At 43.1% G+C, this 72,089-nt stretch overlaps 2 protein-coding genes across 2 annotated transcripts; one reads left to right on the top strand and one right to left on the bottom strand.

Annotated features, from left to right (window-relative positions):
* Positions 1-22,290: 22,290 nt before the first annotated feature.
* Positions 22,291-24,748, top strand: AKAIN1 (A-kinase anchor inhibitor 1). Its single transcript, XM_065934988.1, has 2 exons — positions 22,291-22,369; positions 22,737-24,748. The coding sequence occupies exons 1-2, from the start codon at positions 22,291-22,293 to the stop codon at positions 22,934-22,936; spliced, it is 279 nt and encodes a 92-aa protein (XP_065791060.1). The 3' UTR covers positions 22,937-24,748.
* Positions 24,749-50,775: 26,027 nt separating this feature from the next.
* On the bottom strand, positions 50,776-51,360 carry LOC136167650 (small ribosomal subunit protein eS7-like). Its single transcript, XM_065935151.1, has one exon. The coding sequence runs from the start codon at positions 51,358-51,360 to the stop codon at positions 50,776-50,778; it is 585 nt and encodes a 194-aa protein (XP_065791223.1).
* Positions 51,361-72,089: the final 20,729 nt, after the last annotated feature.

Here is a 72,089-nt window from a genome sequence, read left to right as displayed (position 1 = left end):
TGACTACTGTAAATAATGAGAATTACCTGTATATTATTGCCCATCCCCTTACTTTAATACCTTTATCATTGCATCTACTGTGGGTGTCTCATAGACAGCATATTATTGGGTCTTGCTTTTTAATCATGTGGAATGCTTAAAGGTGGTAAGTTAGCTACTGACTGCCGGAATGTCTTTCTTGTATAATTACTTTATTTTCTAATTCCCTATCATCATTTAAAATTAAACAGTATTTCATCAATTGAAAAATTTTACTGTTAATAGTTCTAGAAATTTTAATAAGCATAGATAATCAAAAAGAAAATAAACATCACAATATTATCCAGCAGCAACTGTTAATATTTTATATATAACTTCTCAGACATTGCCTCTGTAACTACATCTCCCACTTTTTTCAGCAAAAAAGTTATCCTGACATGCCTGTAATTTTTGGACACGACTACATGATGTACCGTTATCTTTCCACGCTGTTCAGTTGTCTTCTACATGTAACTTTTAAAAGAGGCATAGAGCAAAGTTGTCATTGTTCCCATTTTTACAAATGGTAAAAGTAAGGTGCAGAATGCCTGACCAATTTTAGGTTTCAGAACCAAGATTTGATGTCAACTACACCTGTTTCTGTACACAACATTGTTTTTAAATACATTGCAAGCAACAATTTGCACACTAGAATTAGAGACAAAACAGATAAAACTGGTCTCCTTTGAGGAGAATCTCTGTGTACTGAGCATCTCTTCTGCCAAGTTAGAGGACATGAGGTACTCTTTCAACCACCCTGAAACGGGCTCCATCCTCTCACACTTGCTGGATTCTTCATCTTCTCCTGGCAGCTGTCAGTGATGGAGAGTGAAGCAGTAGATAGCCAGAACTGGCAAAAGATGACTTGGAGAGCAAAAGGGTCTAACAGATTTACACAGGGCCTTATCATTTCTAAAGTATTTATATTAACTAATTGCTATATGCAAGACATTCCTTGGGTTGAGAATAAATGGCACTGGGTTAAGTATAGTCTCCCCTCCCTTATACCACTCATGGGAATATTTCAGTTATTTGATAGCAATTCAAATGTGAGGCAAAGTTAGTTGCTGCAGAAGCTTGGGTTTGGGGACCAATAGGCCTGGATGCAAATAGCTCACCTCGGCCATGTCCATACCTAGTAGCACTGGGTAAGTCATCTTGCTGATTTGTCCACTTGTTAACTGAAAGTCAGAATATCTGTTTTCCAGAGTGGTGATGAAGGTGAACTTGAAGTGCCTGGCCGACAGGGGGTTGAAACAGTAACTGTTACTGACATTATTGTTTTAAAAGGCAGAAACTAAGAATGTGTATTTTTCAACAAATATATTATTTATTTATTTATATGGCTGTACTAGATCTTAATTACAGCATGTGGGATCTAGTTCCCTGTCCAGGAGTCAAACCTGGGCTCCCCTTGCATTGGGCGCATGGAGTCTTAGCCACTGGATCACCAGGGACATCCCAAGAATGTGTTTATACACTTTTGCATGTATATGATTTCACGATTGGATCATCAGTCTTGGGGAGCTATACAGTTGGTTCTCTCTGTGCAAGAAGACTGCCTTACTGGTTCACTGTGTCACCTGGGTAGAGGTTATGAAACTTTGAAGTGAAATGCTGTGACAAGCTGAACTGATGATAAAGCAGATGTCAGAGAGCATCCTGGGATGAATAAGTTATGAATCACGGAAAGTTGCTGTTCAGAGGCGCACAGCTGCGTGCTTGAAAGCAGATGGCTGTCTTGCTGATTTGAATGATTGCAATCATCTCTAAAATTAAATCTGAATGATGATTTTCTGGTAAAGGTATACTTTAATATTTGGTGTATTTTTCATATTTCACTGCTACTTAGGGTAAATTGATAGTTTGGGATTTGAGATATTGATTCACTTTCTCTAGCCTTTTTTTTTCTTGGAGCCTTAAGTTCCCATTTTGTGATTATATGTCATTGGTCACACACGCATTCTTAGATACTCTTCTCTGAACATTATCTTTGGTCCTTTATAAATCTTGTTAGGAATGAGACAGGAAGGGGGCAGGGCGCAATCTTTTCAAGAATAACATAGCCCGAGGACAGGACATAAAGGGATTAGGCCCAACCATGCCCAAGATGGTGGACTTCCAGTAGACCTTAAGCCTCAGTATGCGAAATATATTCAGATTGTGAGTGTATCTGAACACATCTCATAAACTGTGCTTGAATGATCTCTTTGGTGTTTAGAGAAGAGGCCTTCACAGAGTCCACATCTGTGTTGTGTTGTCTGCTAGAAGTTGTTTATTTTTCTTTCCATGGAATTTATTTCTAATGTTCTTGTGTAATTTTTCTTTTTTGCCTTCCCACTTAAATTTTACATTGTTTCAAGAATAAAAAGTGAAATTCAGTCTTTCTTGCAGTATAGTAGATGAGATTTTGATCACCCCTAGCCAGGGAATTTGGAATGAAGTGCCCTATAGACTTAATTGCAATCTGACTCATGCTTCAGAATAGATTATTTCACCACCAGTCAGGCCTGTACAAATCCATACGTAATAGTTGTTTTGCTCTAAAATTAACTTAGTCCAGAAGGACAACATTTAAAGCTTCATTATGTGTTATTTCTCGTGCCTTTGGGGCAATGATAGTAGGGTGGAGCTCATGACCCTGAGAATGAATTTCGGGGAAAAAGAACTGGCCTAGCAGCTCCCTCCCAGTACCTTAGAGCAGAGTTCTTAGTGGGAGTCATTGCCGCCTGGCCTGGGGAGAGAGGCCTTCTGTAGCCTTGTGGGAGTGGAGCCGGGCTGTTGAGAATGCCAAGGTTGGTGTGTGTGGGAGGGGTGGGGGGTGGGAGATAAATACTTTAGGTAATTGCATATATTTATTCAATCCGTTAGGTCTTCCCTGGTGGCTCAGATGGTAAAGAATCTGCCTGCAGTGCAGGAGGCCTGGGTTTCATCCTTGTGTCGGGAAGATCCCCTGGAGAAGGGCATGGCAACCCACTCCAGTGTTCTTGCCTGGAGAATTCCATGGACAGAGGAGCCTGGCGGGCTACAGTCCATGGGGTCTCAAAAGAGTCAGACGTGGTGGAATGATAAAACAACAACAGCAGCAACATACATATATACTTGTGACCAGAACAGTGGAAGTGAAGTCACTCAGTCGTGTTAGGCTCTTTGCGACCCCGTGGACTGTAGCCTTACCAGGTTCCACCCTCCATGGGATTCTCCAGGCAAGAATACTGGAGTGGGTTGCCATTTCCTTCTCCAGGGGATCTTCCTCACCCAGGGATCGAGCCCGGGTCTCAACACTGCACAAAACTTACTGAACTGTCTTTATTTCACTTCATGATATGCTCCTGTTCTACCAACATTGACCTTATGCTCCTGATGACTCAGGAGGGCCTGATAAAAAGGAACTAAGGATCATCCTGTCTTTCCTTCTCCTTCTGTGTTGTTTTCAGCTTAGGTTGTTGGCTCATACAGGGGAGTGGTAGGAAAGAATGTGACCGGGTCCCTTGGTCATGAACATTTCTTAGACATCACTGCCTTCTTCACGGGTTCTAAGCAGCTGTGGTTCTAACAGCAAATGTGGCTGCCCCCCCCAACCCCTCCCTCTATTGTAGACAAAACACAATAGCGCTTGCTTGGGGGCCTTACATCTCACTGATTTCATACGTATCACATGTACGGTCTCAGCTATGTCTGACTCTGTGTGACGCTACAGACTGTAGCCTGCCAGACTCTTCTCTCCATGGGATTTCCCAGGAAGAATACTGGAGTGGGTTGCCATTTCCTCCTCCAGGGGATCTTCACAGCCCAGGGATCGAACCCACATCTCTTACATCTCCTGCATTAGCAGGCAGGTTCTTTACCACTTACGCCACCTAGGAATACATATGATAATTTGTCACATTTCTATGCTCACGGGGCATCACTGAAGCTACACAGACATGCATATGGGGTGGCTGAGAATGCTGTTTTGCGTGGATCTCCTCTGGGCAGGTCTCTGTTCCATCATCCCATCCAACTTCACTTATAGGACTCAAGTTCATTGATACGATTGTTAAAACTTTCAAGGCGGCAACAGCAGAGCATTAAATCCAGCACAGGAGCCTTCTGAAGGTGGGGCTCTATGTGACTGCACCAGTCACATGCCTGTGAAGCTGGCCCTGGCTGCTGGCATATCTCCTGGCTTGAGGCTAGGGATGCCCTGAACATGGTGCGGTACCCAGGCCTGCCCCCCATCAAAGGCACTGCTGGAAAGTTCGGTCTTCTGCGTCTGAAGAGCATCTGAGGTCTGCACACAGCCAGTTCTCTCTTTGTGGAGCTGTTCCTCTGGTGGGCTCTGCTCTGATATCCTCCGTGTCATGGTCACTCCATGGGAGACCACCCCTCTCTGCTTTGTCTGAGCGGGCAGTTCTGCTTATTGCTCTTTGCTGTCATCTTGCTGATGAGGACAGGTTCTCCAAGGTGGACCTCGATGGCTTCTGGATGTGGCGCGTGGCCCTCAGAGTCCCAGTAGGCAGCGCCCCCCTTGAAAGGGAACCGTGGGCACTGCGTCTCCCTCAGGGCAGGACAGTGGGAGGCGGTGGCCCTCCTGAGCCTGGCCCGCCTCGGGCAGTGGTTCCCGGGCTGTCCTAGCCAGGCCACATCATCTTCAGCACGAGGGTCCACAGCACTGTTGTGACTTTTGTGCACGTCGGAAAGTTGGGAAAAAATGTCCATGGGTGAAGAGCTGGCTTAGGCAGCCAGAGAATGTAGTGCAAGGAGCAGAGAGCAGGTGTGGAATGAACTGGGGTGGGGGGTGCAGGGGGGAGGGCAGTGGGGAGGGGGGCTCCAGGGCAGGGGCTCCAGGGCAGGTGCTCCAAGCATCTTCCTTGGCTTATTGTCTTCCTGCACCAGGTCGTGTGCGGCGGGAGGGGGGCGGGTGTGAGCAAAGGTCCGAGACAGCCCAGAATCAATCCCCACCCTGTTCCTGGTGGTTGTCCCGTTTCTAGGTCTCTAACCGTGCACAGCAGATGGCAGGGGTGGGGATGATGGCAAAGAAGGGCCAGTCTGGACAGGCGCTCACCTGGCAGCTGCTGCTGCCGCTGACTGCCCTCCGTGTGGTCCAGGGCTTAATGATTGCTCTGTGCTCCCCGCATTCAAGACCATTCTCTGAAGCTTCTTTCTGAATTTCCAGAGCTTGAAAAAAAAGTCATAGTGAGAGTGTTAGTTGTTCAGTCATGTCTGACTCTTTGCGACCTCATGGACTGTAGCCCGCCAGCCTCCTCTGTCCATGGAATTCTTCAGGCATTCCCTGAATTCCTGAATTCTTCAGAAATTCCCTGAAGAAAGGAAGGAAGGAATTCCCTTCCCAGTTGTCATTCCCTTCTCCTGGGTATCCTCCTGACCCAGGAATCGAACCCAGGTCTCCCACGTTGCAGGCAGATTCTTCACTACCTGAGCCACCAGGCGAGTCCCAGAGCTTGGTTCTTGTTAATTGTTTATGAGGCAAACACTCTGTGCCAGACCTGGGCTCCTGTGAAACAGACACGACCCCTGCCCTCAGGGGGCTTACCATGCTTAGTCACAGAGACTAGAAAAACAGCTACCCAGTGTCTTGACTCTGTTTTTTCCATCAAAGGAAAGGGCATGATTTTATTCCAATTAGAATATAACCAAAGTCAGCCCCTCATTTCTGTTTTGGCTCACAGTCGAGTCGCCAGCTGCTTTTGTTGGGCTTTTATGTCACTGATGGCTGATCAACTTTTTGGACGTGGGGAAAATGTCAGTATCTTGAATCAATGATTTGGAAAACAAAAAATATGCAGAATTTGAGACAGCTACGCAGTAAAATACAACACACACCAGAAAACATCTACTATGCTCCATAATGTGATATTTAAAAAACTTTTGTTTAATCCTACAAAAAGCTTTCAGCGATTGTGTTCATTACATCTGAAGGAAATTCACATGTATTATGCAGCAGTGTCTGGTCAGTCAAAGCAAGTTCTGGGGAGAGGATCTGATCATTTCCATGGTTAGCAGTAATTAATATGGTTCTCTTAGGCTCTTTATTTTGCATGTTACCTTGTCCACTTGCAAGATTTTAATGATTAAATGATCTTTAACCAGTTGTGAAATGAAATAATCCTCATGCATTAGAACTCAAAATATTTAAATAAGACTTTTCACCAAATCTTTTGTCCTTCTTCAGAGTATCTGATTATGCTGTAAACTTTCAAACAAGAAGTGGGTTATCTACATCCCATCTATATTTTCTTTCATCTTGACTTTTTTCTTCATTGGTAGGACCCTGATCTTCACAATCTTAATATGAAGGAGGGAGTTTTATAGATTTGGTATAAATGAATTGAGTCAGGCACCTTAGAAATTGCTTCTCCAGGTAGTAAAATTTCAATTTCTTACATTCTTGGAAAGTACCAACAGAAAGAGTCCAAGAAAAACTCTTTTGTGATGGAAGTTTTTCCCCCCAAAACATTTTTATTTTATTTTATTCAAATGTTTTTATGAATTGTCTTAGCCTTTGGTAACATGATTTCTTGGAGGAAAATATCGATGCATATAATTATATAAAAATTATGTAAAATATATTACATAATTTAGTCTGTGAAGTATCACAAGGAATCAATAGGGCTATGAATCAAGGACTAATCATTCTATCAATAATTACTTATTAAGTAAGTATACCACATAGTAAGAGCCTAGTTAGTCTCTGAAGTCAGGCTGCCCCAGTTTGAATTCTGCTTACAAGCTGTATGATATTGGGCAATTTACATAGTCTTTTTTTTTTTTGCTTGTTTCCTCATGTGTAAAGAAGGATAAAACATGGTCAACCTTATTCTAGTTATTACTACTCCATCACAAACCACCACAATACGTAGTGGCTTTAGCAACAGAACACTAGTCATTTGGGTCATGAATCTTCAGCTTGGGGACGGGCACTTGGCAGAGATAGCTTGTCTCTGTTCCACTGCATCAGCTCGGTGGGATGATGAATATCTGAAGCCACGTGCACTTCCATCAACTGATGGTTGATGCTGACTGTCAGCTGAGATTCTACCTGGGTGCTGTTGGTTGGAACACTTCTATGTGGCCTTCCCATGTTACCTGGCCTCCTTACACTGCGGTGGCTGGATCCACGGTGAACATCCCAAAGGAGGAAAAATCCATGTGGATGTGGTATTGCCTATCCTTTGAAGTCAAGCCATCCCTTCTCCCATATTCTGTTAATTGAGACCTTCACAAATGCTTACACAAGGTCAAGGGGAAGGGAATAGAATCCATCTCTTGATGATGGATGGCAAGGTTCTGAAGAACATAGGAGACCAGAGATATGGTTGTGGTCATTTTGGGAAAACACAACCTTTGACTTGCTTGATGTGGTTTTTGTGAGTCAGTTCATAGATAAAATGTTTAGCACATATGAAGCAGTAAGCACACATGCTGTTGTTATTGCAGAGCATGTAAAATGTGCTAAGTGGATTGTATAAATTCTTTGGTTAGAAAGACAGAGAATTCTGCAGTTATCGGTTGTCCCTAATTTCAGCATAAGGAAACCAAAGGCTAGAGGCTAACTTGCCCAGCCATCCAGTGAAAGAACCGAGGTCATGAGACCAAAGTTGTGAGTGCTTGTTATTTCAGGTCAGACTCTGGAAACTTACAGAGCTGGCAATCATGGAAATAGACCTCTAAATAATTAATTAAGACAAGAAATGAATGCTCTGCCTCTAGAGAGCCTTGGAATCAAAGATAGACCTGATGATAGAAGAAATAGCCCTTTTCTCTATCTTGTAGTGTACTTGTGTTCAGTTGCAAAATTGGTTTTTCTGCTTTTATTTTGTGGTTGATAGGATCAGATGAAATTCTGCCCAAACTGCTAATATCACTTATTTTGCCACATAATGCATAGAAGGCAGTAGTTTTGTTAAAAATCATAATATCTTTTTAAATATCCCGAATGTGTGAAGGCCTGCCAGTCTCATATACAAATATTTGTAACCATACCAGGAGATTGTACCTGAAGAAGTGGGCAGATGAGAAGTCCATGGCGCAGTCCAGGTCTTTAGGTGGCAGGAGGGAGCTGGGATGTGGTGCGGGGTGGCCCTTGTTCATTTCAGACACCTTTACCTCTCACCCCAGGGCCCAGCGAGCCCCAGCCCAAGCCCACTGCCACAGGCTGAGATGCTGACGTGAGACTGCAGGAGGGCGCCTCGCTACCTGGGACCAGTTCTTTGCAAATAAACTTTCTCTTCTTAATGACGCCTCTGTATCATCATTACGTTGGCACAGCTTGGCCAGTGCTCTCCCTAGAAAAAGCCCATTTCCATTTATCCTGGCTAAGCTGATGCTTATTGAAAACTTGGAAAACTTATTGGAAAACTTGGGGCAAAACAGGGTCTGTCTGCTGGCTCCCGAAGGCGGGTTTGGCCTTTTCTCGATGTAAAATTTCAGCGGTTACCATCTAAAAGCTTTTAATTTACAAATGGTTGTCCGAGCTCCTATGAGTGCCACAGCCTCCTCCAACTATTACTTGGGGCCCCTGGATCAGAGGCCCTCAATATGAGGGTTAGGAGAATATGTTGCCTCAACAATTTAGGGACCACGCCCCTAAACAGCAGGAAGTAGTTATGGAATGAAAACAACGCCCCTTTCCCTTGGCAACATAATTCTCCTAAAAGAAAAGGGGGAATGAGAGAGTCATTTCCTAGGCAGGTTGATAGGAAGTCTAGGCATCCCCAAGGAGAGAGAGGTCTGGAATACTCAAGGAGGAAGAAAGGACAAGCTTTTAACTTTTTTTCCTCTACATTCCTTAGGATTATATAACAATAATGTGTCCTGCCTGAGGACAGTCTTTGGATTAAACCCTCTGGCTAATTCTGTTATCTCAAAACATAAATTATGGGAGTAGGTCTGGTCTTTACAAGGATGTATCCTGCCTGAGGACAGTCTTTGGATTAAACCTTCTGGCCAACTGTTATCTTAAAGTGTAAATTATGGGAGTAGGTCTGGTGAGGTCTCTACAACCTCCAGACATTCTTTGGATTCATTGGAGAGTATATAACTCCATGGCTAACACTAGCAAGTGGATACTCTTTCTACCCCCTTCTGATGTCTATGTCAGAAGCTTTCTCTGTCTCCTTTATACTTTAATAAAACTTTACTGCACACACACACACACACACACACACACACACACACAAATTCAGCGGTTACAGTTACTAAAACTTGAGGCCAGTAGGAGACTGAGGGGCTGCAGATGAAGAGTAACTTACTTGCTGGGCATAGGCTGTAATGGCAGGTAGTTAATATGAATATGTTTTAATGAGGGAGGACTCATTGGGTTGGGGGCAGGGAAAGAAATGGTGGTCTCCTCTACAGTCTGCAGTGCCTGAGGTCCTATCTTTCTTCCTGGTTGTAGGAGACACAGCGCTACTTCCTGTAGGTAGAGGAACAAAGGAGGAAATTCATGAAACGTGCTCACAGTGCCAGGAACGTAGCCGATGTCCAGGACAGGTTACGCAGAGGCAGCCGCAGTGGCAGCAGTATCAGACGGGCATACAGCACTTCAGGTAGGGGAAATATGAAAGGAGGCAACATGGGAAAAGTAAATGTGACGTGTAATCCAACGCCGGCTAGACTGTAAGGGAAAAGTTTTCAGTGGGCATTGGTGAAAAGTAAAATATTTAAGGTAGAACCAGGACAACGTCATAAAACTCAAGATACTGTCCTATGGTTATTACTGAGAAACTCCTGTTATACGACTTGGCAGTGGTTTATGAGACTGCCCTGTAAAACATCACCTCTGTTGTAAAGTCAACTGTTAGAGACTCTTGATTGGATGATGTTGCCTGGTATTTCTGCAAAATTAATAATATTGATATGGGAGACACCGATGCTCGCCTAGACAATAGAAAGTCCTTCTTCATCTGGGTAAGAGTCCTATTTTTGTCCTGGTTTCAGCCTTTCATCCATGTGGTTCAGGTAGCCTGTACCCATCTAGGCTATAATGATGGTTCTGTTCTTGTTGTTAATGATTGGTTCAGGGTGGAAAATGAAGAAGGCATCTGGTGGAAAGTTCCAAGCTCTTGGAAATAGCTACATTCTGCCTCTGGAGATTGCTTAATGAAGTTGTGATGCCTGGATCTACTGCAGCCATCTTGTGGACAGGAGGGAGAGATTAGCCATCATTTTATTATTATTTTCATTGGCTTAGTTTTCCCTGGGGAGAGATGCATTCCATCATCTCTCCATTTTTTATACCGGATGAACGTATCTTGCTGTTGTTTTTGCACACTCTGCCTGTGTTAAACCCTACTTCTTATTTCTGCTCCATGATAGTGTCGATTCTGATCCCAGAGTCTCTTTGCTTTCTTGGGCTGACTGAGTCCCACTTTCCTGGCAGTCCTCCTATAGTATATTTCAGAATGTGACTTTTTCCCCATTTCCTATGTCTGTTCAATCTCATATGCTTTTCTTCCAGAAATTTGTAAAGGTCTGTCTTCATTGGTGTCCTCTGTTCCATTTTCTCTGCTTTTTGTGGTTGTGGGTTTATTCTTTTTTGCATTTTTATGCAGTGGAAGGTGCACAGGCTAATGCTTAGGCTTAGTGGATCAGTTTGGTTATTTCTTTTGTAAATTTCTCATTATAGTTCCATTATTTATGTTTTAAAATTACTCCTTTCAAGGATTAAACAGTGAGAAGTCAGCTGAAACAGTAGTTCAGCTAAAGTGGAGATGCCGAGGATCAAACCTGGGACCTCATACCTGCAAAGCATGTATTCTACCACTGAGCTACACCCCCACTGCTCGTTATAGTTCATTCCTATTTATTTTTGGAGTTGTCATCAATTTGCAAGACCTATTTATATATTAAGATATCAATCCTCTTTTCCATGTATGAAAAATACTCTTTTCCAGTATTTTTCCTACTTTATTGCTTTTGGAAATTGTGTGTTTCTTGACATACAGAAGACTTTATTGTAGTGTAGTAAAATGTATCCATCTTCTTTGTGGTTTCTTTCTTTGTTTTTATTCTTAGAAGTACTTTTTCTCCCCAATATCAGATGTATATTCCCTATTACATTTTTGATCCTCCCTTCGTTTCTTTTTGAACTCAAATGGGTTAAATTTAACTGATAACATTTTCAGTTCATGGCACACCATCATCACTGGTCCATGCAGAGCCCTTGATTTTTACTTTCTCTTTTCCCTTTTGTCTTCTACCTTCAATGGCATTTCTCTCTCCAACCATATACATCTACTGTAGCGCATTTTAGAAAATGCATTTCATTTTAGAAAAACATTCACCAGTTTTTATCCATCTGGAGTTAGAGATTTAAAAAAATTTTTTTAAAAGAGAAAGAAACCACTCAGTTTTCTTACTACCTTCCTCTAATTATTCAAACTGCCTTCTTTACCAAATGTCAGGTTCCAGGTTTTCTAACCTGTTCCGTTTCTCTGTCTGTTTTGATGCTAGGATCACACTGCCTTAATGATTATCTAATTTTAAAACATTTGAATATGTAGAAATGAAAATCGCATGTAATGCTCTTCTTTTTTCATTTAATTCTTCACTTTTTATTAATACGATAGACAAGGGGGCCATTCTTTAATAACTAACAGCACATTTATATATGTTAATATAGTAAATTGCTGTCACTGTCATCTAAACCAGTCACATGTTACAATTTTCAGACTGTGAAAACTGTCATGGTAGATGTGACTCTAGGAGCAGGAACATATTTAAAAGTAGTGCCTATTTTTCACCATTGAGGGTAATGCTTCCTATGGGTTTGTCATATATAGCTTTTATTATGTTGAGGTATGTTCCTTCTATTCCTGCTTTCTGGAGAGTTTTAATCATAAATGGATGTTGAATTTTGTCAAAGGCTTTTTCTGCATCTATTGAGATAATCATATGGTGACCCAGCAATCCCACTTCTGGGCATATACACCAAGGAAACCAGATCTGAAAGAGACACGTCCACCCCAATGTTCATCGCAGCACTGTTTATAATAGCCAGGACATGGAAGCAACCTAGATGCCCATCAGCAGACGAATGGATAAGGAAGCTGTGGTACATATACACTTGGAATATTACTCAGCCATTAAAAAGAATTCATTTGAATCAGTTCTAATGAGATGGATGAAACTGGAGCCCATTATACAGAGTGAAGTAAGCCAGAAAGATAAAGACCAATACAGTATACTAACGCATATATATGGAATTTAGACAGGTGGTAACGATAACCCTATATGCAAAACAGAAAAAGAGACACAGATGTACAGAACAGACTTTTGGGCTCTGTGGGAGAAGGTGAGGGTGGGCTGTTTCGAGAGAACAGCATCGAAACATGTGTATTATATAGGGTGAAACAGATCACCAGCCCAGGTTGGATGCATGAGACAAGTGCTTGGGGCTGGTGAGCTGGGAAGACCCAGAGGGATCGGGTGGAGAGGGAGGTGGGAGGGGGGATCGGGATGGGGAATACATGTAAATCCATGACTGATTCATGTCAATGTATGATACAAACCACTACAATATTGTAAAGTAATTAGCCTCCAACTAATAAAAATAAATGAAAAAAAAAAAAAGAAATAAAAGTAGTGCCTATGACTAATTCAAAAGGAAACAGAGGTTCACATGCTTTAGTGAACTCTGGCTTAGAGTTACTGAAGATGTTGACTGTGATTAACATTCTCATAACCTTAAATCACACTCTGTCAACTTCTAAGCAAATAATTTCAAATGTCATTTTGTGATTGATAAAGTAGAAGCTAAGAATGAAATCCGGGTCTGACCTTCTTTTTATCCGTGCCGAGCAAACTTTTCTATCTGGAATTGATGTTTATCAGCAGCTTTCATCTTTCCTGCGTGTTTATCGTGGGGTTGTGGTTTATATATGGTTCTTATTCCATGGAGCATATGGAAATTGGTGATGAGAATCAAATTTCCTGCTTTTGGACATAAAATAGTGTCTTGTTCCATGAAGCAGTCCTCAACAGTGGTTCTAGGTGCTTGATGTGGGGGAGGAGAGGGAGGGAGGAGGAGGGTAGCAAAGACTTTTTATGCTTCCCAGGGCAAAACAAAAAGGGAAAAGTGGCAACTGATGAGTGCCTGAAGAATTAAATGTAGTAATTCAGAAAAATGAAAACTAGCATTTTGTTGCAGCAAAACAGGAAAAAAACCAAAACCCCCACAACTGCCTTCCTTTAAGATATGAGAAGTTTAATTTCTACCAATAATTGGTAATATAATAATTGAGGGGGCTTAGTTTGGAGGAGGACTTGGGACACTTTAGGTAATTTAGGTAATTATTTAGTTCAGGGAATCTTCTCACTAATAGATGCTTATAATCTTTCTGGATACTGTGTACATTCTAATTGATTTACTAAAAGTCACATAGTTTAAAAGCCATGAAAATACTAGCTAATCACAGTAATTGCATAGCACATTTTACAATACTGAATATGAGAGGATTTTTAGAAAAGGAAGGTTGAACCCAGATAGGTCAAGTGAATTGTGTTAAGTTACTCAGTAGCTTAGGAGTAGAGCTGGCTTTGCATATCAGACCTTTATCAACGCCCAGTGTGGGTTCTGCCTTGTAGGAAATGCAGACTTCTTTCTCTGAGAATCAGCTGGCTATCTGGAGCACTGGGTGGAGACTGAGGATTAGCCAAGGTCACTTTCAACCTGTGAGTGCTCAGTGCAAAACAGTTGAGTTCATTGCATTAGAGATAATGAAGGGGAAGTTAGATACACATTTTTCACTTGCTTTTCCTGAGTTAATTTTCTTTTGAGTGAGTGAAAAATTCATTTAGTAAAATAAGTACAAAATTTTCATATATCTGAAACCACCAGTGGCTCTAAATTGTGTTGTTTTTTGTTTGTTCAGTTGCTAAGTTGTATCTGACTCTTTGCAATCCCATGAACTGCAGCACTCCAGGCTTCCCTGTCCTTCCCTATCTCCTGGAGTTTGCTCAAACTCATGTCCACTGAGTCAGTGATGCCATCCAACCATCTCATCATCTGTTGCCCCCTTCTCCTCCTGCTCTCAATCTTTTCTGACATCAGGGTCTTTTCCAGTGAGTCAGCTCTTCGCATCAGGTAGCCAAAGTATTGGAGCCTCAGCTTCAGCATCACTTACAAGCAGTGAATTACTTACTCCTCATCTTCACAGAAGGGCTTCCCTCTTCCCTGGTGGCTCAGATGGTAAAGAATCTGCCTGCATGCAGGAGACCCGGGTTCAATCACTGGCTGGGGAAGATCCCCTGGAGAAGGGAATGGCTGCCCACTCCAGTATTCTTGCCTGGAGAATTCCTTGGACAGAGGAGCCTGGTGGGCTACAGTCCATGGGGTCACAGCCAGGCACGACTGAGCAACTGTCACTTTTTCACTTGCAACTTCACTGAATTCTATTACGTAAAGGTAAATGAAATTTGTGATAAAAGTAGGCACTAGCAGGCACTAATAGGTAATATATTTCTATCATCTTGCTGGGATTAATTTATTCCTCCTCCCTGGGTTAACATGATTTTACATAAAATCATTTCCATGTACATTTATTTTCTGTTTTTTTCCATGCGAATTTAAAATTAAAATATGAGTTGTTTTTTTCCCCCCAACCATCCTTTTTTTCATCTTGCTGTAAATTTTCTACACAGTTAGAGAATATAGTCCAAATATATTCACAAATAGAGAATATATTCCAGGTGTAATATCTGCTTATGCTATATATTCAAATGTGTATCATCTTTTCTGTTCACTTGATAGAATGACGACCTCTACCCCTTTCCCAGTTTTCTAAAAAGGCCTGATTGTTGCACTACTGGGTTTTGAAAATAAACTGCCCAGTACATTATGTGACTCCCATAAGTCTACCAGATGGATCCCAAAGATACTGAGTCATATTGTTCAGCCTTCTGAACACACATATTGTTAACATTATCTGCCAGCATTTTAAAAACTCACTTGCAAATATTCTACCTGTTAATGATTCAGAGATTTGGGAGTGTATCTTCTAGTTTTCTTACTTCTTAGAATCCGTTTTAATCCATGTCTGTTAACGCTGATCAACTATTGAAAAAAGAGCTTGAAGGCTGCCAAGAAGACAACATGACTTTAACATACAAAGAGTTTCAAGCCTGTATACGAGAAGGAATTTTTCCATAGATTGTATTTTTAAAACATAATATAAAGTCTTCATCCTGATTGTATTTTTAAAACATAATATAAAGTCTTCATCCTGTACCTTTCACAGTGCCTTTTGAAATGATTTCTGAATAATCAAAAAAATTTTTTATTGAAGCATAATATATCAGATTTAATATAAAAATCAGATTTAATTGAAGAATGAGATACCCTGAGAGTGCCTATGGCTTGACTGAGATATACTTGGTAGAAACTTTTCCAGCCACTTTCACTGCCTGCAGTTTCAATCGGAATTTAGCAATTTAGTTTTATTTTGGGGTAGCTCATTTGCATCCTCAGCAGTACTGTTTCCCTCTCCCGTCATCTCTCCCCCCCTTCCCTTCTTTTCTCTGAGTCTGATTCTTGCACCAAGCGTGCGGTGCGTGTGCTATGCCCTGACTTGGTTTTGGGGCTGACCGCCAAGGCTCGCTGAGACCCAGGGTGAGACACGTGTTCCGTGGGTCTGACAGCCGCTCCTCACGTCGGGGTTTATTTTCCTTCGGTCTCTCTTCCTTCTGAAATATCACTGGGAAGAAAAAAAAAGACATAAAGCATCTGATCTTGCCTTTCACTTCCTTTTCTATTTCCAGCCACCTGTTCTTGTTTTCTAATCAACCCCAACACGGTGACAAGAGCCAAGATTCTCATGGTTCTGTAAGACGCAGAATAAAAGAAAGCCACATCTACTAGATTGCTGCCCTAAGGGAGACTCGACATCGTCTCTGAGGAAGGCCACTCTCATTTCTTTGTCCAGTTTGTGGAGGAAGTGATGGTGACTTGCCTTCTCACTCCTCTGCTTCAAAAACAAATCAGAGCTTTCCGTGTATATTGTGTGACTGAGGGGAGGCGTGTTCCTATGAGCTCAGAAAGGCCCAAAGGTGGACTTAACCCCGTGCTTCTAGGCCAGGGCCTCTGCACAGGCTGGTGGCCTCCCAGCGCCTGCGTGTGAACTGATCCGTTAGAGCCTGGTGTGTGCAGGTTTCAGGGGGTTGACAAACGCCTGGAGAGTCTTCGTGGCAGACGCTTGGCCAATAGGAGTAGAATCATCGGCAACATCCGATGGGCCTTTCCACACTGCCTTGTCTGAAAAGCATTTGGAACCAAGCAGAGTGTGCTGAGAACTGACACAGAGGGGCCCAACAGGATGGGAAAGGAGGAGAGAAAGGAGAAAAACTGGCAGGTTGGAAACGAGAGAGAGGAACTTGCTGTAAAATTTCCAGAGCGGCGATTGACTGGGTTAGATGTGGCCAGGAAATCGGAGCAGCCTTTCTGATATTCTCATGCCAGAGTGTTTTCTGCACGGAGGCTGGTGCCAGAAGGGCATCTCCCGGGCGCTTTCCTCCGGAGCTGGACTTTTATCGCAGGGAAGCAGCACAAGGGAGCAGAGGTGGCCGAGAGCAGGGAATGAATGGAGCCGAGAGAAGGGAGGAGACAGAACAGGCTGGAGAACGGAACCTGGGCGCCCGGGGTGGCAGGTGCCCAGTCCCTCACTGGGCAGATCCTGAGTGTTCGCTGTGGACCAGGGCTGGGCTCTGGGGTCAGGGGTGAGCAGGACAAATGGGGTCGTGTCCTGGGGGCTGATGGTCTAGTGAAGAGGGACAAACCAGCAGCGTAGGTCAGGCCACTGTTGACAGACAGGTGGTCGGTTCATTCCTGATGGCTATTCCTTCACTCATTCCCTCTTGATGGGAGACTTTCTAAGAGCTACTCCGGAAGGAAGGCTTTTCTTCTCCGGGCTGAGGTCAGAAAACTGAGTGGGACATTGCTGCATGGGGTCAGGTGCCCCTTTGGAGTGGGTAGAGCCGGATGATGGGTGGAGGAAGGTTCGTTCCACACTGTGCCCCAGCTCCTTCGTGTGTTCCTCCATTAGGAATTTGTAGATAACATCTGTCTGCTTTTCGCTGCTTCCGGCATCTCTCGGCTTACGTGGGAGCCAGAAGGACCCGGGAGACCTTGGCGCTGTTTCAGGGGATGGGGACCCCATGCCTGTAGCTTCCACTTCCTGTGGTTGGAAGACACAGTCTCAAGAACTCCTTTTCTGTTGAGATGAATAACATTCACATTCATCAAAAAGCATTTCTCAGTTCATAGCCTCTTTTTGTCATTGGGCTGTGCATGAGGAGATCTGTGAAATATTTTAACCTGACAGTGGAATCGCCTTCAAAAGGGTGGGAGCTGTTCCTTCAAGGAGAGTAAGAAAGATCTTATGTTAGAGCACAGTGCCCCTCTGCTTACCCTTCTCAGGCTCCTGCTGTATACGCCCGTCCCCCGGGATGAAGAATTACCACTGAGAGATTATTTAGGTAAAATATTAAAATCTAATCTTGCACTGATGACTTGTCACAGCTGGGAATCTGATTCCTTCTTTAGCAGAAAATGGTGATTGTGAGGATTATGGTGTTCATCTTTAAGGAAGACAGTACGAGAGGAATTTTGTCTGTTTTTTAAGGATTCCTCTGAAGGCACGCAGAGAGCGAGGATCAGCTCCTTCCTGCCCGCTCTCCTCTCTCCTTCCTTCCTCCTCTGCCTCCCTCTCCCCTTTCCATCTTGAGTAGAAAGGGAGAGTGTGCGCCTAGTTTTGCCCAGGAACTCAGAACCTTTCATTAAATATTTACGAGAGCTGGTAATTTGGTCAAGCAATTCTCATATGAATGAGGACAGGAAACCTCTGGACTGTGTTTCTAGCTGCTCCAGAGCTCACGGAAGGACAAACTATAAATGGCCTCATGCTTCCCTGGCTGCTCAGACGTAAAGAATTCGCCTGTAATGCGGGAGACGTGGGTTCGATCCCTGAGTTGGGAAGATCCCCTGGAGGAGGGCATGGCAACCCACTCCAATATCCTTGCCTGGAGAATCCCCATGGGCAGAGGAGCCTGGCGGGCTACAGTCCCTGGGGTCGGACACGAGTGAATGAGTAAGCATAGCACAGAGGGTTTCTGTGACCGGAAAGCACCGTGGATGCGTTGGTGATTCTGTGCGTGTGATAAAATGAAACAGTCTTGTCTCAAAGGCTTCCCCTGACAACACTCACACACAGTTACACACTGACACATCTACACATTCATACACACATTCATACAGACAGACATTCGTGTACACACCCACACCCCATCTGGGTAGCAGGGCAGACAGCTCTGTCTACGGACATTCCATCCCGGTCTGCAGCAACCCCAGGAGTGGCCACCAGGGGGCAGCAGAGGCCGAAGAACCCGTCCGGCCCCGCTGGAGGGGCAGTGGGCGGAGCTGAGCCTCTGGGGGCGGAGGGAACCCCTGGGGTACGGACCTGGCTCCCAGAGAGAGGAGAGTTCGAGTTCCCCAGCATCCCCAAGTTTGTTCTGCTTTGGGCCTAGGATGTCACCTTTTTAAACACACGAGTTCACACGGTCCTTACCTTTCCTGTCCGCTTCGTACCTGGCTCCCATGTTCCTGGAGTGGTCATCCGTAACCCTACCTGCTCTCCTTTCCTGGCACATCCCTGTGGTGGGGGGCTGCAGGAGCCCACAGTCTGGGCCAGCTGGGGTCGTTTGGGGGCCCCAGAGGGGAGGAGGGGCCGTGGGTGACATGGCCTCTCCTGAGAAATGAGCTGATGAGAAGAGGGGTGGTGGCTGTCACAGGCTGTCCCTCCCACTCCATGCTGTTGGAGGGATGGACATGTGGAGGATGGACATCCTTCCATTCTTGTGAAAAGTGTCATATACCCTAGTTTGGAGTCAGACTCTCGGTTTCCCTGTTCCTCTGAATACCCTTCTGAATCTCTCCTGCACAGAAATTCTAGAGCTGCTGCTCACTGCAAGAAAGTGGGGGCTGGAGGACTTGGTTTCCTGCATCTTTGGGGTGAAAGGAGGGAAACTTGTAGCTGAATTTTGCAGAAATCCATGTGGAGATCACAACAACCTTTTGGGTCTCTCTGAACTCACAACCCAGTCTTGATGGAGTTATTTGTTATCCAAGTGTTCAGAGTATTAAATACCTAACACATTTCCAAGGTGACATTTTCACAAACATTTTTCCTGCCTCAGTTTCCTCGAGTGAAAAGCTCCGCCCCCCCCCCCCCCCGCCGCGCGCGCGCGCGCGCGCGCGTGTGTGTGTGTGTGTGTGTGTGTCTATGACAAAAAGCAAAAGCAGAGCTGCCCTGATGGGGATGTCTGCAATTTCCATATTTAGTGACCCAGTGGGGAAAGGCGACAGCTAGAGATGCTGCTTCTTATACAACCTGTACCACCGGCTCTGTGCGATCCAGGGAAAATCACTAATCGGATTTGGCCTCAAAAATGGGAACACTGACCTTTTCCAAGGTCCACCAAACTGGAATATATAATAGGGTTAATGTCATAGAGGCAAATGACACTTAGGTTCTTAGGGGAAAAAACAGTGTACATTTTTATCAGAAGGATATTCCTAAAGTCCTTGGAAGCATGGTTTTGATGGATATAAATAGGGAATTAAGACCAGTTATTAACCAACCAACCACCTTGCACTTGAGGTCCTCTGGTGACTTCCGGTGGGCGGGGGAGGTGCCCGGTGGAACAGCAGGATCTGAGGGGAGGGGGCGAACAAGAGGGCTCAGGGCAGCCTTCCAGAGGCCAGCCCCACGCGGTGGGTGGGGTCTCTCCCGAAACTGACCACAGGGATGGATGCCTGACTGCGTGTCGGCGGATGGGGCAGTGGGTTACCGTTCAGGGTGGAAAGACGCTGAAGACATATTTAGCCACATCTCTATTTCTTGATTTCAGCGTGTTTATATTGGGCGTTTCGAGTTTAAAGCTAATTAAATCGATTCATCATCTTTTGTGAAATACCAAAACGATTTGGTAAATACTAAGTAGGCTAGCGGACGTTTACATCATTTAACACGAGGCGTAGCCCACCTGCAACGTGTAGGTGATTCATTAATTTCAAGTAAGTTTCACGCATGTAAGTAAATGGCAAAACTGAGGGTTTCCGTGCGGCTCTGCCTTCTGCTGTGTTTGTCATGTAGGTGTCTAGCCATAAATTTGCTGCCAAGACCGGTGTCAAGAAGCTTTTTCCCCCTATGTTTTCTTTTAGAATTGTATGGTCTCAGGTCTTATATCTAAATCTTTAATCCATTTTGAGTTAATTTTTGTGAGTGGTATGAGATAGGGCCTAGTTTCATTCTTTTATGTGTGAATATCTGATTTTTCCAGCACCATTAAAAAAATTTTTTTTATTTTCTCAACTTTTTATTATTTTGTGTTGGGGTGTAGCTGGTTAACATTGTTGTGACAATTTCAGGTGAACAGTGAAGGGACTCAGCGATACGTATACGCGTACCCATTCTCCCCCAAGCTCCGCTCCCATCCAGGCTGCCGCCTGACGTTGAGCAGAGTTCCATGTGCTGTACAGTAGGCCCTCGTTGGGGATCCGTTTTGAATATAGCAGTGTGTACATGACCTTCCCAGAGCCCTTAACTGTCCCTTCCCCTGGCAGCCATAAGTCCATTTTCTAAGTCTGTGAGTTTCTTTCTGTTTTGTAAGTAACTTCATTTGTATCATTTCTTTTTAGATTCCACACATAAGGGATGTCCTATGATATTTCTCCTCTCTCTGACTTACTTCACTCAGCATGACACTCCCTGAGTCCATCCATGTTCCCGGCACCATTTACTGAAGAGACTGTCTTTTATCTATAGAGTATTCTTTGCTCCACTGTGAAATATTAGTTAGCCATATATGCATGGGTTTATCTCTGGGCTCTCTCTTCTGTTCCACTGGTCTACATGTCTGTTTTTGTGCCAGCACCATGTGGTTTTGATTACTGTAGTGTTTATAAAATAGCTTGAAATCAGGAAATGTGCCCCCCCCCCCCCCCCCCCCGCTTTATTCTTCTTTCTCAGAACTTCTTTGGCTATTTGGAGTCTTTCGTGGTTCCGTATATAACTTCTTGTTTTGCATTTCCTCTCTTAGTGCTCTGAGTGACTTTTACCCTCATCTTCATCCTTCTCTTTCTCTGTTTGGGCTCATTGCACCTCTTTTTGTCCCACATGCTGTGCCACAGGTAGAAATTCCTGACCCAGAGCAAAGTGGTGATGAGGGTGGTTAAGGTTAAACCCACCTTGCAAGTCCCCAAAGGGACCCCCCAGTCACAGACTGCCTCTGACTTCTTAATCAATTTCTCTTCATAATGGATAAGTGAGGGGAAGATGATTTAGCTTGGATGTTAGGTCACAGCTAAATTCAGAGTAGATTTTCTTTTCTCTATCTCTTGTTAAGAACTCATCCTCCTCTTACCCTTAGAGCCTTCTGTCCTCCACCCAAAGAGCGAAAAGTCACTTCACACAAGGATCATTTGAGAATTCACGCAGATCTGGTTTGGCTGAGATAATCCTTCTAGGAGCACCCCTGAACCTTTGTACCTCGTTGTCTGCCCACGCAGTTATGCTGTTTGGTGGCCATAGGCCAGTCTCCCTGAGGGTCGGATGGGACTTGCTGCCAGTGTACATCTTGCTTTTCACCTTAGCCTTGCTGTTGCAGGGAAGTCATCACTTCTTTGTTTTAGCAATAGAGCCTCCCTGAGTCATAAGCTGGGCACATGGCTCTCTGGTTGGTGACTGTGTTTGTGGTCTTCTGTGTGGTAAGTATGGCCACGTGCCTCCATTTCCCCCAGTAAAATGTGAGCAGAGTGATGTTTGCAGGGTCTGCAATAATTCCTCCAAAGGAAACGCCCTGCCCTTCCTTTTTGGCTTCCTTCCAGCCCCAGAGGGGATCTGTATTAATAAACTCCACTCATGCAATACTTTGGCCACTTGATGTGAAGAGCCGACTCATTGGAAAAGACTCTGATGCTGGGGAATATTGAGGGAAGGAGGAGAAGGAGGTGGCCGAAGATGAGACGGTTGATGAGATGGCATCACTGACTCAATGGACATGAGTTTGAGCAAACTCCGGGAGACACTGAAGGAGAGGGGAGCCTGGCCTGCTGCAGGCCGTGGGGTCGCAGAGAGTGGGACACGACTGAGCGACTGAATAATAACAACATGCAGCTGAGGGCGATGCAGTCAGAAGCGACAGAGCAGGGAGATGGAAGGAGGCAGGCTCCCGTGGGAACCTGGAGGAGCAGAACCTCCAGAGGATGCTGGGAGGATGGGAGTAGAATTTGGGCGCATCACTGGGGCAGACCTGTGGCAATTCTGCTGGAAAGGGAGACGGGGAGACAAGAGTGGTACGTGTTAGGTCCTCAGTTGTGCCAGACTCTTTGCGACCCCATGGATTCTAACCCACTGGGCTCCTCTGTCCGTGGAATTCTCCAGGCAAGAATACCGGAGTGGGTTGCCATTTCCTTCTCCAGGGAATCTTCCCAGCCCAGGTTTTAAACCCGGGTCTCCTGCATTGCAGGCGGATTCTTTACTGTCTGAGCCACCAGGGAAGCCCCTGCTGTGCAGGGCTCCTTGCAACTAACGCGGTGGGCCCCTCTAGAGATCTTATTTAGTAGCCTCTCTTTCCCTACTAGCCCTGGCCTGTTTAACCACCCCCTCCACCCCACCACAAATGAACCTTGTGCTTTCCCCTCCCTTTCTGTCCTTGGCCAGGTGAGAAGCCTGGAAGTGAGCCTGACGAGGCGAAGCTGCAGACCGCCAGCAGACGGATCGTGCAGAATGCCATCCTGCGGGCCGTGCAGCAGGTCTCCCGGGAGAGCCAGAGCCGGAGGAGGGACGCCAGGGCCGGCGACTCCGCCCGCGGCAGCCTCCGCCCGGGCGCGGGGGAAGCATCCAAGAAGCACGAGAAGTAACACGTGGACGGGGCTCTTAGCACACGCTCGGTCTCCAGCCCTTTTTGAAGTGTAGGATGCGTCACCAGACACGTTGCCGGTAAAGCAAACCGAAGAGTCATTCACGCCTAGCAGTAGGATGAATTCGAGCTAGCCCTTGGCCGAAGGGCCTGTCCTGGAAAGTGCATTAGACAGCTCTGTTTGTATTAATGCAGTGCCTCTGAAATAGGCAGGCAGACACTGCCATTACAGACGCAGTTTTGCAGCACAATTCATTTCTAAAGTTCTTTTTAAAAAAAATGGTTCTGTCTTGTTTGTTTATTTGGCCTTGTATGCATTCTTCCTGTAACTTAACTTCCCAGTTCTTTCTGCTGAAGCACCGAGTGCCCTACTGTGATCTTTACCATATTTAAACAAGGCTTGCTGGAGAGGTGAGGGAAGGACATTGCAGTCCTCCTCAAATATGGAACTGAAGGCTTTACTAAAGTGGGTTCAGGCCCAAGATCATATTAAGAAAAGGCAAATTCTAAGTCCCTCAGGATCTTACAGAGGCATGCATTTATATTATTTTGTAAAAAAAAGAAGAAGAATTTAGATTTCCAGGAACTCAGTCTCAATTCTCTCAATTGTTTGGTAGTTGATATTTTCTCCCTGTGCAAAAAGCCTTGCGAAATATTACGGATTTCTTTTTCTATTTCACAATGAAAGTAAGACAGGTGAACCTAAGTGCACGAGTGAAGAGCAGCTGGAATTGTAGATTCCATCCTGAGATGCCCCGGAGTCTGATTATGGGATGCGGGGTCCTCGGAAGGAGCTCTGAGGCCTTATAAATGTTGTGTGGCCATCAGACACTGCATACACACTAATATTTTGCTAACAGGAACTTTTCTTTTCCCATCCACAAATTAGATTTTTGTTTTATGAGACTATGAATATCACACCTATCTGGAATGAATGACACATAAAATGGGAAAAATCATTTTCTCAACTCTCTGAAATGTGAAAATACAGTGGGGTCAACAAAGTGACCATGTTGTGAATGCAGTCATGGGATGTATGTGTGCAAATGAATGAAGCCACCTGTGTGGCAACAGAATGACTTCTGCTTCCCTCCCACGTGGGGGCCATACAGGCCTTGCAGGCCTATTTCCTGGGCTCCCCGACAGTTACTGAGTCAGTGCTACCGTGAGCAGAGGAAGAGTCTGACCTTTGTTAGAAACTTTTGGGCTTCGGAGTGTCAGCGTCTACATCTGACGGTTTTTTAAAAAGCAAAGTACCAGCGAATGAGGTGTGACTGATATTAACAGACTTCTAAAATCCCACTATTTACACTTTCCAGAATGGATACCGTTGAGAAATGAATGAGAACAGTGTCTCATCAGTTCTGTTAGACGCTCTCACACCATGTGGAATGTGATGGAATAAATTCACAGGGAGAACGATGAGGGAGGTAGCAGAAGGGTTAACCTTCAAATGTGGTTTATTCATAATTTTCTGTAATACTCATGACAGTTGAAGAACAAGTTTAAGTCGAAGTCATATAACGGATGGAATATAATTGTACAACCTAGATAAGAGGAATGAAGGTATTTAGGGAACTGAGTCGGGAGTATCCACGATTGAAAAAATAAATCCAATGCTTATAGTTTGCAAGTGATCTGGCCCTCTGCCTACTGAGATGTCTGGATAGAACCAGCCTTGGGTTTAGCTGCCAGATGGCAGAAACCCATAAACATGCTCTCTTTCCCCTCTGGTGTGTCTGCGCTAATACTCTGGGGGATCTTGGAGAATCTCTGATTAACCTCTGTATCTAAATGTTATTTATAAATAAAATATACCCAGCTTTGAAACATGTTGTCATTTCAAGCCAAGTTTTCTTCACCCTACTGTTTGACTCCTTTCATATGGGTCCACAAGGCATCCCAAGGTTGTTTTCCAAACCTCTGAATTCTGGGATCCTGAAAGCATTTCTTAATAGGCCATCACTGACCCTGTCTGAACACAGCTGTGGAATGCAGGTTCCTGAGGCATGAGCAGAAAAGCTTGTGTGTGACCTTTTGATCTCAGGAAGTGAAGGTAAGTAGGTTTGGAAGCCAGGTGTGTTTCATGGTCTTTCTGAGATGGAAAGTCTACAGCAAGGAACAGAGATACTGATATGTTCTTGGAAGGAGAAGAGAAAGTTTATCTGTCACTGCACTCGACAGGTAGGTGCCATATTAGCCGAATCCTAAGGAAATGGCAACCACTCCAGTATTCTTGCCTGGAGAGTCCCATGGACAGAGGAGCCTGGTGGATTACAGTCCATGGGATTGCGAAGAGTTGGACACAACTGAGTGAACACACAAGAAAACTCAGCCATAAAGATAAATGAATCTGATAAACTTCTCCTTATATCTGTCTCCGTATAAACTTATGAGGTTTTAAAGGAGCCAACAGAACTCCATTTGGAGGTGGCCTTCCCCTTGGTTATGATCACAAGCCAGCACAAAGCTTTTGGTCCTAGGAATTCGTTGTGTGTGTGTGCTCAGTCATGTCTGACTCTCTGCGACCCCATGGACTGCAGCCCGCCAGGCTCCTCTGTCCATGGGATTTTCCAGGCAAAAGTACTGGAATCAGCGGGAATATCTATTTCATGCCCTTTACCTCCCTAGCTTAATAGATGGTAAAATGCACATGGACCTCCCAACTCTGCGTTCAGCTCTTTGTCTTGGGCTTTGCCTGTCCCTGGGGTGGAGCTGGAGAGAAACTCTTTTTGGTGTTTTGTTTTTCTGCAGGTGCCCACCCACCATGAACAGGATTGTAAAGAGAACTTACTGCTTCATCTTTGTTTCTCTTTTTTCTCCTTTAACTGCTTTAGTCTTCATTTATGGCATGGTTTCTGGTTACAAGTAAATGAATTGGCCATTTAAAAAAATAATCTTTGAAACTGTGCCACTTTGACTATTTTCAGGGTTTAAGGTCTATAAAAAATTACTATTAAAAAATTACAAAAAAGGAAGGAATTTTACATTTATCCACAGTAACAGTTATTCTAACTAAAAGGTAGTAGAGAATGAAATCTCTGAAGAATCTGGTAACTAGTTTAGCAACTCTAGGACCCAAACTGGTGTAAAAATTAAATACCCCAGTTTGAGTAATTCTTCAGTTTATGTAAAGAGAAAGTAGAAAATACAATCATGTTGTTGGCTCTCTTGAGTGTGAGAAAGTTTTCTGAAATATGTGACTACACGTTAACTCACGTGTGTTATCACAACTTCACAATCAATTTGTAGCCAGGAAGATTTTATTCTCCTTTTGCAGAGAAAGTCACACTGAATCTCAGAGAGGGTAAGTGTGAAAAGTGAGTAGTACTGTTGGGCATAAGAATACATACATCGGGCCTCCCAGGTGGTTCAGTGGTAGAGAATCCACCTGCCAGTGCTGGAATCCCAGGAGATGGCGTTTGATCTCTGTGTTGGGAAGATTCCCTGGAAGAGGAAATGGCAACCTGCTCCAGTATTCTTTATTTTTTTTTTTCCAGGTAAGAATACTGGGGTGGGTTGCCATTTCCTTCTCTAGGGGATATTCCCAACCCAGGGATTGAACCCTGTCTCCTACGTCTCCTGCATTGGCAGGAGGATTCTTTACCACTAAGCCACCTAGGAAGCCCCAAGCCTAATCCCCACTTCAGTTTTCTGGAGAATCCCATTAACAGAGGAGCCTAGCAGGCTATAGTCCATAGGGTCACAGGAGACCAGAACTGACCACACACCTACATCCATCACTGTTCTTTGTGGGCATGTGCATTAGCTGGGGAACTTAAGAATATAAAATCCAGGGATACTAATGTTGAGATGGACCAATCAAACTGCTTTACAGAATAAGAAATGTAAGACATAGTAAAGGGCCAGCAAAAACCATCATCAGGGGTAGAAGGATGCCATCACCCATGAGAAGTGGCAGCAAAGAAAAGAAACAGGAGACCCCATAGGAAACAAAACAGAAAATCACAACAGAGCATGGGAAGTGACTCCTTTCCCCTCTGCTCCTCAGAAGCCACAGAATCCTGACCCACATGTGGAGAAAGGTGGATAAGGAAGTGTCTTGATTGTCTTCTGGCTCCAGTGTAGGATAGAAATAGGTGAAACAGGAAACAGGACTCCTTTCAAAGACGTGACAACCTGGTCTTACAGAAATGAAAACAGACAGAGGGACAGAAAGCAAAACACATGTTTAGAGATCTCATCATTTTCTAGGGAAATGGATACATATACTCAACAGGGATATTTCCAAGAATCAAAGAAAAATTCTTGAAAATCCTAGGCTGATATCTAGTCCTTTACAGAGGTAGAACTTGGAGCTGGTGTCAGGCTCCTTCAGAGCAGTGTGTGACATCCTAAGGTAAGAGAGAAAGGCTCTGGAGAAGCTCTGAAGGATGGAAAGTGTGAAGGAAGGATGTTATTTCCAGCCAGGATGTCACTCAAGGACAAAGGCAATCATAAAAAAATTGGTCAAGAGCCCTTCTTTGAAAACCTACTTGGCCAGAAACTTCAACCAACTAAAAAGATAAAGAATCTAGGTTGTTGACCATAAAGAAAGCTGAGTGCTGAAGAATTGATCCTCTTGAAATGTGGTGCTGGAGAAGACTCTTGAGAGTCCCCCTTGGACTGCAAGGAGATCATTCCTAAAGGAAATCAGTCCTAAATATTCATTGGAAGGACTGATGCTAAAGCTGAAGCTCCAATTCTTTTGGCCACCTGATTCGAAGAACTGATTTATTGGAAAAGACCCTGATGCCGGGAAAGACTGAAGGCAGAGAAGGGGATTACAGAGGATGAGATGGTTGGATGGCATCACTGATGCAATGGATATGAGTTTGAGCAAGCTCTGGGAGTTGGTGATGGACAGGGAAGACTGGTGTGCTACAGTCCACGGGGTCATGACTGAGCGACTGAACTGAGCTGAACTGAACTGAGGTTGTTGGGAAGCTGTAGTATAATGATTGGGTGAGGACAACGCTAAGTCACTTCAGTCATGTTCGACTCTGCAGCTGTATGTGCAGGAGTCTGCCAGGCTCCTCTGTCTATGGGATTCTCTAGGCAAGAATACTGGAGTGGGTTGCCATGCAATCTCCAGGAGATCTTCCCAACCCAGAGAATGAACCTGCAACTTCTGCATTGCAGGTGGATTCTTTATGCTGAGCCACCAGGGAAACCCAGTGAGGAGCAGTGCTTTCACTTAAATATCAAGTGAACGTGATGTAATTGCAAAAATTGGGCTAAAGAAAAGATTGTGAATTCTTATATCTTGATAAAATAAAAATATAACTTACAAAAATCAGAAGATGGGGCTGGGGACATGGCATTGTGGTAATGACTTCATCTACTAGAGAAAGACAGTTTATCTCATCTTAACTTGAATGATGTAGTTTTTAAAAAACCCAAAGATTCCATAACTGATTTCATAAATTACATAACTGATTTCATAAATTTCCTTAACCCTCAAGGAATGCATTGGAAAATAATATCTTATGATCATAAAAGTTTATTTAAAGTGTAGAGATTCCTTTAGCTTCCATTTTGTTTCTTTTTCTTTCATGAAATTAAAAATGAATGAAGTTACATATATAAATTCCCTGGATACCAGGCATGACCGCTGTTTGCTCATTCTTCTACTGAAAGTGATCACTAGACTCTTGCAACTCTTGCAGCTCTGAAGATCTGGAGTCATTGTCCCATTGGGAGAAACAATTCTGTTATTACACCTGGGTCACAGATGGTCCATGGTTCTAAGTAATAAACAGAAGAGATAGCTTTATTCACATACTGCTTTTATTTTTTAAATTTTCTTGTTCTCTTTTCTTATTGAAGTATAATAATAGTTGATTTACAATGTTGGTTAGTTTCAGGTACACAGCAAAGTGATCTGGTTATATATATATAATTAATATATTATGTATAATTAATATAACAATATTATAATTATATAATATAAAATATACTGTCATATTATTAAATATATTATGTAATATATAATATAAATACAGTATTAAAATATATTGTAAAATATAATTTATAAAATATTTTAGAGTATAATATAATTTTATTTTATATAATAAAATGTAATAACAATATAATATGCATTATATATAATTGATATTATATCTAAGCCACCAGGGAAGTATATATATGTGTATGTATAATAATATATATGTACATATATATATATACATACACATATATATATATATACACATACATAAATATATATACTTCTCTGGTGGCTTAGATGGTAAAGAATCTGCCTGCAATGCAGGAGACCTGGGTTCGATCCCTGGGATGGGAAGATCCCCTGAGAAGGGAATGGCAACCCACTCCAGTATTCTTGCCTAGAGAATTCCATGGACAGAGGAGCCTGGTGGGCTAGAGAATACATATGTACATATTTTCTTTTTCAGACTCTTTTCCCTTACAGGTTATTACAAGATGTCAAATATAATTCTCTGTGCCCTACAGTAGGACCTTGTTGGTGATCTGCTTTATATACAGTCGTGCGTATGTGTCAATCCCAAACCCCTGATTTGTCCCTGCCTCACCCCTTTCCCTTTTGGTTACTGTCAATTTGTTTTCTGCCTGTGGGTCTATTTCTGCTTTGTAAATAAGTTCGTTTGTATCTTTTTTTTTTTTTTTAGATTTCACATATAGGTCATTTGATGTTTTTCTGTCTGGCTTACTTCGCTTAGTATGATAATCTCTTGGTCCATCTATGTTGCTGTAAGTGGCATTATTTTGTTCTTTTTTATGCTGAGTGATATTCCATTGTATAAACATACCACATCTTTATCCAGTCATCTGTTCATGGACGTTTAGGTTGACTCCATGTTTTGGCTATTGTATGTAAATAGTGCTCTTATGAAAGTTGGAATGCATGTATCTTCTCTATTTATAGTTTCCTCTGGGTACATGCCCAATAGTGGGATTACAGGATCATATGGTAGTTCTATTTTCAGTTTTTTAAGGAACCCCCCCCATTCTTCTCTCCATAGTGGCCGAACCAATTTACATTCCCACCAACAGTGTAGGAGAGTTCCTTTTTCTCCACACCCTCTCCAGCATTTGTTATTTGTAGACTTTCTGAGGATAGCCATTCTGACCAGAGTGAGATGGTACCTCATCATCCTTTTGGTTTGCATTTCTCTAATAATTAGTGATGTTGAATATCTTTTCCTTTGCCTGTTGGCTATCTGAATTCACATACTGCTTTTCGATTTTTAAAGTAAAAAATGTGCCTTGTGTGCGTGTTCAGTCATATCCGACTCTTTGCAACCCCATGAACAGTATAGCCCACCAGGCTCCTTTCTGACCATGGAATTCTCCAGCCATTTCCTTCTCCAGGGCCTCTTCCCAATCCAGGGATCGAACCTGCGTCTCTTGTGTCTCTTGCACTGACAGGTGGATTCTTCACCGCTGAGTCACCTGGAAGCCAAGAATGTGCGTTAGATCCTCTCGACTGATTTCTACCGAACCGTTTAACCAGTGTTTTCTCTACACGCCTGACACTCGTGTTTAAGAACCACCCTCCTGCACACTCTTGCACCAAGGCTCAACTACTTCCTACACGTGTGGCCAGCGTTGTTGGCGGGCTTTCATAACCACTTAGCATTTGCCATTTTCCTCCGCTTGTGTGCTCAGCCCACACGAGGCTAGCTGGAAGCACCAGGGAGCTGGATCCCCAGGTGAGGCCTTCAAACGCGGATGGATGGTGATGGATGGTGATAAGTAGCCCAGCCTCCTTGCCTTAGGTGGACCAATCCAGAAGCTCTCTCTATGACCTGCCCGATTCATTTCAGATGTGCAGGGGCCCTCCCTCCTGTCTCTCTCTCTCTCTCACTCTGCCATCTCCCCGCTGGGGATTTCTTGGGTAAGCTCTGAAATGAACTACTTTCACTCAGATCTTCATCTCAGAGTGTACTTTTCTCAGAAACCCAAACTTAAGATAGTGGTACTATGCGCTTAGTCCCTCAGTCGTGTCCAACTCTGCGACCCCGTGGACTGTATCCCGCCAGGCTCCTCTGTCCATGGGATTCTCCAGGCAAGAATAGTGGAGTGGGTTCCTATTTCCTCCTCCAGGGGGTCTCCCTGACCCAGGGGTTGAACCCACCTCTCCTGTCGTCTCCTGCATTGCTCAGCAGATTCTTTACCCGCTGAGCCATCTGGGACGTTCAGTGGTACTGTGGGTGTTTCTTATCAAAGAAAACTGAAGTCCCTAAAGACTCGTGTTTGTTGCAGGCAAAGCTGAGCAGCTTTTTTGGAAAGATAATCTGCCTGAGCAGAAGCCGGCGTCATTTGAAACAAATCCCTGAAGTTACAGACTGTGAGTTGCTGAAGAAATCAGACGTGGTGTGTATTTTCACTTTATTATGAAGATCTTGGCTGTCTTGATATTGATTTATCTTGGTCCTGGTTTCCAAGTTGGCTAATTTAGAACAGTTGAACTCACATAAATGTCAAATTAAACAGGAGAGAGAGGGAAAAGTGACTGAGGGATTGTGGCCAGGCCATCCACCTCGTGAATCTAAAGAACTGAGATGTAACAGGAAGCAAATGTCAAGTCCCAAAATTTGAGCAGTTCCTTTCCTAACAAAATGGAGTCCTTTTTGGCAATTCTTGAGAGGGTCACCCCCTTTACATTTATTTATTGTTTTGCTTGTGCTTTATAATTAAAGGTTGCCCTTTGAAGTCTGGAGAAATTTGAAGTCTGGGGAAATTCTCTAGAATAAATTCATGAAGACTTAGAATTTCTTCCTAGTTTTTTTTTAAAAGTTCAAAGTTGGTGGGAACAGGCAGTGTTGTTGGAATCAAGGGAGCAGGAATCTGTCCACCAGGTGGGCTTGTGCTCCAGGTGGGATCACTCAGAAACCCTGTGTTGGTCCTTCATACCGTTTATCACAATCTGCCATTACATGTTTATTTTTTAGGTTATTTGCTTAATTTCTGCTTCTACAGCTAAACTGTAGGCTTCATGAAAACAGGTGACATGTCTGTCTTGATAACCTGTATCTTCATACGGTGTCAGTAAACAGTAAGCGTCCAGTAATTACTTGCTGAACAAGTGAATACATTACCTGCATGATATCAACAAGATTCTTAATTTTCCTGAGAGTTAGTTTCCTTAGATGCAAAACAAAAATTGGCTAAGATGATCACTAAGCTTCTTTCTGGTTCTAAAATTAAATTATTCCATGTAGGGTTTTTTCTCCTCTAATTTTTAAATTGACGTTTTATGTAAATGTACAGCTTGATGAATTTTTATGTGTGTATATAGCCAGGGAAGTACCATTAGATTGATATAAGCACATTTCCTCATGCCCCTGGCCAGTTGATGCCTTCATAAAGTTAACCACTATTTTGACCTATATAATTAAAGATTAGTTTTGCTCATTTTTAAACTTCGTTAAAGATGGAATCATGCAGTATGCACTCTTTTTTGTTTGGGGGGAGTTTTTCCTCAACATTTTGTCTGAGATTCACTCATGTTGGTGAAAATAGTGGTAATTTTTTTTTTAATTTGCTTTGTATTCTATTACATAAATATATGTCTACTTATCAACTCCATTAGGGTTTCCCCTCAGTTTTGGATATCACAAATAATATCCCTGTTCATATCTTTGAGTAGATAGCCAGGAGTAGAATTTCTGGGTCATCACATATATGTGATTACTAGATTCTGTCAAAGGGGTTTCCAGTGTGGTAGTAATATGTGAGAGTTCCAATTGCTTCATATGTTTGAGGCAGACTTCATCCTTCTAGAGGAACTGTGTTTCCTGAAACATGAGTTATGGGGAATTTCACTTCCCAGCCTCCTGCCTGTTCTGCCAGAATCCAGCATGAGTCCTTCGGGGGAAAGCCTAGCCCCCTTTTGGATATCTCATGTTTCTATTCAGTCCATCAGACTGCCAGAATCCTTGCTGATTTCACTTTCCTCAGTCCTCACCCAGAATCAGCCAAGACCCCACCCGCTCCCGCTGGAAAGACTTGCCCTGATATGAAACTCCTGTTTACCCAGTTCCCATCCCATCTCATCACTCTGCTTTATTTCAAGTATGCGTGCTTAGTCGGTCAGTCGTGTCCAAGTCTTTGTGACCCTTTATACTGTGGCCCACCAGGCTCCTCTGTCCATGGAATTCTCCAGGCAAGAACACTGGAGTGGGTTGCCCATTTTTCCTGCTCCAGGAGATCTTCCTGGCCCAGGGGTCGAACCCGTGTCTCCTGTGTTCCTGCTTTGGCAGGCGGATTCTTTACCCACTGAGACATTGGGGAAGCCCTGTTTGAAATATGCTCTTGGTACTTCATCCACTCATTTTTTCCTCTAGTTGCTACAGTGGGAGCATTGGGCTGTGTCCCTTCCTGAAGCAGGAATCCTCTGATTCTGTGAATTATTAATCCGGACATGGTACCAGTGATATCATACCAGTTACAGATCACATTTTTAATACTAGGATGAAAGAAAAGAACAAAAGTCCAGCTTTCACTTTCATTTGTTTTAGAATTACAATGTGGAGGCAACCTTGAGTAACTCTTCACTGATATGCTTTCTGATAGACAGTGTTTCATAACAAGGAAATTTTGATAGGATCGTAGTCGCTTAAAATCACGTCAAGGTGGGTAATAAAGGAATCCAAATGCTATTAGAGAACAACCCTTTTCATCCCTTATCTGTTTTATCCAACATTCTGCAAATTTTCCTTTTCTCCACTGCAATCATCTTTTCTGCCTCCATCAAGCTTCTGTGTCACCACCATGCCTTAATGATTGTGAATCCATCTTTAAAAGGAGAAGAGGTGAAAGAAGGGAAGGGAGAAAGCTGACACAAATCAGGAAGAGAGTGATATTATTGCTCTGTGTGGAAATGTCATATATGGGCACGTCCACAAGGACACGTGTGTGTGTACTATATGTGTGTGTTGGTATGTATTGGGGTGTATTTATGTTCTAAGTCTGAACATGCATGTGGAGAATAAAATTAATAGTTTTGATCTTGGTTCTAAATGAAAAGCAGGCATGTTTTGTAACAATTTTCATAAGTTAAATAATTTGCCTTAAAAATAATTTCTTGGAGTTGCACTCTTCTGTGGCATTAGCACAATTAGAAGTGGTTTTCTTCAGACACAGCTTCCCTCGTAGCTCAGATGGTAAAACATCTGCCTGCCATGCAGGAGACCCGGGTTCAATCCCTGGATTGCGAAGATCCCCAGGAGAAGGAAATGGCAACCGACTCCAGTACTCTTGCCTGGAAAATTCCATGGATGGAAGGGCCTGGTAGGCTACAGTCCATGGGATTGCAAAGAGTCGGACACGACTGAGTGACTTCACTTCTTCTTCAGACATATGACCTCTTGATTTCCTGGCAAACTTGTCAGCCAGGCTTCTAAAGAAAATTCTTTCATTCAGATTGATTTATGAACTCAGAGTCCTTCTGTTGTCTTAAAAAGAACAAAACAAAGGCAACACAACAAAAATACCTTCCATCATCTTTACTAAAATAATTTTCCTTTTGGAGTAGCTTCCTATCCTAATTTGTCTCAAGTCACTTATTTTGATTACATGAAGAGTTTATTGAAAATTGGAGTTCCTGTTGAAATAATGTAACTATTAAACTATTACAAACCATTCTGCTGATATTTGTTCAAAACTAATTAGATTTGTGACCTGAAGCAAATGAGTTTATCTTTCTGGTGCTAGTTTTCATTATTTCAGAGAAACAGGATCATTATACGGGTCTGATTTTATTTTTAATTGAAGTGTAGTTGATTTACAATGCTGTGTTAATTTCTGCTGTATGGCAAAGTGACTCAGTTATATATATTATATATATGCTTTCTTTCTCGTATCCTTTTCCATTATGACTTATTACAGAATATTGAACGTAGTTCCCCGTGCTCTACAGTAGGACTTTGTTTATTCATCCTATAAACTGGTTTGCATCTGCTAATCCCAGACTCCCCATCCGCCCCTCCTCTACCTCCTCCCCCTTATCAAGCACACGTCTGTTTTCTGTCTGTACAGTTCTCCTTTGTGTTATTAGTTGGTCTGTGAACAGTATCCAAATGCTGGCATCATTGCATTCGGTCCTATGAGGGTCCCAAGAGCTAAGTGAGTGGAGCACTCTTGAGGCAAATGCATCCTTAATCCTAGTGAGACCTCAGAGCCAAACCCACTATGTGGTTTGTTAACCTGGTCAAGCCAGCAGGATAAACCTTGTTACCTAGACTAGTGGAAAGCCTAAGCATGCTGTTGTACACCTGCTTTGGGGTTTTTGGTTGTTTTTTTCAAAGTCCGCCTTTGTTCTTTCTGGGCTTCCAAAGGTAGGGATTGTTGTTTGGTCAGAGTCATGTCTGACTCTCTGCAACCCCATGGATGGCAGCACGCCAGGCCTCCCTGTCCTTCACTATCTCCCAGAGTTTGCTCAAACTCATGTCCGTTGAGTCGGTGATGCCATCCAACCATCTCATCCTCTGTCGTCCCCTTCTCCTCCTGCCTTCAACCTTTCCCAGCATCAGGGTCTTTTCCAGTGAGTTAGCTTTTCACATCAGGTGGTCAAAAGTATTGGAGCATCAACTTTAGCATCAATCCTTCCAATGAATATTCAGGGTTGATTTGGAATGGCAAGCCACTTCAGTATTCTTACTGTGAGAGCCCCGTGAACAGTATGAAAGGGCAAAAAGATAGGGATAATCCTTCAAAGGGTCTCTCATACCATATACATGACTAGACGAGAACCATTATAAATTGGTTTCATGCAGAAAAAAATTCAAAAAAATATAATTTTTATCCAATTCAGTTCTATTTATACTACCCATAAAGGCTACACCTAGTCTGCTAAAGGTTACATCCTGTGATTAATGATCTAGTTATGCATCTATTAGGATTCTCTTTTGTCCTTGACCTACACAAAAAACAGTTCTTTAAAGGTGCAGTGAAGCAGTTCCTCGAGCTCCCTCTAGAGGGAAAAGTACATTATTACATTGCTTTAGAGGATTAGCTCAAGCAATCATGTTAATGTTTGTGTGTGTGTGGTCAGTTGCAGATCTCATGAACTGTAGCCCGCCAGGCTCCTCTGTCCGTGGGATCTTCCTGACCCAGGGATCGAACCCTCGTTTCCTACACTGGCAGGCAGGTTCTTTACCACTAGCCACCTTGTAAGCCCAGGAGCTCGTGGAAATGATAATAATAGTAATAATTATACTAAAAGAGCAACAGCATCCATGAGGACAATGACCGCAGCTCCCTTGCTTTGTACAGAGTGAGTGCTCAATACACATTTTGGAAGAATAAAGAAATTAACTCATTAGTAGAAACTTTAATTAGCATTTATTATGTTCTAAAATCCATGATGAGTTTCTTGCATGTATACTAACCAACTTAATCCTTCTCTTTCTATAAAGTGTCTGCCACAATATGCCCATTTTATACTTAGTGAGGTTAAGGAACTTAACCAAAGCCATCATCTAATAAATGGTGAGGTCAGAATCTGAAGAGAAGCATCCCGCTGTTTGCTCGGGACCACAGCCTCATGTGGAGCCCGATGGTGGAGTGGGAATCCCATGGGAGGCGCTGGGAGACTGGGTCCTAGTTTTCCCTCTTCTTTCCCAGCCTGTGTGTCATCACGTGGTAAATATACAGAGTGACAACCCCCTTCCTGTCTTTCTGCCAGACAATTGCGAGGATGAGGTTTAGACCAAGGTGACTATAAAATATCTGGCAGAAAAGTTGATGTAATTTTGAAATGCTCAGTAAATAGAGGAGTGGGAGTAGGGAGTTTAGGCTGGCGGAGGGTGGGGAGGTTCCCTTCTCAGCGAGTTTACTGAACTGAGGAGCCTGAGGGCTTCGGGGTAACCTCAGATTTCCCTAGAAATCTTGGGACTCCGAGTCCAGGGGGGCTGGAAGTAGGATGTGGGAAGAAGAGGAATCCTTAAGTAGAGAGATAAATATTTGCAAAGTCTTTACATCTATATGTTGGAGATGTTAACTGGCCTTAGAAGGTCTTGATCAATATTATAAACTATTTTGCTAATAAGCCTTGAAATGCATATTAGTAATTTAAATATGATTAGAGAATGTTTTTAGTTACAGAATGATACCATCTGTTTGCTAAAGGTTTTTCTTTCTTTCTTTCTTTCTTTTTTTTGGGTGCAGTATCTGGAATGTATCTCTGGGCTCCTGTCAAATAGGGGATAAAGTTAAGATTTTTCTCATCTAATTAAGCATGCAGGATTACTTAACTGAGTTATCAAGGGACTGCTCTCTCTTCCTCCCTCACCTCCTGTCCTCCTGCTTTTTTAAAATAAGTGAATTAACATGCAGTTTAAATGGAATGAATTATATAGCCCATCAGGAGATATACTTTAACAGCTCTTGGAACAAAAACTAATAGGAAAATAAACTTGGTGGAATCTAAAGTTGCCTTAAAATTTAGATTGAAATTGGGTTTTAAAAAATATTTATTTTTAATTGAAGGATAATTGCTTTACAATACTGTGTTGGTTTCTGCCATACATCAACATGAATCAACTATAGGTATGCATATGTCCCCTCCCTCTTGAATCTCCGTCCCTGAAATTGGGTTCTAAAGCACTAATGTATAAGTTCTAGAGTTCAAACACTGATGTATTTTGACTTTGATTGCTTTTGTTTAATGAGTGAAAATTTGATACAACATGTCTAAACTATGGCATTTAACTGTGTAGCCTTAGTGACAGCATTGCCTTTAATAATTTATAATTAACCACATGTGGTCATAAAATGTTAGAACTGAAGGGACTTTCAGCACAGCATTTCTCAGAGTTCTGTAGGAGCCTCATCCTCTAAGATGCTCTGGGGAAAAAATAATTGTTCTCCATGCAGTCAAGTTGGAAGACACTGCATTTCGTAGCTCACTCTTGGAAACTGACAATGCACATGAACTTAAAAAGAAACTCTGAGAAATTCTGCAGTAATGAAACCTACCGGCATTTATTTAACCAGCTGTTTTAGACAAATAGCCATTTGTGACTTGAAGGGAAAACACTGGGGTATTGAGTCCAGAGTCAAGTGGCTTGCCCACAGTCATGATGCTTAATGTTGACAATGCTGGTCACTTGAACAACTCTGCCTGCAGCTTCTGTTAATGTTTCTGAGATGAAAGGAACAAAGAGGGTCTATTTTAACTAATCCTCCACAGAGGATGTGAAGCTTTCATGTGATTCTCAACTAGCAAGCTACATCACTTCCCTGACTGGACACTAGGTGTCACTCTAGCTGTTGAAAAGCAGTATCAAGCCATCTTCAGAAAAGGAAGTTCTTCCCCCAGTAGACCTTGAGGTTTAATTTCTGCTGAATATTTTCAGTGATGATTACTTATATTCTTTCTACTTTTCTTGAGTTTTCTCCAGTATAGTTACCCTGTAGCAGGACCATTAGGCCGGCTTAATCAGATGAGAACATTTCTGCCTTCTTTCCTCTTATATTTTTAATCTCAGAAACAGTAATTTTCCTCTCCCTTCTTACAGTTTCTCTCTCTCTCTTTTTTGAACTTATCACATTGCATTCAACAAATCTGTTTTCTTACAATGACCCTTAATTTAGTTGTTCAATTACTCACAATATGCCATATTAGGGTTGTTTGAAGGTTTCTCTCAGTGCAGATTTAGGAGCGGTCTCCTTTCTTAAAGTTTCTCTGTCTCTTTTTTGGCAGCTTACCACATGACATTCAGTGTGATTGTTCACTGTAAATTATAAGGCTCGGGTAGACCCACTTATTGTTCGCTTGTCATCATGAGATTTGTGCTATTTTTTTGGCAAGTCTTTTTTTCCCCCAGCCTTATTTTGTTTCAGTTAAAAAGTAGACTTGAAATATTAGCATGAGGACAAATCTTTAGTCTGTTTTCTTTCCCTTTTCGATTTGTGGAAGTTGAGACTCAGACATTGTTCTTGACTTTCTGATAATTTTTCTGGACAAACTCTGGGACTGACATCTATGATGCTTGGAAGAACAAGTCCTACTTCTGTAAAGGTCTGTGGGTCTAGACTAAGTCAGACAACCCCTTAGACCATGAGTCATACCCTGGGGCTCGTGACTTGCAGTTATTACGTCACTGTCCCGTCTGCTTGGAAAACCTGGTTTGTCTCTTTGATGCTTTTGAGCCACTTATAAAAGGAGGCTAGGTTGTAGAAATGAGAAAAAATTCAGTATAGCAAGAGTGAGAGAACAGACAATCCACAAATAATACACTAGATTCTTTGAAATGAGCTACGTGAGAGTAGGTTTATAGGGTACTCAGAAGTTGACCACCTTATGGAAAATAAGATATATTAACTTCAAAAACTGTTTAAAAAGCTATTGGGGTATAGCTGATTTACAATGTTGTGTTTCAGGTGTAGAGCAAAGTGAATCCGTTTATAATATACATATATCCACTCTTCTTAGGATTCTTTTCTCTTATAGGTCAATATAGAGTATTTTTTAAGAAAGATGTTTGTGAAGACCTAGGAGAAATCAGTAAAAAATTATTTTCTTTTCCCAGTTTAAAAAAAAAAAAGAAAAAATGCAATAGACTAGTCAGTATGACACCTCTAACCAGAATTACAGACTTTCTTGTGCAATTATCTTTTAAAAATAAACCAGTAATCGATGACTACTTAAAACAATGTATATTCATAATCAAAATCTGGGAAGTGAAAAAAGTACATAAAGGATGTGTCAGTCAGGCATCTGTTCTTATCAGATGAACAGAAACCCATCCAGACTCATCTGAACACAGGAAAATGTATGGCTCAACAAATAAAAAGTCAGGAGGTTTGGTGAGGTTTTATTAATGGAAAACTCTGGATCAGTGGTAATGTTGGATTGAATGATGATATTCTTTCTAGAGATCACATTAAAAAATTTTTTTTAAACATCAAAAACATTTTGTACTGGGGTATAGCCAATTAACAATGTTTTGGTAGTTTCAGGTGAGCATTGAAGGGGCTCAGCCATACACACATGTATCCATTCTCCCATAAACCCAATATCATATTTCTTTATTTTTGTTGGAGTATAATTGATGTACAATGTTTTGTTAGTTTCAGGTGTATAGCAATCTGTTATACATGTATCCAGTCTTTTTTAGATTCTTTTTCCATATAGGCCATTATAGAGTACTGAGTAGCGTCCCCTGTGTTATATAGTAGGTCCTTATTAGTTCTCTATTTTATATACAGTCCTGTGTATATGTCAGTCCCAATCTTTCAGTTTATCCCTCCCGCTACCCCTCGGTGTGTGTGTGTGCGCCTAGTCGCTCAGTCGTGTCTGCCTTTGTGACCCCATGGACTGTAGCCCACCAGGCTGCTCTGTCCTTGAAATTCTCCAGGCAAGAATACTGGAGAGGGTGGCCATTCCCTTCTCCAGGGGATCTTCCCGACCCAGGGATTAAACCTGGGTCTCCTACATTGTAGGCAGATTCTGTACCATCTGAGCTACCACGGAAGCCCCGGTAACCCTAAGTTTTTTTTTCTATATAGAGGTCCTATTTCTTGAGCGAGTCTCTCTTTTCCTCTCCCTATTTTGTTTCTGTTTTCCTATATCTTGGCTTCGTGTCAGAAGGCTGTCTTAATGAGGTGGCAAAACCGCCACCACAAGAAAAAGTCACGCTGTCAATTCTAGGTTAACAGCAGCCTTATCAGCTGAGTTTTGAATTTTGCTGATGACTCAGGCAGTAAAGAATCTGCCTGCAAGGCAGGAGACTCGATTCAATCCCTGGGTCAGGAAGACCCTCTGGAGAAGGGAATGGCAACCCACTCCAGTATTCTTATCTGGAGAATCCCATGGACAGAGAGGCCTGGTGGGCTACAGTCCAGAGGGCCGCCAAGGGTTGGACACGACTAAACCACTTTCACTTTCACCAGCTGACAGTGACCTAGAGAGAGACGTGCCTTTCTCTGATGCTCCAGGGAAGATGCTGATGTCCAAGTTCAGAGCCCGTACACACCCCTGGCCACGGTGGGCAGCCACTGACCAGCGTCCTCTGGCTGGGCCTGGTCACGTGCCTTCCTCTGCTCGGGGACAGGAAGAGCCTCAAACTCACAGAAAGGATGCCTATGAGAGGAGGGGCTGTGCTCCGCAACAGAGCAGAGACCAGGTCTGATCCGGGTGAGAGCGGGAGCTGCTCGTGTTACCTGCAGAAAAGAATACTTATCATACCCCACTCAGAGATAACCACCAACAACATTTTTAGGTATATCCTTCCAGTTTTAAAATCTATACATTGAAAACAGAGTTCTCCAATGTTGTCTCCTGTTTTCTATGTATCATTACGACTGGCCTTGGGTGTTTCTTGGTGAGGTCATTTCTTAGTCTCTCTGGTTCCTTCTTGTTGTTTAGTCATTAAGTCTTGTCTGACTCTTTGCAATCCAATGGACTGTAGCCTGCCAGGCTCTTCTGTCCATGGAATTCTCCAGGTATGAATGCTAGAGTGGATTGCCATTTTCTTCAAGAAGGGATCTTCCTGATCAAACCCACATCTCCTGCATTGACAGGTGGATACTTTACCACTAAGCCACCAGGGAAGCCCCCTCTGTTTCCTGGAGGGTCCCAAATACTCCACTATTATTTGGTCATGTAGGAAATGAGCAAATGAAGGAAAATCTCTAGGACTTTTTGCCACGATTGAGACACACACATCTTCAGGGCAGGAACCTCTGTATCTAGTTTGTCATCACTTTACCCAACATTTGATAGGTACATTTAAGCAATTGATGGATTTAAGTTATTCTTGCCAAATGCCTACTGCTGTGGGATCCACAATGTCAACTGTTCCTCAAAGATTTATGACCCACAGATGTTCTCACAGTTCCAGCAAGGACAGAACTTATGCTCTGTGAAGTCTTAGGCAATGCTCTGTAACTCCCACCACGGGAAGCAGTCCTCCAGAAACACACGGTGGAATGTCACTTGCCCCCTCTCTCTTCCCAACTGTGGGAATTCCAACTATTTTAGTGGGGAAGATAATCTGGGTGATGTTTTTACTCTAGACTTAGCAATGGATCACATGCTGATCCACTTTTCTATTTTGCTTATGGTCGTGGGCAGGAGGGGGTTTAAGAGTTAAGGAAGGTACATGATGGGGGCCCAGGGAGATGAAGGAAGAACAAAGAAAAGGGAGGGGAAAGAGAAGGAAAAAAAGAAGGGTTTTGCACAAAGAAGGAAACAGCAACCCAGTCCAGTATTCTTGCCTGGAAAATCCCATGGACAGAGGAGCCTGGCAGGCTACAGTCCAGGGGGTCACAAAGAGTTGGGCACGACTTAGCGACTAGGCAGGAGCACGTTATAGCAACAGCTGTTAGCTTGGGCGTATTTGTCAATAGCAATGTAGTCGATTGGTATTTTCAACCACCACTTTTGTAATTTATTTTAAAAAGTCTTTACTGAATTTTTTGCAATATTGTTTCTATTTTCTCTTTTGTTTTTCTGGCATGTGGGATCTTAGCTCCTAGACCAGGGATTGAACCTGTACCCCCTGCATTGGAAGGCAAAATCTTAACCACTGGACTGCCAGGGAAGCCCCCACTTCTATAATTTTTATCTGAGTTTCAGTGACCCACTTTGGGCCAGGATAGAAGACTTGAAGTAAGAATGACTGTAAAATATCCTCTTGGTTGAAGTTCTTGTTGCTTTGAGAGGTAAAGTGGTTTGCAAGTCATTGTCCTTCTCCAGGCCAGAATTAAATGCACCAGCGTGCTCTCGTTTGTGAAATGTGTGCTCCATTTAGTGCCAGACGACAAAATGAGTCATCACTTAGGGGAGAAAAAAAAGACTTCTCTTTGTGTGCTTTGCTGGGTTGTTTGTGTTTAAACCTGTGTAGATTTTGAGATTGTTTAAGCCTTAAAGCAAGGGACCAATTGTCAAAAAGCAGATTTCTGGGTGCAATAAAAATGATCATTTTGACTTAGATATCCCTATATTTGACTTCCCAGGTGGCACTGGTGGTAAAGAACCTGCCTGCCAATGCAGGAGATGCAAGAGATGCAGGTTCAGTTTCTGGGTCAGGAAGAACCCCTAGAGAAGGAACTAGCTCCTCACTCCAGTGTTCTTGCCTGGAGAATCCCTTGGACAGAGGAGCTTGGCAGGCTACACTCCATAGGGTCTCAAAGAGTCGAACATGACTGAAGTGACTTAGCATGCATGCATGCATTCCTATATTAATACCTCTCTAGACAGAAAACCTCATTCAGGCTGAGCCTTGGTGCTCCTAGCTCATTTGCAGCTCTGTGAATATTGATGTTTTGAAGAGTGAATAAACACACAGGAATTACATGATACATAAAACACAGCACTTAAGCTTACAGCCTACCCACCACAACCATTTACCTCCAAATGTTTCAATTGATTGTGGTTTAGTAACAAAACTATCTGAAAATTGTGTTTTATTGTCTGGCAACACACAGCGCAGGCATGCTCAAGCTGATTCCACTCCTCCTGCAAAGTCGCTTCAGGGATTTCTGAAAGTCTCCAGACTGTGTCTAGGTCCTCCCCAACAGGAAGGGTCAGCCACCACAAGGAGACCCCTGGCGACCACGGTTTGCACCAAGGCCTCACTCCCTCTGCTGGGCATTGCAGCTTCCATCTGTTTTGGTGGTTTGTTGTGGTGTCCAGCTTAATCCCATATCTAGCTTGATGAGGATTAACATGTGGGATCTGCTTTTGTAGATACCAGGTTTTAAATGAACTGTCCAGTGGCTGCAGTAGCACTTCCCCAGTTTTATGCCAAAGATTTACTTTTTTTTTTTTTTAATTTAAAAATATTAAAAAAAACTTTTACAGTGTTGTGTTGGTTTCTGCCATACAACAAGGCAAATCAGCCATGATTATACATCCCCTCCCCGATCCCATTCCTCCAGGTCATCACAGAATGCCTGGCTGAGCTCCCGTGTTATACAACAACTTCTCACCAGCTCTCCATCTCACACCTGGGAGTTATATATGTTGATGCTATTTTCTCCATTTGTCCCACTCTCCTGCTTCCCAATTATGTCCACAAGTCCATTTTCTACATCTGTGTCTCCATTCCTTCCCTGCAAATAGGTTCATCAATATCATTTTCTAGGTTCTATATGTATGCATTAATATACTATGTTGGTTTTCCTCATTCTGACTGACTTCCCTCTGTATAACAGGCTCTAGGTTCAGCCGTCTCACTAGAACTGACTCAAATGCATTCTATTTTTTATGAGTGAGTAATATTCCATTGTATATCTGTATGACAACTTCTTTATCCATATGACCCAAAGATGTCTTCTTAAAGTTCAGTCACTCCATGGGTGGATGGCTCTCATGCTCTACAAGGAATATTCCCTACTGATGCCTATAGCAATTCTCTTAAGTTTAATGTAAAAAATAATTATTTAATTATTTATTTGTCTGGCTGGACTGGATCTTAGTTGCAGCACATGGAATCTTAGTTCCCCAACCAGTGATCAAACCCAGGCCCCCAGCATTGGGAGCATGGCGTCTTAGCCACTGGACCACCAGGGAAGTCCCTAGCTCAATTCTTTGAGAGGGATTTTTCCTCTCTTAATCTCTTAGTTTTATGAAATTACATGATTTTAAACATCTCCTCATCACTCTTCTTTTTACTGAATTAATCCTTGAATCAGTCAAAGTTCTTCAGAGAAACCAATGATGGGGAGAGGAGTGGAAATTGATGGAGAGACGGGTTGATTTGCTCGTATGGAATTGGCTGGAAATTGATGGAGAGACGGGTTGATTTGCTCGTATGGAATTGGCTTACGTGCTTCTGGGGGCTGGCAGGCTGGAAACTTGGGGCTTCCCCAGTGGCTCAGCAGAAAAGAACCTGCCTGTGATGGAGAAGACACAGGAGACATCGGGAAGATTCCCTGGAGGAGGGCATGGCAACCCACTCCAGTGTTCTTGCCTGGAGTATCCCATGGAAAGAGGAGCCTGGCAGGCTACAGTCCATGGGGTTGCAAAGAGTCGGATACAACTGAGCAATTGAGCACACAGGCTGGAAACTCAAGGGGGGACTTTTCAGTTACGGTCCTGAGGTAGAATTCCTTCGCAATCAAACCTTAGTCTTTGCTCTTCAGGCCTTCAGCTGATTGGCTGAGGCCCACCCACATTATTGAGAATAATCTTCTTAAAGTCGACTGACTTTGTTGTTATTCAATAGCTCAGCCATGTCCGATTCTTTGCAACCCCGTGGATTGCAGCATGCCAGGCTTCCCTGTCCTTCACTGTCTTCTGGAGTTTGCTCAAACTCATGTCCATTGAGTCAGTGATGCCATCCAACCATCTCATCTTCTGTCACCCCTTTCTCCTCTTGCCCTCAATCTTTCCCAGCATCAACGTGTTTTCCAGTGAATCAGCTTTTTGTATCAGGTGGCCAAAGTATTGGAGCTTCAGCAAATCCTTACAATGAATATTCAGGGTTGATTTCCTTTAGAATTGACTGGTCTGATCTTCTTGCTGTCCAGGGGACTCTCAAGAGTCTTCTCCAACATCTCAGTTCAAAAGCATCACTTTTTGATGCTCAGCCTTCTTTATGGTCCAGCTCTCACAATCATATATGACTACTGGAAAAATCATAGCTTTGCTGTACAGACCTCTGTTGGCAAAATGGTAGATGTTTATCATGTCTACAAAATGCCTCAACAGAAACATCCAGGCTGATGTTAGAACAAACCAATGAGCTCAGTTTATGTAGAAAATTGAGGTTCAGGAGGGTCTAGTGACCTGCTCAGGGTGCCTGGAGTGGACAGAACCGGGGTCGGCATCATAGTTTGGACTCTCCCAAAGCCCACTTCCTTCTGTGCTTGTGGAGGATGGCACTCAGGGGCCACTCCTTGGGTTGGGTGCCCCTCTTTGCATTCCCACTATGTCCTACATGTCTCTATCACCCAACTGGACACATCTCATTCTAACTCAGCTGTTGGTGTCTTCCTGTCTGTCCTGATGTTTCCTCACTAGGGCTATATTTCTGCGTTGGTCCTTGTCCAGTTCAGGACTGGCATGAATTTTTTCCAAATGTTCATTGATGGTAGATGACACACCTCCCCTCTGTGCTCTCCCAGAGGTGACCCAGGCTCCCACTTGGGCTCGCTGTGGATTCAGTGATTGGAGGGGACAAATGATTTCCTGTCCAACACCCACAGGTCTCTCAATGACAGTGACTTTTCCAGGACCCTTTAATTTCTGAAGACTGCCCTGGCTGGGTCTCCCTTCTTGCATCTCTTGACTTGATGTGACCGAGTGGAGTTTTCTATCTGCATGAAGGCCACCAGGGCTCTCCTTTGGGGCAAATCACCACCAGGTTGCAAAGAGTCGGATGCGAAGGAGCACGCCCACATACATTATCAGGAAAGATGGCCTTTGGAGAAATGAAACTGTTTCTCTGTTTTCCTTCTTCCCCTCCAAAGCCTTGCATTGTGTGTGTCTCTTAGAGATAAATTCTGGGCTCCTAGTGTATCAAAAGATTTTCCATCACTTGAGGAAGTAGCCCACCTCCTTTTTTCATTTTTTAAAAAAACTTTGTATTGGGGTATAGCCAATTAACAATGTTGTGATAGTTTCAGGTGAAGAGTGAAGGGACTCAGCCAGATAATGCATGGATAATGCATGTATCCATTCTCCTCCAAACTCCCCTCCCATCCAGGCTGCTGTATAGCCCAGAGCAGAGTTCCATGTGATGTACAGCAGGGCCTTGTTTGTTATCTGTTTAAAATACAGCAGAGTGGGGGGCGTGGGGAGAGGCGTGGCGCGGACGAGAGTCCGGGGGCGCGCCGCAGGGCGGCCCCGCTGTCCCCTTTCCCAGGGGGGGCGAGCGGGGCCGGGGGGGCTGGTGGCGCGCGGCTGTCACCTCCGCGCGCGCACGCGTCCCTCTTCCCTCTGGCCCTGGCGGCAGGGAGAGGGAAGATGGCACGTGGGTGCTCGCGGGAGCCCTTGTGCTCTTTACCTTCTCCCTGAAAAAAATAAAAAAATAAAAAATAAAATAAAATAAAATAAAATACAGCAGAGTGTACATGTCGATCCCAAACTTGTGTTCTCATTTGCAGGAGCTTTGGCAGCAAGGGTTGAGGGGCTGGGGATCTATTGGGTGGCCTCATTGGTTTCTGAAAAGCTCTGTGATCCCTAAAGCCCTGAGCTCCCTGTCTGGGACCTTAACGCCCTTGAGCGCCTTGGAAACCTGTGGGAAGCAGCTGTCCCAGCAGGCAAGATCAGATGGGCTCTTGGGTGATAAGTAAACCCTGTCCTTCCTTCTGTAGACAGAGTTCTTTATTCCTACGCATCTTTGCTGCTGAGTAAAGATCCTCTGGGCTTTGACTTTAATAGAAGTTGCGCAATGGCCGTCTCTATAAATGGTGTTCTAAACTGCGGCCGCCAGCAACTCTGTCTTGGATTGGGACTGAACATTTCAACATTGTCTCTTGGCTGGCAGGTCACTTTTTCCTCTCACTCGCTCCAAACTCATCACTGTGATGCCGATTGTCCTATTTATTTTGGGACAGAGACCAGCGTGGATTGTTCTCCATCAGTTCTGCTAAACAGTGTGTAGTGGGAGATAGTGATAAAACAGCCAGGCCCGTGATGAGATTTCAGTTTCAGAACATGATCTACTCCTTGGACCAAAGGGCTGTCTTCTTTGGAAGACGGGCATGGGGGAAGTCACCGCCAGCTGGCAGCCCCGGCCACCCGGCACCCTGCACGCCCTTTGGTGTGGGTTGTGTCGCTAGGGGGGCCGGAACCGCAGCTGGCAGAGTCCCGGACCCCAGCCCGGCTCAGCCTGGGTGGCCCCCGTTGGAGGAGTGCAGGAGTGCAGGCGGCTGGCGCCGGCCTAGCCGTGAGCGCATTTGCACGGAGTGAAAGGAAACAGACAGAATGCTTTCCTCACAAATCCACCCACCGTTCCTCAGGAGAGAAACACAGGAGAACTGGGGAGAGCAGGCCAAGTTCCTATAAGGAGAACACTGCAGAGGCACCGCTGGGAAATGGAGCAGAAGACGCGATCGGGGCATTGCCTCCCGCCCGGAGGCCACGTGGAGGCAGCTTGCACTCAGCTGTCTGAGAAGCTGGGCTGGAGAGAAACAGTTTTTAAAGGAAGCCCCTTAAAAAACCCAACTTTATCTTCTAGAGTGCTTTCAGATTCAGAGCAAAATTGAGAGGAAGGCACAGCCTCCCTGGTCATTCACATTTCCTGCCAGAGGGGACATTCATTATAAGTGATGAACTTAACACTGACACCTGGTTATTCACCTACTGCTTTTTTTTTTTTTTTCCATTTATTTTTATTAGTTGGAGGCTAATTACTTTACCATATTACAGTGGGTTTCGTCATACATTGACATGAATCAGCCATGGATTTACATGTATTCCCCATCTGGATCCCCCCTCCCACCTCCCTCTCCACCCGATTCCTCTGGGTCTTCCCAGTGCACCTACTGCTTTTTAATGGGCTTTTGTTAACAATTCTTAGTGGCTTGGATTGCTTTCTTTCTTTCTTTCTTTTTTTTTTTTTTTAACTTTTTATTTTATATTTGAATAGGCTTAGACGGTAAAAATAATCCACCTGCAAGGTGGGGGACCTGGGTTTGACCCCTGGGTTAGGAAGGTCCCCTGGAGTGGGGCGTGGCAACCCACTCCAGTATTCTTGCCTGGAAAATCCCCGTGGACAGAGGAGCCTGGTGGGCTGCAGTCCATGGGGTCACAAAGAGTTGGGCAGAACTAAGCAACTAAGCACAGAGCATAGCTGATTAGCAATGTTGTGTTAGTTTCAGGTGTATAACAAAGTGATTCAGTTACGCATATACATGAATCTGTCTTTTTCAAATTCTTTTCCCATGTCGATTGTTATATGACATTGAGTGGGATTCCTTGTGCTATACAGTAGGTCCTTATTGGTTATCTATCTCATTTTTTGTTATATTTTTAATTGGAGGATAATTGCTTTACAAGATTGTGTTGGTTTCTGCCATACATCAACATGAATCAGCCACTGGTATACATATGTTGCCTCCCTCTTAATCCCCCCTCCCACCTCCCACCCCATCCCAGTTATTCACTTTAAACATAGCAGTGTGTACATGTCAGTCCTAAACTCCCTAACTATCCCTTCCCATCCTGGTAACCATAAGTTCATTCTGTAAGTCTGTTTCTGTTTTATAAATAAGTTCATTTGTATTGTGTCTTTTTAGATTCCACGTATAAGTGATATCAGATGATATTTCTCTCTCTGACTTACTTCACTCATATGACAATCCATCCATGTTGCTGTGAATGGCATTATTTCATTCTTTTTAATGGCCAGGTAATATTCCATTGTGTATACGTACCACATCTTCTTTATCTGTGCCTCTGCCGATGGAATTTAGGTTGCTTTCATGTTTGGCTGTTGTAAACAGGACTGCAGTGAACACTGGGATGCGTACATCCTTTTGGGCCCTGTTTTTCTCCAGATGTTTTTATTCCCAGGAGTGAGATTGCTGGACCATATGGTAGTTTTATCTTTAGTTTTTTAAGCAACCTCCATACTGTTGTCCATAGTGGCTCCACCAGCTTACATTCCTACCAACAGTGTAAGAGGGTTCACATCTCTCCACAGCCCCTCCAGAATTTATTGCTTGTGGATTTTTTGATGATAGTCATGTTGACTGGTGTGAGGTGATACCTCGTGTGGCTTGGATTTCTTAACTTTGAGGGAGGGAAGACTAGCACTAGCTTCTCCCTCCTAATTTATTCCTGATGGAGTTCTCTGCCCTTTTCATTTGCCGCTAGCCCCTCCTGAGGTCCCCACAGCAGCATCCTCATCTGACCATTCCCGTGAGATCCCACAGAACTGAAAGGCTCTGCTGCCCTGTCACGCACGCCTAGAAAACGTACTGCGATTTTATGCACTTTCATCTCATCTTTCCCAAGAGATTGTGCACTCTTTGAGTACAGCGACCGTTGTTCACATGCTCTCAATAGAATATGTGCTGCCTGAAAGAAGTTTTATTTTTTTTTAAGAGGATAAACACCAAAGATATCCAAACGCTGAGATAGTGCTGAAAGAATTCTGTTATTATGATTATCCATTTTGGCATCACACCACTGCAGGAATCAAAGAGCAGTCTGCTTTAGGGCAAAATGATGTGATATGCCAAGATACAAGGGGCTGTGTCTCAGTGGTCTGAGCTCCATGATCCAGACAGCGTGATGGGGTTTGTAACAGACACATGAAAAACAACCCTGTCAGATGTTGTTCGATGTTATGAAAATCTTATAAATTACATCGAACAAAGGGCATTGACTCTAGAGCAGTAGATATTCCAGGTGGAAAGACAAGCACAATTTGGAAAGAAAGATGAAGCCAGAGCAAGCAGAGGATACTGAGGGATGTTAACATGGATCACTTCTGACGGTGAGTGATTATTGTCACCCAACTACCCACTGGTCAGTAACGATGTCCAGAAACGCAAAATCTCTGTGTATATTCCACAGTTTTCTCTGACTTTTAAAATGCAATAAATACATAACACGAGTTTGATTTTGTGTGTGTGTGTGTGCAGGCAAAAATCATGTTAGATGTATTCAGTGTGTTTATGGTATTAGATATTTGCAGCATTATGTCTTTTTACTTGCAGATAAACCAAGTAGTTTTAATTTGTATGAATTGATTATGGATACTCAATACATTCTTCAGTTGATTTGTGCTAAACAGTAGACTTTGTAAATATTCCTTAACCCTTACTATAATCTGCATCCCTTTTTTGGGTACCATTGCCTTATGGGCTAAAGTGTCTTCCTAAAATATTGTTACTATGAAGTTAAGATTTCTTTTTTTTTAATTGTGAATAATATTTAGTCATTTCTGTTTACAACTGAAACTCTGTGAGTTTAAAATTAACATCCTTGCCCGTGAGCTTCTTATAGACACCAGAAAATGTTTCAACCTTGTGTTCCACGTAGTTCTGCTGTGCTTCATCCAAATGGGCCTTTATGAGTAAGCTGCCGTCTAACTTCTTGCGGATTCTCTTGCCCACAATCTCATTTGGGAAAACCAAGTCCTCCAGGATGGCGTCGTGCACAGTGGTCAGGGTACGGCTCCTGGGATGTTTTTGTTTATTTTTCATAAGGCTTTTCCGAGTTGGCTTAGGCAGAATTCTGCTCTGAGCGAGGAAGACAACGTGCTTCCTGCTGAACTTCTTCTCCAGCTCACACACCAGCCACACCTGGATTTTCTGGAAAGACTTCAGTTGTGGAACGGGAGCAAAGATGATGATAGCTTTCTGGCCACCACCAACTTCAATTTCCTTGGCGGTCATAATGTTCAGCTCCTGCATCTGGGCCTTGTGGTCCGAGTTCATCTCCAGCTCCAGGAGGGCCTGGGAAATGCTGGACTCAAACTCCTCCAGCTTCTCGCCATTGGGCTTCACAACCTTAGCACTGGAACTGAACATGGCCTGGACCTTGCAGATGCGGCCAACACTTGTTGCCACTGCCGACACTAATGGGCCTAGGAAGAGCTGAAGTTAAGATTTCTAAACTTCAGAAATATTAACCTGGAAGCAGTCAGTCCCCTGACATTTTGAGTAACTCCCCTCCTATATTTCTATGTTTACCAATAGACTTAGAAATCATCTTAAAAATCATGGTGATTTATGTTGACAACTTTATATTATGCTTTATGCCATACTTTTTTCTTTTTTTATGGAAGTATAGTTGCTTTACAATATTGTTTTGCAATATTGTATTACTTTTAGGTTACAGCAAATTGATTCAGTTATACATACATGTGTTGGGATCCTTTAATGGACCAGAACCTGGTGGTCCGGAATCGATGATAAGAAAGTGAAGGAGAGAGCCGGAGGGAGGGGGAGAGAGAGAGAAAGAAAGACACGGGGACCCAAGCTCTGATGGAGCAAGGGTATTTTATTAGCAGAAATGCAGGCTTATATATATCTTTAGTAAGATGATTACTCAGCTATTACATAGGATGGAATTTTATCAATAGTCACAATATGGATAGACTAATACATACAAGGTCGCTGATGCAGAAAAGAGTCACTGAAGGGAGTTACTGAAAGGAATCCAAGCAGATACCCCTCCCCATGATCTCAGTCCTGAGAACTGTGTGCCGTTTCATTCATTCCCATTGCCAGGAACTGATAAGGAACAGAGGATTTATGCGAAATAGAAAACAGCATGCAGGAATCCTCCTGTTAAATGTTCCCTGACAGTTTACATGTATGTATTTTTTTCAGATTCTGTTCCATTTTAAGTTGTTAGAAGATTTTGGATACAGATTCCTGAACTATACAGCAGGTCCTTGTTAGCTGTTTAATGTGCGGTAGTTTGTATCTGCTAATTCCACAGTCCAGATTTATCCCCCTTTCACTTTTGGTAACTGCAAATTTGTTTTCTAAGTCTATTTCTGTTTTGTAAATAAGTTCATTTGTATCATTTTCTTTTTGATTCCATATATTAGTGACATCATGTGGTATTTGTCTTTCTTTGACTTAACTTAGTATGATCATCTATAGTTGCATCCATGTTGCTGCAGATGGCATTATTTCATCCCTTTTTAATGGCAGAATAATATTCTATTGTGTATGTATACCACATCTTTATCTATTCCTCTGTCGCTGGACATTTAGGGTGCTTCCTCGTCTTGGCTGTTGTAAATAGCGCTGCAATGAACACTAGGGAGCCCATATTTTTTTGAATTAAGAGTTTTCTCCAAATATATGCCTAGGTGTGGGATTGCTAGATCATATGATAGCTCTATTTTTAAGTTTTTTTTTTTTTTTTTTTTTTTAATATTTCTTATTTATTTGGTTGCTTAGTCACAGCCTGTGGGGTCTAGTTCCCCAAGCAGGGATCAAATCCAGTCACCTTGCCCTGGGAGTGTAGAGGCCCCGTCACTGAACTACAAGGGAAGGCCCCAGTGATCACTTTTAAAAAACCATTTCTAAAAGACAAAAAAAATGAAGGTATTTCTTAAGCTCCTTTACACACAAGTTATATATTTTTAAAAAAGATCTCAGAAAAGGGAATCTTACACCCTTCTAACTACATATTTTCCAGAGCAAAATTAACTCCTTTGCCTAAAGTCAAAACAATGAATGCTAAATTCTAAAATTGTAATAGGGAGTGGACAAAAAAAATTGCTGAGAGAGATGTAAGAAAACTGAATTCAAAAAAAAAAAAAAAAGAAAACTGAATTCACATTTTAAAATTCTATAATATCTATGGAGCCTTAACTCTTGTGTACTGGCTACATGGTAAGTTTGCTATTTGTAACAAAAGTGACAAAGTCAGAATTATCTATCCAATGTCAAAGCCCCTATTGGTCAAAACCGCAAAATATAAAGAATCCACTCTAATTCTGATCCTCTATCCTCTATCAGGTGTTGAGTATTCAATACCTGACCTCTGTGGCACCCTGTCCTTAACTGTCTTCTAAAGCATCACCCCATCATCCTGTCCCAGTTAAGCCTACCTATGGAGAGAGTAACATGGAAACTTACATTAGCATGTGTAAAATAGAGAACCAGTGGGAACTTGCTGCATGTCTCAGGAAACGCAAACTGGGACCCTGCATCAACCCGGAGGGGTGGGATGGGGAGGGAGATGGGAGGGAGGTTCAGAAAGGAGGGCATATATGCATACCTATGGCTGATTCATGTTGAGGCTTGACAGAAAACAAAATTCTATAAAACAATTACCCTTCAATTAAAAACCAAAACAAAACCTACCTATGCTATATGTTCAATCCTTCAAGCCAGCATTATGGGCAGAGAATCTGATCAACAAAACCATAACGATGTATTTATGGAGCATTGACGGGCCAGCACATATTTGTCCACTAATGTAAGTTAGCAGTGGCCTCTTAAAGATGGAGCCTTAATTAAGAGGCGTGGCTGCATGGCTTCAGTAGTGAAATACATGGAGCACAGGAGGAGGCAAATGTTTTAGACGATAAAGGGCGGCCTGAGGCCCCCTCAACACATTGGAAGAGGAGATGACCAGTAGATCTTTGGATATGTGAGGCTGAGACTCGAGAGACAGATTTGGGCTGGAAGAGTTAGACTTGGGAGCATGAACGCACGAATGATCATTGGAACCATGGCAGCCAGAGTACCTCACATTGTCCAAGAAGAGTGTCTCGAGTGAGAAGAGAGAGTCGCTTCTCTCGGTTTCCACCAGCACCCTTTGGTCGGCCTCTCTCTCAGAGCCTGCTGCCATTCCTGCCACCTCCATTCTTTCTCAGTTCAGCAACTGGAGTGGTCCTTTTGGTGACTGATTCTTTTGCTCAAAACTCCCCAGAGACTGTACCCATCTCCTTTGAGTTTTCCCCAGTGGCGCAGAATCCGCCTGCCAATGAAAGAGACTCCAGAGATGCAGGTTCAATCCCTGGGTCAGGAAGATCCCCTGGAGAAGGAAATGGCAACTCGTTCCAGTATTCTTGCCCCATGCCAGGCACTGGTCCCAGAGACGTGGGCAGGTGACGTCCCCGATTTCATGAGACTCATACGAGCACATCTCAAGCCGGAGAACCCAACGCTAAGCCTCCTCTCCCTGCCGCTGGAGCTGCGAGTTGAAGCGCACTCCGCGGAAAGATTGCCTGGAACTGAGGCTTCACTCTTCAGGCGGCCCTAAACCAGCACGGCGGCCTCAGCTGGTGCTTCCCTTCTCTCTCATCAGGCCTCTGGGCGGGTTCCCCCTATTTTTAGATTTTTAAGGAACCCCCACACTGTTCTTCATAGTCCATGTGTTCACCTTTGTTAGGTGAACTTGAACCACAAATTTAGGACTTGTTCTTAACACATTGTTCTCAGCTTTAGGTCCAAGTGCCAACTCCAGCCCATCCAGATTCCTAAAAACCCCTCACATCTTCCCGTCTCTCTTCCTTCCTGGGGACTTGGGCTGTCAGGGCAGCCTGGATGTTTCTTTCACGGCACTGATGGCAGCCTCTCACCTCCAGGGGAGTGGACACTTGGCTTGCCACGATACTGTCCCCAATTCATGGCAGGTGCCAGACATGCACTTAATTAATAATGAATGAAAGCTTGATGAATGAATGAGAGCCCTATATATCTGAAGTATCAGGAATTCTGAATTAGTCAAGCCTAGCCTATGATGTTCAATTAAGCATCACAAACAATTTATACTAGGCAGTACTGGTCCAGGGGGCAAGCCGTTTGCTAGGAATTGTTTTAAGGGACTGAATGACCTACTTTATAAATTTGATGTGTGTTCTTTGGTTATGATTTTCGGGGCCAATGTTTTCTGAAACCAATTAATGTCTCGGTTTGAAATGACTATTACATTGATCTCTTGGGTAGGTAATATTTCCTCCCCAAAGTAGAGGAGGGGAAATATTGGTGTCTATTTTGGAAACCCGACAGTGAGGTGATGGCATGACAGCTGTGTTATCTTGAATCCAGGAGAAGAGGTAATAATAAAGTAAATGTGGGTGTACTAGGTCATCAGTATATATCCCTCAGGTCAGGTCAAGGCAAAGACAGAATCAAAGAAGCCAGCAGAGGTCATGGGAATTTGAGCTCTCATTCACCTCCTTCTCTATCCTATTGAGGACAGCTTGGAGGGGATTTTGAGATGCAGAGGGCAAGCATCCTTCTCTCCTAGTGACCAATAAATGGATTTTTCTAGAGCACAGGGTGAAACCCCAGAGATGTCAAGAAAAAGGACCATTGTCACTTATGATGCCATCCAACCATCTCATCCTCTGTCACCCTCTTCTCCTTCTGCCTTCAGTCTTTCCCAGTATCAGGGTCTTTTCCAATGAGTTGGCTCTTCACATCAGGTGGCCAAAGTATTGAAGCTTCAGCTTTAACATCTCCTTCCAATGAGTATTGAGGGTTGATTTCCTAAGATTGACAGGATGGCACCACTGATTCAATGAACATGAACTAGGGCAAACTCCAGGAGACAGTGAGCAACAGGGAAGCCTGGCATGCTGCAGTTCATGGGGTTGCAAAAAGTTGGATACAATTTGGCAACTGAAAAACAACAGTCACTTGTAAGTTTTAACAACTCTCCCTTCTTTAAATAGCTTCCCTATGCATCTTATACAATTTCTGTGTTCTGTTCTCTCTTCCCTAGGACCCCCTCCTTGAAATGAAACTTGAGATTGTTCTCCAGTGGCTCTTGAGAGGTTCAATTTTCCCTCCCTGTTTAATGATACTCCTTGTGTCCTTGTGTTTATGTTCCATATCTATGATGTGTGGTTACTTAACATTTTGCAGTGAGAGAAAGTGCCTGCCACCTTGTATTTCCCTTCTGATTACAGGACTTTTGCAGCTCAGAACTGACATCTGTAGTGGGAGTTTTTAGGCAACATTAATCTTGGGTCAGTTTCTCCTGGGTCATTGTGTATGGGCAGCACCTGCCCATCTTAAAGAGAACCAGGTGGGTGGGCACAGTTGGGTGAGAACCATCTTGTCGCCCAGGGCTCCAGGCTGAAATGCAAGGGAGAGAGTGTCCGAAATCCTAATTTTGATGGAGAGAGTGCCCAGACCTGGAGGTTTTAGGGTCTATAATTAATTGAAGACAATTAATTCTAAACAAAAAAAGAGAAGGAAGAAACATGGTGTTTGAGTAAGAGGAGTGATTTCTGTGTTCAGAGAAGTTTCAGAGTGGGCAGGAAGTCTTGGATCTTTCAAGAGAGAGGTTTGAGGATCTAGGTCAAATAAGAAGTGTCTTCACAGCTTTGTTTGCATAAGATTGGAGAAGCTGCCAACTCCAAGTAATGAGCCAGCATCTTTCCTTGTGAAGTATTACATTTCTGAAGAAGACTGTTCATGAATGTGAAAAAAGATGCAAAATGCACGTTGTTTATCAGTCCCTCGATCAATGCCAGCCTGAGGCTTCTAAAGACCCTAGGAAGTAGAAATACTTCTGTAGCCAACCCAACACATGTAAATTAAGAGGAAATCAATTTAAAATGGTAAAACAAATGTGGGGAAGTCAAAGAAATTCTGATTTTTTTTCACCAGAATGACTATTTTCATGTGTTCTTTTAAAATTTGAACCATTGTATTATTTAAAAATGATTAAGAAGGGGTGTAGGTGATTTGCCCTGCTTTGAAAGTGAAAATGTTAGTGGCTCAGTTCTGTCAGACTCTAGCACTCTAGGTGCCTCTTGTTCATGGATTTCCCAGGCAAGAATACTGGAGTGGGTAGCCATTCCCTTCTCCAGGGGATCTTCCCAACCCAGGGATCAAACCTGGGTCTTCTGCATTGCAGGCAGATTCTTTGCCATCTGAGCCACCAGGGAAGCCCTTGCACTGCTTGTCCCCAGCTTGTATACAGTCTGGATAATTCTCTGCTGAGCAGATGCCTTTAGGAGAAAAATCCTGCTTTGCCTAACAGGCACAAGGGCGGAGTTCCTTGGTGGCAAAATCTGTCCTTGAGAACCGTGTCAGCCTGAAGTACAATGCTGTCATCTGGTGACCACATTCTGAAATTACAATTCTATCTCCCCCCTGGGGCTCTTGTCATCTGCTTCCTGCACCATTGTTAAGTGACACCAAATAATTTTACAACCAGAGCGATATTAGAGCAAACTGCATGCAGCTTTTCCAGTTTACAGATGAGGTATCGAGACCTTAGTTAAAGTGGCACGGCCAGAAGGTGGCCCTGGCATATGACTACTTAATAATCCATTTCATGGTATAAGTAGACTCTTAGGGCCAGCAAAGTTGAATTTAGATGGCAGCCCTGCAATGGACTAGGGCTTCCCAGGTGGCCCAGCAATAAAGAATCCGCCTGCCAGTGAAGGGGACATGGGTTTGATCCGTAGGTCGGGAAGATCCCCTGGAGAAAGAAATGGCAACCCACTCCAGTATTCTTGCCTGGGAAATCCCATGGACCGAGGTGCCTGGTGGGCTACAGTCCATGGGGTTGAAAAAGAGTTGGACATGACTTAGAGACTAAACAACTGTAATTTTCTAGCTGTAAAATTCTTGTGCAAATGACCAAACCTCAAGAGGCCAAATTTTTTTCTTTTTTGCATTAATTTGCTCCAATAAAGTTGTCTTGGATTTAATAAAAAAAAAAAAATTATTGTGCAAATGACCAAACCTTGCTGAACCTCAGTTTCCTTGCATGTAAAATGAGAATTCCATTAGAATACACCTTGTGGGTTTACCGGAAAGATTAAATGACATAATATAACTTGCAGACATGATTGAGACCTGCCTGGCAGAAGACAGAATATTGTTAGGATAAGTGTGTCGGTGGACACACAAGGGTGCCTTGAATATTTCCGGAACTGTACAAACAGGACAGTATGCTTCAGAGCCATTTAAAATCAAATGATGTAGAATAAAAAACTAGCACTCTTTCCCCATTTCCTCCTTCCTCTTTGGGAAGATGCCAAATTGCTTTCGATCCATTTCATTGTCTTATCCTACTGTCTCTAGGTTCCAAAGCTCTGCTTTGTTGAATTTCTTGCAGAGACTCAAATCTTTGGGGTAACTAACGTGCTTGTAACTACTGTCTAAACTGAAAATCCTGTGAATTATCTTGTTTTGAACCCTGAAGTGCCAAGACAGAGTCAATTGATGACTCTGATGTCAGCAGTTCACGCTGTCACTTTAGCATAAAGTCTGACCAGGTAGAGCCTGACTTCATGATTTAAGCTTCCTCTGCACTTGTGAGCACATGTAACACCTGGGGAGGTCTAATTCGGAAAATAGAATCTAACCATCAGAGCTTTCGAATGGTGGTGCTGGAGAAGATTCTTGAGAGTCTCTTGGATAGCATGGAGATCAAACCAGTCAATCCTAAAGAAAATCAAGCCTAAATATTCATTGGAAGGACTGATACTGAAGCTGAAACTCCAATACTTTGGCCACCTGTTGTGAAGAGCTGACTCACTAGAAAAGACCCTGATGCTGGGAAAGATTGAAGGCAGGAGGAGAAGGGGACGACAGCAGATGAGATGGTTGGATGGCATCACTTACTCAACAGACATGAGTTTGAGCAAACTCTGGGAGATGGTGAAGGGCAGGGAAGCCTGGTGTACCGCAGTCCATGGGGTCGCAGAGTCAGACACAATTGAACGACTGAACAGCAACAATACTCGTCTTCTAGCTTTTCTTTAATTTTGCTTTCCTCAAAGCTATCTCCCCCATGGTTAGTTTCTCCTAATACTAATAAGACCATTTAACTCTCATGGTGAATTGCATCATTCACCTTCTGACAAGTACTACTGGAATCAGCTCAGGCAACCATGATGTGACTTTCATCTTTGTTAGATTATAAATTCCTTTGCATCAAGAGAAATTATTCCACACAAGGAGGTTCCTCAAAACAATTAAAAATAAAACTGCCTTGTGATGCAGTAATTTCACTTCTAAGTATTTACCTGAAGAAAACAAAAACACTATGAGTCAAGTGCTCGGGCCTGGTGGGCTGGGAAGACCCAGAGGAATCGGGTGGAGAGGGAGGTGGGATGGGGGACCGGGATGGGGAGTACGTGGAACTCTATGGCTGATTCATATTAATGTATGACAAAACCCACTGAAAAATAAAAAATTTTAAAAAAAAGAAATAAAATTAAAAACAAAAAACAAAAAACACTAATTTGGAAAGATATTGTATGCCAGTGTTTACTCTAGTTCTATTTACAATAGCCAAGATATGGAAGCAAACAAAGTATCCACTGATAGATGCTGCATAAAGAAGGTGTGGTGAATATACACACAATGGACTATTACTCAGCCATAAAAAATATGAAATCTTGCCATTTGAAGCAATATGGATGGATCTAGAGGGTATTATTCCAAGTGCAGTAAGTCAGAGAAAGAGAAATACCATATGATCTCAGTTATACGTGGGATCTATAAAAACGAAACAAGCAAAACGAAACCTGAATAGACACAGAACAGATACAGAGAACAAAAGTGGGCTTACCAGAGGAAAGGAGGCGGGGGTGAAATACATGAAGGGGGCTAAGAGGTATAAACCTTCAGCTGTAAAATAAATTAGCCATGGAGATATAATACATAGTATATGGACTATAATTAATAATAGTGTAATAACTTTGTACGTGAGCAGAAGATTACTAGGTTTATTGTGGTGATCATTTTATAATTACGCAAACATCAAATTCCTCATAGTCCACCTGAAGCTAACATAATATTGTGTGCCAATTTCCATACATGAAAATGTTAATGAAGTTCCTGTCACACAGAAGCTCCAGTACTTTGGCCACCTGTTGCGAAGAACTGACTCATTGGAAAAGACCCTGATGCTGGGAAAGATTGAAGGCAGGAGGAGAAGGGGATGCGAGAGGATGAGATGATTGGATGGCATCACCGACTCAATGGACATGAGTTTGAGCAAGTTCTGGAAGATGGCGAAAGACAGGGAAGCCTGGCGTGCTGCAGTCCATGGGGTTGCAAAGAGTCGGAACACGACTGAGGGACTGAACTAAACTGACACTTACATACATTGTACACAGGCATATAAACATTTACATGGACACACACACCCCTATTGTACGTGTATGTGCACAGTGTGCATATATGTGTGCATATAAGCAAGTGTATGTACACATTAAGAAATAGTGACTCAGTTTATAAATATATGTATGTATATATTTAGTGTTTGTCTACCTCTCTTGCATATATATGTGTCACTCAGTCGTGTCCAACTCTGCAACTCCTGCCAGGCTCCCCTGTCCTGTGATTCTCCAGAAAGGAATACTGGAATGGGTGCCCATTCCCTTCTCCAGGGGATCTTCCTGACCCAGGGACTGAAAGTGCGTTTCTTGCATCTCCTGCACTGGCAGGAGGATTCTTTACCACCAAGCCACCTGCAAGCCCCAAGCATGCACTGCGCTTTCTTCATCCGCTCACCCACTGATGGACAGTTAGGTTCCCATGCCTTGGCAGTTGTGAACAACGCTGCAGTGGATGTGGGGCGCACATGTCTTTTTGAGTTAGTGTTTTCATTTCCTTTAGATCAATACCCAGAAATGGAATTGCTGGCTCATCCATATTTTGTCCTTGATAAATAACAAAAAGTCAAATTGATAGTATTCCAAACACTTTTCTTTCCCAAGTTCCTGCCTCTGTCAAATCCTCCTCCATTCTTCCAGACTATTATTCTTCTCTTACAGTTAACTGTCTCATTCAGAAGTTGACTACTCTGTTCTAGGCTGGCTTAGTTCTCCCCTGTGGCCATGAAGCTACTGATTCACAAGTCACAGGGGCTCAGGAGATATGGAAAGAAGAGGCTGGTTATTATCTCTAGGTAGTTTCCTGATAAGAATGCATCAACCCTGACAGACACTGCTGACACGTTGATCTGGGACTTGTAGCTTCCCTATTTGTGAGAAATTAAACTTCTGTTGGTCAAGCTAGTTTGTTGTTATGCAGCCCCAGCCAACTAATACAGGAAAGCCAACGGCTTGCTTTCTTTCCAGGACCCAACTCCACAGGAATTCAGAGAGCCCAGGGGTTTCATCTGCATTGCTCAGTCTCCTGGCCACAGAGCAGGGAAGAGAAAGATGTGATGTGGGTGGAAGGTGGGGAGGGCAGGGAGGCAAACAGAGAACCCCCAGGACGAAGGGCAAATGCAGAAACATAGCAGAATGAAAAAAAGAAGGAGTTGTCTACAGAATGTATGTTCACAAGGAAAATGAGAATCTGCCTTGTTTTAAAACTTCAAAGGTCTGATCCTCACTCATGTTTAGTGAGATTGTATCTAGAGACTGCAAGCTTAAATTTCTCACAAAACACATGAAACTAAAAATAGCCTTTTGGAATCTAATCTATCAGTAGGCAAAGCATCCTGGCATTTGATTTGCAGTTGAGGTACGTTGCCTCCAAGTTAATTTTAGGGCCGTGGTTTGAACAGCTAGATTCGGAATTTTTCAGAACATTTAGTAAGAGCTCAGGAAAAAGCATGGTGCTAAGTGCTCTGCAGGATAGAGGGTTTTATACGAGATGTTTTATGAGATTAATACCCCAATGCCCCTACTAGAGGTAGTATTTGAGCAAACCTGGAACGTGCATTTCATTAAGTAAATCAACCTTGAATATTCACTGGAAGGACTGATGCTGAAGCTCCAACACTTTGGCCACCTGATGCCAAGAGCTGATTCACTGCAAAAGACCTTGATGTTGGGAAGGATGAAGGGCAGGACGAGAAGGGGATGATAGAGAATGAGATGGTTGGGTAGCATCACTGATTCAATAGACATGAATTTGAGCAAACTCTGGGACAGAGTGGACAGGGAAGCCTGGTGTGGTGCATGGGGTTGCAGAGTCAGACACGACTTAGCGACAGAACAGCAACAGAGCTTTCATTTGCCTGGAACACCCAGTACAGGCATGGTGCGAAAGGCAGTATTGAAGGTGCCTTGTTTGTCATGAAGTCTTTTTGTCCTCAGGTGGGTGTTTGAGGCCAGCCCCAGTGCAGTTACTATGTATGTCCACAAGATGGCAGTCACAGCCAGGAAGGTGCTGCAGGAGCCACGGGCTGACCCTTTCCAGGATGGACCGCGGGTGGGGTTTCTAGAGGTTCCTGGAGGAGGGCTGGGATTCCACAGTAGCTCTTCCTATGAGTGGGGAAAAGGATCAGGTTGAAGCAGCAGGGAGGCAGTCAGGAGGAGGGGAAGGAAGAGATAATAAAAAATCAGACAAAAGTCTGGAGCAGAAGAGCAGAATTGTTTTGATACTGAGTTGAGGCACAGAGGATAAACCAGAGACAGGAGGAATGTCAGAGGAGCCAGAACTTCTGGTTAAAGGGCGAGAGGCTGGGAGATAAACCAGACCGCAGAGTCTACAGGAGGTGGGCAGAGGAGAAGGGCGTGTCAGGGAGAAGTAGAGTCTGAGGTCCATGCATACTGCTGGTTCTGACTCCTGCCCGTGCCCCTGGGTGCTTCCAGAAGAGGGGACTCAGGGATGGATTGTGACCAGATCATGAAGGAGGAGCAGCGACAGAAGCCATAGAACGAGCCAAGTTCACAGCTGGTTCAGGGAAGGCAGTACGTCTGATGGGCTGGAGCAGAGCTGTGTGGAAAGGGGGAGATAGATGAGACTGCAAAAGTAGGGCTTTAACCGTTCCAGGTGAATCCTTGGATGCTCAGCCAAGCAGGGTGGCTACCTGGTTGAATAGAAATGATGGAGTCATTAAGATATTTTAAATAAAGATTATCCTGGGGCTTCACTGTGCTTAGTTGCTATGTCATGTCCAACTCATTGTGACCTCATGGACTGGAGCCTACCAGGCTCCTCTGTCTGTGGGGTTCTCCAGGCAAGAATCCTGAAGTGGGCTGCCATTTCCTCTCCCAGGGGATCTTCCTGATCCAGGGATCGAACCTGTGTCCCCTGTGTCTCCTGCATTGCAGGCGGATTCTTCACCTGCTGAGCCATCAGGGAAGCTCACTGATGCTTTGGGAAGAAACTATTTGAAGCTGAATATAAAGCTGATTTGAGGGAGAGTAGTGTGAAGCAGTGTGAGTGATTCCAAAGCTCTGGAAGTAGTTTAGAAGTATGGAATTAAGAATTCAATATGGTAATGATATTTGAGAAAAATGGATAAATATTAAAGGGATTAGTGGCTTATGTGTAATGAGAAAAAAAAGCTTAGGAATGTTTTTATACTAGTTCTTAGTAGAACTGGAAAACATATACACAGACTCAATTAGATTATATAAATTCAGAGAAAAAGTAAAGACATGCTCACACCTAGACATTTAGGAATTTTACTTTATTTTCTACCAATGGTTTTCTCTGAGGCATGGGTATAACCATCTCATCCCAGATGTTTTACTTTGTAATCAGACCTCAGGAGAATATACAAGGTCTTGGCACACTTCAGTGTTTCAGTGGCGTTTAGAAATGTTTGTCTTATCAAAATTCCCCAGATAGCCTAGACATACGTCTGTACTTATCTGGGAGATAAATAGATATAGAAGGGTACTGTCCCAGCTCAGAAGATGCCACTCAGCCCCTTCTGCACTAAAGAATGTACTGCCGACTAAAAAGCTGCACAATGTGAGAGCTGCGAGTGAAGTTTTATTTGGGTAAAATGAGAACTGCAGCCTGGGAGATGGCACCTCAGCGAGTTCTGAGAGACTGCTCCCCAGAGGCCTGGGGAAAGGTCAGTAGAGATGTGGTTTTGGTGAAGGGGGAGTACCTGCAATCAAGCACGCATTTTCCAGAAGGCTTCTGTTAGTCTCATGAAGACTTTGCTAGTCACGAGGAACAGTGTCACCATGAAGGACTTCAGTGCTTTTCTAGATATGGGGAGGGACAAGAACTGGGCTCAGAAAATCAGCTCCTGAGAACATCTAACTGTCTGAAGACCTGTCCTGCTAGTTCCCCCCTGAGCACAGAGCACCTCATTTCTGCTTTCCACCCTCAACTGCGTCAGGGGGTATTGAAGGCCAGCAGCTGCAGCAGCGCATGATTCAATCCTTATAGACGTGGATGACAAGCACTCTTTGCAAGGGCCAGCTTGGAGCTGACATTACAAATGATCAAAGAATCTGTAATCTAGGTTAGATATTCACCTTGAGGTGTTGCCCATGGTTCAGCAGGACGGTATACAAGAGGACTGTAACTTTGGTAGCGGATATAAAGACACATCTATATTTCAACATGGAGCATATATACTTTGACATGTGGGCTGAGGGGAAATTTGCCATTTCATTAAACTGTAGCCCCCCAATCTCAAGCCTGTACATGTGGGTAAGAGATTGAAAGACCGCTATTAAACATGTTGAGGTTTAAAATTAGGATGAAAACTGGTTTTCTATCAGTGGAAAACCATTCTTCTAGAAATTGAGTTCTGTTGACTGGGGAAAAAAAATGTACCACCTAAACACTGAAAATTATGTTTTATTTGGTGGATTTTCTGAGGACTTAAGCCTGTAAGACAGCCTGTCAGATCACTCTGAGGGAGGGCTCCAAAGACATAAGGGAGGAGCCAGGATGGATAGGGGTTTTTGTAACAAAAACCAAGTAGTCAGAACATCAGAAGATTACTGTTAAAGAAAACCAGGCATTTTATTTTATTTATTTATTTATTATTATTATTATTTTTTCTTACCCGTGTACCGGGGTAGCTGTGCTGCCCTTAACAGGGCAGAGGTCACAGCACCCCCCCCCCCCCCCCCCCGCCAGTTCCTGTGGCATTTATTTATTTTTAATTGGAGGATAATTGCTTTACCTGATGGCTCAGATAGTAAAGAATCTGACTGCAATGCAGGAGACCTGGATTTGATCCCTGGATCAGGAAGATCCCCTGGAGGAGGGCATGGCAACCCCCTCCAGTATTCTTGCCTGGAGAATTCCACAGACAGAGGAGCCTGGTGGGGGACAGTCCGTAGGGTCAGAATCAGACAGGACTGACGGGACATAGCATGCATATATTTGAAAGATGCCAGAGTCTGGGCTCGCTGATACTGCGCCTTTGATGTGCGCCTCAGCTGTCTGGGGCCAGTATCCTGCTCTTTTCCATCTGAGTCCCCTCAGGGTGCACTGCTGGGCGTGGCTGATGGCTTAATGGCCACAGCATCCTTTGTTTGCTGATAGGGCAGGCAATAGTTTTTCATCCACAGCTCCACTTTCAGGCTTCTAAATCTCTGCTTTATCTGTCATTGTCGCCCCTGCTTCCCTTTCAGGGACCGTCCTTAGCTGTTACAATTTCTCCTACAGCCTTGCCACTTCATTAGCATATGTGCATTCATTCTATCCACTTTTCCTGTGGGCTGCAACCTATTCTGACCTTTCTTTTCTCCAAGCTTTTTGTATCTTGCTTGATATTCAATGCCACGATTTATGTTTGCATTTTTTCCCCTGCCTCTTAGCATAAGAGAGCCTTTTCTTTACCTCCTGTCCCTGGCAGAAAATAGATACATCATAACAAGACTGTTTTTAAGTCAACAATATAGATATAATTAGAAAAGGTTAGATGAAAACCTGGTTTTGGATCAGCCCCATCAGAGCCATGTTTTGTCATCACAGTTGTTCTCTAATCAGCCCTCTTGCATGCATGTGTGCCGAGTCGCTTTAGTTGACTCTTTGCGACCCCATGGACTATAGCCCGCCAGGCTCCTCTGCCCATGGGATTCTCCAGGCAAGGATACTGGAGTGGGTTGCCCTGCTCTCCTCCAGGGGATCTTCCCCACCCAGGGATCCAACCCATCTCCTGCATTGGCATGCGGGTTCTTTACCACTAGCGCCACCTGGGAAGCCCTAATTAATGCCTCCCTCCCACCCCCTGCCCCCCTCCCCCGCCCCAACCAGAGGCTCTGAAATCCCTACTTTTCTTCTGTTTTAACTTTGCTGATGCTGCACTTCTGGGATGGCTGTGGTCCCCCAGGAAACTGTGACAGGTTGGTTTTTCCCTATAATATCATCAAGGAAAAGAATACGAATAGCACCAATGCTCAGTTCTTTATTTTTGTACCTAGGCATTTGTTCTTTATTTTTACAATCCTAGTTAATTTTCATTGGGAATTTTCCCCACGGCAGCAATTAATTTTCACAGGACTTTTTTTTATGGTACCTACAAGAAAAGTAAAGGTTAAATCTTGGGAAAACATGCTAATAATTTAGAGACAGGAAAGCTGAGGAGAAAGCACTCCTAAGATATAAAACTTTAGCTTCCAGTTGCCCTGATTCTAATTGTTTTATTACTCCCATAGGATTTGGCTGAATTACTTTTTACATCATCAGTTTGCCTAAGTACGTCCATTCATGGTTGACAAACAGTTATTTACAAGGAGGTCTTACATTGAGTTGGCCAAAATGTTCCTTTGGTTAGTGGATTCGTTGTTCAATAAAGTTCTTGGTGAATATGAAAATTATCTTTCATTTTTACTTAAAATAGAACTAACTTTTTGGCTAACCTAATACATACATAATTTGCAAGTACAGATCATAAAGGACCACTTGTCTGTTTATTGTGAGAGATTTCCTAAAGATCTCTTTTGCTGCTTTAGATTTAGTTATCGTATATTTGAAAACAATAGTTGCTATTCCTTGAAAATGTTTTGTTTGCTTATTCACTCATTATTTCATTAAACATTTGACTACCTACAAATAAATTTATTACTTTAGTGTTTTCCTTATTAAGCAAAATTCTATAAGTTTGCATTTAAAAAAATGTAGTCAGGAGGTATACATTAATTACTTGTCAGGGATTAAAAATCAGGTTTCCTGGATTCTTGTACTGAATGTACTATTTTAGCTGGGTGAGTGTAAACAACACACATAATTAGTCTCAGCTTTAGTTTACTTATTTGTAAAATGAGGATATTGTCTGCCTGACATCAGGGGATTTGGATGAGGATAAAGGTAAATAATTTGTGTAAAAATGTTTTGCTTCCTTGTAAAATGTTACATAAGTGTAAAGGCATTGACTAAGGCTAAGTCAGGTACATAAATGTGTGCTTTCCTTGTAACTTCTATGACTTTAAGCCTATTTTTAGAACATTAAAAAGTTGAATCTGTCCTCAAAATTATCCATTTGCATTTCAGAAACAGCACCTAGAAACATCTCTTGACTGTCATGAGGCAAAGAGGCTCCCAGAACTTTCCTGTTGTGGACATTCACACATGTATATAGAGCCAGGGCATATGGCTTCCCTGGCCGGCTTGGAGTTCTGGTAGACCAGTGAGGTTCATTGAACACAGTGGCAGAGAATGAGGTGGGGAGTGATGGATCTGTTTTAGGTAGGGGGTTTGGGAAAGTTCTCTCTGCAAAGTACCATTTGAACAGAGAACTGTGTAAAGTCAGGGAGCAAGCCATGTGAGTATTTGACCCAAGAGCATTCCAAGCAAACTGAATATCTCAGGGTAGAAATATCTTGTACGTATATCTCAGTATATTTGAGCCAGCATTTCTGTAATATAGATCTAGAAGCTGAACTATATTTATGAATGTAATTTCATAATGGAAATTAGTGGGTTTATGCTTGTGTCTGAAAAAAAAACTACATAAATTTGAAATAATTTATTCTATAACCTCCCAACACTTCATTAGGCAAGGATTTCAGTTTTCTTATATTTGTAATGTCCTATGAAGCCTGGAGCCATTAGCTTCAGGTCAGAATTATTTGTTCTTGCTTTTTGCCAAAACTGATGGAACCAGGCAGCTTGCCATCAAAATGGGAGCCATCCAGCTTCTAATTTCTGAATGAGGTTGAGAAGGGAAATACATTTGGAAAAGAAAATACATTTCATTCAGAAATAATTGAATTCACTTCTTGAATGATAGATAAAGAACTGACCTAAAATTATTCAGGAAGACAACAGGAGTTTGGAAGATAGAAACCAAATCAACACTGTGGCTTTTTGAAGTCAAAAGTCAAGAAAGGCCTGAGTCTTCCTCAGTATTCTGTTACATGCAACCCTGATTCATTCAAAACATGAGTTTAGGAGTGGTGTTTGCCCACTAGGAGAAATCTTGACCCCAGAGAGGGGGACATGGAATTTCTATGGAATGGGGACCAGGGAATGCTCCGTGGTTACTGGCTTCTCTGGGGCACAGAGTGATTCTTAGGGAGGGAAGCAGTGTTGACGGCAGGCTTCTGTGTTCCTAGTGTTTTTGCTACTTAAAATCTTGGTAGGGGCTTCCCTGGTGGTCTAGTGGTTAAGAATTCACCTGCTAATACAGAGGACACGGGTTCGATCCCTGACCCAGCAAGAGCCCACGTGCTGCCAAGCAACTAAGTCCATGAGCCACAATTACTGAACCAGCACTCTGGAGCCCGCGTGCTCGAGAAGCTTGCACGCCTAGAGCCTCTGCCTGTGCATGCACGCGTGTTAAATTCCTCCAGTGGTGTCTGTTTCTTTGCAACTCTATGGACTCTAGCCCGCCAGGCTCCTCTATCCGTGGAATTCTCCAGGCAAGAATACTGGAGTGGGTTGCCATGCCCTCCTCCAGGGGATCTTCCCGACCCAGGGGCTGAACCTGGGTCTCGCATCCCCTGCATTGGCAGGAGGGTTCTTTACCACTAGCACCAACTGGGAAGCCCACAGGGCTTGTATTCTGCAATAAGAGAAGCTGTTGCCATGAGAACCCCGGGTATCGCAACAAAGAGTAGCCTCCACTCACTGCAACTAGAGAAAGCACACACAGTGAAGACCCAGTGAGGCCAAAAATAAATAAGTAAATAAATTTTAAATGGTTACATAAAACACATTTTCATAGGTTGCCTTGAAACTTCTGTGTGTGTGTGTGTGTGTGTGTGTGTGTGTTTAGCAATTTAAGCATACCATGTAATACGGCAATTTTTTACCATCATAGTTTGTGCCAATATGTTTGTGTTTTTTCTCATCCTTTTTGTGTAAATAATATAGGTTTCCTATATTTCCTACACAAAATAGTCCTTTCTGTGTTATAAAATATTTCTACATGCTTTATCTCACTTGATACACATGATCTTCTTTAGTTTCCATGTGATAATAAAACTAAGAACATTTACTGAATGCATGATTTCATTATTTTATTATTCCCATTTTATTGATGAAGAAGCAGAGTCTTTAGTAGAGCAACTCTCAGATGGTTTTGGATAATTGAAGTAACAAAAAAACCCAGTGATGGTTTTACTGAAGTAATTGGATGTAAGGCTATTTTTCCTCTAAGGTTCGGTTGTGATTTGTAAATATCTCTAGTGGGAGACCTGGGTTCGATCCCTGGGTTGGGAAGATCCCCTGGAGAAGAGAAAAGCTACCCACTCCAGTATTCTGGCCTGGAGAATTCCACGTACTGTGTATATAGTCCATGAGGTCTCAAAGAGCCGGACACGACTGAGTGACTTTGACTTTCACTAAGTTAATTACCCCCTAAAAGTAAATCCAAATTCAAGAACAAGGAGACAGACTGAGATTAGTTACCACTGCTGGTCCTCCATTTCCAGTAGAAACAGTGTAGGCTCAAGACCTTTGTGGAGGAATCTCTCAGAAGAGAAAAGTAGGACAAACTGTAGCATTTCCTGTGTTTGCTACAGAACAGGAAATTGTTTCACCTTATTTCAAGCCAAATGTGTGTGGGGGTGGCTTCGAGGGAATCACCCAGAAAGTTTGATGTGTCTCCTGTAGTTTGCAGGTCACAGAAGAACTGGGATTTGATGTATGGCTTAAAATATATCTAAACTCAAGTGGTTCTGATATGGCTAGAGAAGCAGAAAGAGGGAAAGATGGGCTTGTATTAGGAGCATCATATGTGTGGCACCCCTGGGCCAGGTATGACCAGCCTAGTCCTTTAAAAACCCTGTGCGAGAGGGCTGTCCAGAGGGCTGAAGGGACCAAGGGGAAAGTCAGGGGCTGAGGAGCCAAAAGCAGCCAGGTAGAGGAGGGGCGTTGCCTGCATCTTGGTGGGTGGGGCTACCTCTGAGGATCTTGTGAAAGTGCCCCTGGGTGAGAAAGAATCAATGTCTGGAAATTGCCACACCAGAGGACAACGCATGGTTGCAACCATTGCAGCTACCTATGAACTTTCCTGTTGGTATCCATCAGAGTAGAACTGATTATACTGCAATCATTAATTAACTGAAAATCACATCAGCTTAACACAGTGAAAGCTCTTTTTGTGCTTGTATAGAGATGGATGGGGTTTGGGTGCCTTGCTGCATCTTGTTGCTATAGCATCTAGTACACGCGGTCTTGAAGGCTGTTGCAGCAGGGACCTTAGGATGAGTGGGCCAGGTACCCAGGCTCTTACCTGACTTGGTCTGGAAGTGACTTTTATTAGCCAAACTGACTGCAGAGGAAGTTGGGAGATGTAGTTTGTCCATATAAGAAGGAAGAGGATATGGTACAGTAAACATACAGCGTGTCTTTGCCAACTGTTCCTTTCTGCTCTTCCCAGTTCCTGTCCAGCACTGTGGGAGCTAGGGGCAGCCTAGTGAGTGGAAGAAGGTGCGGAAAATCAGAGCAGGCTAAGAATGACCCTTCAAGGTCAAATTACACCAAAGCTAGAGGAGAGGAATTGGTTTAAATTAATAAGGCTATTTAACATCAGTTGGACATTTGATTACTGAAATGAAATGGTTCTTCTTGTGGCTGAAAATGACCCAAAGAAATGTATTATTTGAATTTGGCCATAACATTTATGGAAACTGCATAACATTAGCGTATAGAAGCACATTAGATTTTTGTATAGTGATTTTGTAACCCAAAGCTATGCTGAATGCATTTATTCTACAGTTTTTTTGTGTGTATGGAATCTTTAGGATTTTCCATATGTAATTTTATGTCATCTGCAAATAGTGACAGTTATACATCTTTTCTGATATGTGAAAAGTGAAAGTGTTAATAGCACCATTGTGTCTGACTCTTTGTGACCCCACAGACTGTAGCCCACCAGGCTCCTCTGTCCATGGAATTCTCCAGATGTGAGTACCGTCTATTTCTTTTTCTTATTTAATTGCTCTGGTTGGAATTTCCAATACTATGTTGAATAACAGTAGCAAGAGTGGGCATCCTTGTCTTGATCTTAGAGGAAAAATGTCCAGCTTTTCACTATTGACTATGATGTCGTGCATGGCATCTTATATGGATTTGTCACATGTGGCCTTTATTATACTGAGACATTCTCTCTATGTCCTCTTTGTTGAGAGTTTTATTATAAGACGGGTGTTGAATTTTGTTCTGTGCTTTTTCTGCATCTATTGACATGATCACATAATTTTTGTCTTTTTTTTTAAGATGATGTTTTATGTTAATTATTGTCAATGTTGAACCATCCTTTTATCCCTGAAATAAATCCCACATGGTCATAGCATATGATCCTTTTAAGATATTGTTGAATTTCATTGGCTAGTATTTTGTTGAGGACTTTCACATCTTGGTCATCAGGCATATCGGCCTATGCCTTTCTTTTCTTGTGGTGTTCTCTGGTTTTGGTATCAGGGTAATGTAGGCCTCATAAATGGATTTGAGAGTGATTACTCTTCCTCGTTTTTTTTGGCCATTCCTCTGTGTCTCCATTTTACTTGACTCTCTGTGTTTGCTTCTGTGCATTAAACAAAGTAGTCACCTCTCCCGGTCTTGATGAAGTGGCCTTGTGTAGGGAATGAACGGTAACTCTGCCGTTACTCTTGGCTGTCTCTTAAACTTCTGTGATTGTGTAAGAGACTGTTTTAGTGGCTCCCAGTAGTTGAGGGTGTGCCAGTGTCTGTCAGCATCCAGAG

This window comes from Muntiacus reevesi, chromosome 4, assembly GCF_963930625.1.
Source record: "Muntiacus reevesi chromosome 4, mMunRee1.1, whole genome shotgun sequence".
Lineage (NCBI taxonomy): Eukaryota > Metazoa > Chordata > Mammalia > Artiodactyla > Cervidae > Muntiacus > Muntiacus reevesi.
The sequence above is the reverse complement of the archived record's forward strand: the minus strand, read 5'-3'. Positions and strand labels throughout refer to the sequence as shown.

Excerpts from the sequence above, each read along its gene's own strand:
- LOC136167650 (XM_065935151.1), bottom strand. The coding sequence starts at position 51,360 with ATGTTCAGTTCCAGTGCTAAGGTTGTGAAGCCCAATGGCGAGAAGCTG.
- AKAIN1 (XM_065934988.1), top strand. The coding sequence starts at position 22,291 with ATGGGAGTAGAATTTGGGCGCATCACTGGGGCAGACCTGTGGCAATTC. Across the intron at positions 22,370-22,736 it reads GAGACGGGGAGACAAGAGTG|GTGAGAAGCCTGGAAGTGAG; the intron begins GTACGTGTTAGG and ends GTCCTTGGCCAG.